The 56201-nt window shown below is 46.8% G+C and overlaps 1 protein-coding gene across 1 annotated transcript; it reads left to right on the top strand.

The window, feature by feature from the left end:
• The first annotated feature begins 4108 nt into the window (after window positions 1–4108).
• Window positions 4109–44986, top strand: PAIP2B (poly(A) binding protein interacting protein 2B). Its single transcript, XM_040335529.1, has 4 exons — window positions 4109–4342; window positions 31460–31612; window positions 33667–33843; window positions 43483–44986. Exons 2-4 carry the CDS (start codon window positions 31469–31471, stop codon window positions 43537–43539), a joined length of 378 nt encoding a protein of 125 aa, XP_040191463.1. The 5' UTR covers window positions 4109–4342; window positions 31460–31468; the 3' UTR covers window positions 43540–44986.
• The last annotated feature ends 11215 nt before the right edge of the window (window positions 44987–56201 follow it).

The following is a 56201-nucleotide window of genomic DNA, read 5'->3' as shown; positions in this document are numbered from 1 at the left end:
GATCACCTCTGCGGTTTTTATTTTTTGCGCTATAAACAAAAATAGAGCGACAATTTAAAAAAAAAAGGCAATATTTTTTACTTTTTGCTATAATAAATATCCCCTAAAAAAGATATTAAAAAAAATAGTTTTCCTCAGTTTAGGCCGATACGTATTCTTCTACCTATTTTGGTTAAAAAAAATCGCAATAAGTGTTTAACGATTGTTTTGCGCAAAATTTTTTGCGTTTACAAAATAGGGGATAGTTTAATGGCATTTTTATTAATATATATATTTTTTTACTAATAATGGCGGCGATCAGCATTTTTTTTTTTGTGACTGCGACATTATGGTGGACACATCGGACAATTTTGACACATTTTTGGACCAAAAAGTGCTATAAAAATGCATTGATTACTGTGAAAATGACAATTGCAGTTTAGGAGTTAACCACTAGGGGGCGCTGTAGGGGTTATGTGTGACCTCATGTGTGTTTCTAACTGTAGGGGGCGGGGCTGGACTTGTGACGTCATTGATCGTCTTTCCCTATATCAGGGAACAGATGATCACTGCCACTGCCACTGTGAAGAACAGGGAAGGTGTGTTTACACTCCCTTCTCCCCGTTCTTCAGCTCCTGTGACTGATCTCGAGACTCCGGCGGTGATCGGGTCCCGCAGTCACGGAGCTTCGGACCGCGTGCGACCCACGGCTGGACACTTAAAGGGGACGTACCTGTACGTGCCTGTGCCCAGCCGTGCCATTCTGCTGACGTATATGTGCAGGAGGCGGTCCTTAAAGAGGAAGTAAACCCCGGACGATTTTTCCTGTTTTTCAAATAATAAGTTACAAGAGCTCATCGCAATGCATAATAGATATAAATCATCCAAAAACGAGGCCTGAAAGTACCTTATTACCGTATATTTTTATTTTCTGCATTTCCAGGTATTGACAGTGCCATTCTTACTGCTGTTTGCTGATTCAGTTTCTGACGTCACTTCCGCCCTTACCGTTTCCCTTCAGGAAATCTTGCACATGCGCTGTAGCGCCATAGTTTCCTAAGTGTCTGCGGCTGCTGTGATTCACTCCCCTGTGTGACATCTTAATCAGTCACAAGGGGGAGTATCAAGAAGAAGAAGAGATCAGTGAAGTGTCGCGAGACTTCTCCTCTGTGCCGTACAGAGGGGAAGCTCGTTCACAATAAGCATCGCGGGATGTCGGGGCTGACGTACATGAGGAAATGACGCAGGCCCCGACATAAACAAATAATTTGTCCGGCAGAGGCTATGCTTGCCGGAATGAACGGGGATCCGGCGCATGCGCAGTACACGTCAACACTCGTGAATACAGCTGTAACTTCTAAAGTAAACAGGTAAAAAAAAAAAGGCTACTAGCAATCGGTTTAAAATAATTCTATGCACAAATAAATGTAAAGTGACATTTTTGACTATACAACCGCTTTAAGTGATTTAATGAGTGTGGGCTGTACACCCCCCCCCCCCCCTGATGGCAGCCCTGTGTGACTCCGGGGAGGGAAAATGGATAATTGGGCCCAAGGCACGTACAGGTACGTCCCCTTTAAGTGCCCAGCCGTGGGTCGCACGCGGTCCGAAGCTCCGTGACTGCGGGACCCAATCGCCGCCGGAGTCTCGAGATCAGTCACAGGAGCTGAAGAACGGGGAGAGGGGAGTGTAAACACACCTTCCCTGTTGTTCACAGTGGCAATGTCACTGATCGTCTGTTCCCTGATATAGGGAAAGACGATCAATGACGTCAGAAGTACTTAGGGGTGTACTCACTTTTGTTGCCAGCGGTTTAGACATTAACCGGTTCCCGACCGCCGCATGTATATGTACGTCCACAGAATGGCACGTACAGGCACATGGGCGTACAGGTACGTCCCGGGCCTTTCCGCGGGTCGGGGGTCCGATCGGGACCCCCCCGTAACATGCGGCGGTTGGAAACCCACGGGGAGCGATCCGGGATGAGGGCGCGGCTATTCGTTTCTAGCCGCCCCCTCGCGATCGCTCCCCGGAGCTGAAGAACGGGGAGAGCCGTATGTAAACGCGGCTTCCCCGTGCTTCACTGTGGCGGCTGCATCGATCGAGTGATCCCTTTTATAGGGAGACTCGATCGATGACGTCAGTCCTACAGCCACACCCCCCTACAGTTGTAAACACACACTAGGTGAACCCTAACTCCTACAGCGCCCCCTGTGGTTAACTCCCAAACTGCAACTGTCATTTTCACAATAAACAATGCAATTGAAATGCATTTTTTGCTGTGAAAATGACAATGGTCCCAAAAATGTGTCAAAATTGTCCGAAGTGTCCGCCATAATGTCGCAGTCACGAAAAAAATCGCTGATCGCCGCCATTAGTAGTATAAAAAAAAAATTAATAAAAATGCAATAAAACTATCCCCTATTTGTAAACGCTATAAATTTTGCGCAAACCAATCGATAAACGCTTATTGCGATTTTTTTTACCAAAAATAGGTAGAAGAATACGTATCGGCCTAAACTGAGGAAAAAAAAAATGTATATATATTTTTGGGGGATATTTATTATGGCAAAAAGTAAAAAATATTAAATTTTTTTCTAAATTGTTGCTCTATTTTTGTTTATAGCGCAAAAAATAAAAACCGCAGAGGTGATCAAATACCACCAAAAGAAAGCTCTATTTGTGGGGAAAAAGGACGCCAATTTTGTTTGGGAGCCACGTCGCACGACCGCGCAATTGTCTGTTAAAGCGACGCAGTTCCGAATCGCAAAACCTGGCTTGGGCATTTAGCTGCCTAAAGGTCCGGGGCTTAACCGGTTAACGGCTGTGTGTTGAGTTATTTTGAGGGGACAGCAAATTGACACTGTTATACAAGCTGTACACTCACTACACAACATTGTAGCAAAGTGTCATTTCTTCAGTGTTGTCACATGAAAAGATACAATAAAAGATTTACACAAATGTGAGGGGTGTACTTACTTTTATGAGATACTGTGTGTATATATATATATATATATATTTATATATAGGGATGTACAGTTTTTCTATAATATATATATTTATTCATAATCCTTCCCTATCCTAAAAATATATATATATACCGTATTTATCTTGCTATAACGCGCCCCGGCGTATAGCGCGCACCCCCGAACTTGAAGGAAAATTCCTGGAAAAAAAAAAAAATACTTACAGTTTGGATGCCCCTCATCGGTGTCTTGCCCGTCGTCCATCGGCGGCCTCGTCCGGTCCGGCGTCCTTCCGCGGCCATCGTGGTGTCCTCCCCGCTTCCCGCGCTGTGTTTGAACCACTGTGCCGACATATACCGAGCGCAGTACACTCGGGTATAGTCGGGCGGGCTCGGCTCCTCTCGCGTAAAGGACGTACAGGACGCACAGGACGTGACCGCGAGAGGAGCCGAGCCTGCCCGACTATACCCGAGTGTCCTGCGCTCGGTATATGTCGGCGCAGTGGTTAAAACACAGCGCGGGAAGCGGGTATCTGCGTATATCGCGCACCCACGATTTTGCCCTGATTTTCAGGGCAAAAAAGTGTGCGGTATACGCCGATAAATACTGTATATATATATATATGGGTTGGGGGGGTTATATATATATTATATGTAGTGTATATATGGGTTAGAGGGGGGGTTATATATATATTTTATATATAGTGTATATATGGGTTAGAGGGGGGGTTTATATATATAGTGTATATATGGGTTGGGGGGGTATATATATATATTAGAGTGTAAATGGCAGCACGTGTCTATGACAGATTTCCCTCTTATGACCCCACATGGTCTCTCCATGCAGTTCAACCTCTGGCTCCTCCCACCTCCCTTCTGGAACGCCTCCTCCCCCCCCCCCCCACCAAATCTTTGTCCAGAAGCCCCTCCCACCTCGCCTACTATAGACCGCCCTTCTTCCCCGCCCTTTTATTTACTAGTCCCAGTGGTGACGCCATTCCTCCTTTTTCCTCTCCCAGATGAGAACGGGGCGTGGCCGCCGCACGTGGTGAAGCGTACGTCGCGGTGTAAGGGACGCTCGACCTCCGCACAGGGCTCCGCCCCCTCCTCCCTTTCGCCCAATCAGCGAGCCCCGGACTCCCTCCGCTGACTGGCCAACAAGAGCCGACGGTGCCCTCGCCTCCCTGACGTGGGTGAGAAAGGGGCGGGGAAACGGAGGCGCTCGCGAGGCTCACACATAGACGGAGAGAGCGGGAAGGGTGCGCGCATCGGCCGTCCGGTGTCACGAGCAGAGCGGAGGGTGACCGAGCAGAAGAGCGGACAGGAGGGAGAAGGAGGAGAAGAGCAACGAGCCCGGAGGACACAGGAGACACAGCCAGGCCCCGGGGCAGCCAGCAGGTGAGAGAACGTGAGGAATGCCGGCCTAGGCCTCACATTATACCGCTCACCCCCTTCTCCCCTCACACTACCCCCCCTCCTCCTATATATCTTCTACTACAACCCCCTCCTCATCCGGGCCTCTCACCCCGGATACCCCTCACTGAGGCCTCCCCACACTGACAGCACACACACCACGTGTTCTCTACTCCCCAATACCCCCATCTTCTGGGAGGAGCTCCTCACACTGCCGGCCAATCCGCTTCCTGCTTCTATCCGGAGCCAGTACAAGACAGAAGCTGATTGGTTACCAGACACAGAAGCCCCAGTTGTAGTTATTTCCCGATTGGGGGTCATTATCTGACCCCCAAAGTCCTCAATAACCCCCTCCCCCTTACCACCCTCCAATGTACTCTATACATACACCCATGTACTGTGTGTTCCTTCACACACCTAACATATTGCACTCCTTTTGGGTTTTTACACCCCACACTGTGACTACCCCGGGGGGGGGGGAGAGATCCCGCACTGTGACTACCCCGGGGGGGGGGGAGATCCCGCACTGTGACTACCCCGGGGGGGGGGGGGGAGAGATCCCGCACTGTGACTACCCCGGGGGGGGGGAGAGAGATCCCGCACTGTGACTACCCCGGGGGGGGGGGGAATCCCGCACTGTGACTATTATACAGAATTTAGATTGGGCCCACACAGCGGCTACCGGGAGGGTGGCATCAATGAGATTAGGGGGGTCATATAATGGCACCCAATAGGGAGAAGTTACTACAACTGGAGCTGCTCTGTCTACTAACCAATCAGCTTCTGCCCTTCACTTGCTCCAAACAAGATGGAAGCAGATTGGTTGCCAGTCTTGGTAAACTCCTCCCACTACTCAAGTAGTGAATGCACCCCTACACCAATCGTGGGGCTCTGTGGCTCTCTGCGGTGGCCCGTGGGACCAGGTTCAGGGGGGGGGCCCCCATGAGAGGCTCCCCCTGACACACACATGGAGAGGGCTGCATTTCATTGTACTTTGCTGTACCTCTTTAAGCAGAACTCAGGGCCCCCCCCCCCCCAAAGAAAATGTGTGTGCTGCACTCAAAATACCTGTATTTTTTTTTATTTTTTATACCTGTATATTTTTAACAGATGGATATATAGAGATATATAGATATAGAGATATAGATATAGATATAGATAATTATATATATATATATATATATATATATATATATATATATATATATATATATATATATATATATATATATATATATATATATAATTATCTAATCTATTTATCGCGGTGTAACGCGCACCCCTAAAGTTGCCCCCAATCCTGTGGAAAAATTTTTTTTTTGTACTTACAGTTTTGGTGTGTTGCGCGGCGGCCTCGTCGGGTCCGGCGTTCGTCTGCGGCTTCAGGTGTCCTCTTCGTCGGGTCCGGCGTTCGTCTGCGGCTTCAGGTGTCCTCTTCGTTGGGTCCGGCGTTCGTCTGCGGCTTCGGGTGTCCTCTTCGTCGGGTCCGGCGTCCTTCTGAGGCTTCGGGTGTCCTCTTCGTCGGGTCCGGCGTCCTTCTGAGGCTTCGGGTGTCCTCTTCGTCGGGTCCGGCGTCCTTCTGCGGCTTCGGGTGTCCTCTTCGTCGGGTCCGGCGTCCTCCCCGCTCGTTTCCCTCGCCAAGTTTGAATACTGCGCCAACATATACAGAGCGCAGCACACGTGTATTGTCGGCAATGCTCGGCAACTCTCGCGCTGACGTCCTGTACGTCCAGGACGTGAGCTCGGAAGGAGCCGAGACTGCCCAACTATACCCGAGTGTACTGCGCTTGGTATATGTCGGCGCAGTATTCAAAACTCGGCGCGGGTATTGGCGTATACCGCGCACCCACGATTTTGCCCTTATTTTCAGGGCAAAAAAGTGCACGGTATACGCATATATATACACACACTTTTTTGCAGTGCTTTTTTGCCACTAGCGGGGAAATTTTAACCACCGCTGGCCAGAGGAGGAGTTGGAAACGCCAGAGTTTCTGAGGTGCTTTTCAGGCACTTCAGAAGCGCTGCCAAACCACCCCGAAAATGCTGCGTGCAGGACCTTTTCTAACGTCCCGCAAGCGCACCGCCCCAGTGTGAAAGCACTCAGACTTTCACACTCAGGAGGCATGGGAGGCAGTTTTCGGGCGCCATTTCTAGTGCTGAAACGTCTGAAAACTGCCTCCAGTGTGGAAGTGGTGTAAATGGTTTTCCACAGAGTAGCCCCCATCTTCCTCAGATCCCATGCTGGTGCTGCTCCTGGCTCCTGCCCTTCAGCAGTGCAACCCCCCCCCCCCCCCCAAGAAAGTCGCTTGTGCAGCGGGCACCACCAAACGCTCGCTCCCGAGCCACTGCTCCTTGCGTCCATAAGACACTCGCACAGAGCAGGCTTCCACTCTATCCTCACTGGCAGTGGGAGCCAGTGGATTCCCGCAATTGTCTCAGCCAATGAGGAATGAGAGTTCTCATTCAGACGAAGCAATCCTGAACATCCCTGGATTGGGGGGGAGCTCCACACAGGTGTTTTTTTTTTTTTTTTTCTTTTTTTCTTCACACATAGAATGCATGAAGGTAAACCTCCAGCCTTTAGGTTCCTTTTACACTGAGGCATTTTTTAGCGCTGGAATAGCCTGAAAGCCGGCTCCTCGTTCATTCTTTTTTCTTTTTTTTTTTAAAGTGTATTTTGTGCGTGTACTCGAGAGGAGCCGGACTGCAGGAGTTGGGAGTAGGCAGGCCTCCCCCAGAGGCATTCTGCCACCTTTCTCCATGCCCCGGGTGGCAATGGTGGGTGTGTGAGGGGGTCCTCCCACACAGCCCGCCATCCCTGCTCCGCTTTGAAGCCCAACGGGGCAGAGGGACTCCCTATAAGGGAGTGAGAGGATCTGAACCAGTCCCGTTAGTCCTTCGCCTCTCTTTTTAGAGACCGCGTGGTCAAAGTGCGTGCATGTTAACCCAATTTCGAGTGCGTGTAAGTGTGGTTGTTTTTGTGGGAGGGGGGGGGGTAGGTGTATTAAGCGCAGGCTTACCTCGCATAGCACACCCACCGGGAGCCGGGCTGAGACCACCAAACTCAGTCCTCGTTCATTCTACTGCTTTTTCACACTGGAGCGGTGCGCTTTGCGGGACGTTCTGAAAAGTCCTGCAAGCAGCGTCTCTGGGGCGGGTTGGGAGGGCTGTATACACCGCTGCTAAAATGCGCCTGGCTGTTGTAATGGGCAGCGCTGCCGAAGCAACACGGGCGCTTTTAACCCTTTCAGCAGCTATCAGGGGGTTAAAAAGCCCCGCTAGCGGCTGTAAAACGCCTCCAAAACTAGCAGCGCTTTACTGCTAACGTGGAGCGGGGCTACAGTGTGAGAGTAGCCTTACAACCACTTGGGACACTTGCAGTCCAGCCTTTTACTGACACACTGGGGTTTATTTACTAAAGCTAGAGAGGGCAATTGTGCTGAGAAACCAATCGGCTTCTTACCTCAGCTTATGCAATTAAAGGTGTTGTAAAGGATTTTTTTCCTAAATAGCTTCCTTTACCTTGGCGCAGTCCTCCATTCACTTACCTCATGCTTCCATTTTGCTTTTAAATGCCTTCTTTTTTTCTTCTGAGAAATCCTCACTTCCTGTTCTTCTGTCTGTAACTCCACAAAGTAATGCAAGGCTTTCTTCCTGGTGTGGAGTGTCGTGCTCACCCCCTCACTTGGGCTACAGGAGAGTCAGGACGCTCTCTACGTTGCAGATAAAGGAGCTGTGTGTTAGTGGGCGTCCTGACTCTCCTGTAGTCCAAGGGACTACACTGTTAACACTTTTACCTACAGGTAAGCCTAGATTAAGGCTTTACCTGTAGGTGCAAGAAATATCTCCTTAACCTACACGGTTCCCAGATCCTCCTTGTCTCGGGTTCCTCTTTGATTCTGATCTTTCCCATATGTTTAGTGATACCCCCCCCCCCCCCCCATAGCAAGTGGCTTTCTATGGGGACAGACAAGCCAAAGCTCTTTTCAGACACTTGGCCACAGCTCTGCCGTGCCTTTCTCCTCATTGGCTCACTGACTTTGGCACAGTGGGCACCATTGGCTTGCAAACAATCGGGAGGGAGAGTCCCAGACAGCCGAGACTCTCGTGCAACATCGCTGGATCGAGATGGGGCTCAGGCAAGTATGAGAGGGGGGGGGGGGGGGCAGCTGCTGCACACAGAAGGCTTTTTATCTGAATGCGTTAAAGAGGACCTGCGGTCTGCTCACATATAATTTGTAATAAGATCTTTTCCATTCTGAAGCTTCCCTCCAACCACCTTACATATTTTATATATACAGTGATTTTGTACTTGCCAAATATGCTGCAGAAATCTCCCTCCACTAAGTCTGGCTGCAGCCATTTTAACTGTGGGCAGATGAAGCTGTTGTCTGTGCACTTCCTGGATTTACACACACCGCTCTACAGCCCCTGCTGTTGTGATTGGCCCTCTTACTCCCCCCCCTCTTTTTTATATATATTTTTTATTTATTTTTTGCTAAATAAACACCCAGTAGTGATTACCATCACTAATCTATTTGTGATAAAAATTGTGTACAGTGTTGCATGACTGCACAATTGTCACTTAAACCGCATAAACTTTTTTTAAACCTTCAAGGCAAAGGGCATAATCGGCTAGTATGCACCGCATACTAGCCAATTATGAAATGCTTACCTCGGAACGAGGTGAACACCACTTACCTGGTCCACGCCGAGCAGGATGTCATCTTGCTCCGGCGTGTCTTCCGGGTATCGCCGCTCCAGCGCTGTGATTGGCTGGAGCGGCGTTGACGTCACTCCCGCGCACACACGCGGGAGATTTAAAATCGTCAGGGTCCGGCGGATGCCGGTCCTTTCGCCGTAGATCCCCCCCCCCTGCGCATGCGCCGCCCGCATTGCGAGGGGAATATCTCCTAAACCGTGCAGGTTTAGGAGATATTCTCCTTACCTACAGGCAAGCCTTGTTTATAGGCTTACCTGTAGGTAAAAGTTAAAAAAATGGGTTTACAACCACTTTAAAGTGTGACAGCGCTAAAAGTTGAAAATTGGCCTGAATGGGAAAGGGGGGTAAAAGTGCCTGGTATTGAAGTGGTTAAAGAAAAATTCCAGGTAGAGATATTTGATAAATGGTTACATCCAGTGTGAATGTAATTTACTAGGCTGATACCCTTAGAAGTTGGAAATCGCTAAAGATGACTCCACTGATCTCCACTAGCTCCCACGTCCTCCGCTGAGTGGGTGCATTCTGAGCACAGGGGGGTCAGCTGTTCGGCATGGGCGCTATAACCCCGGTATCGTTTTTTACTATGGGCGATTCCGCGTCTAATAAGTTGTCCCGTGGGCGGATTCGCCAGCAGAATTGCCCCACTTTCCGGTTGTTTCCGAGCTCACCAGTCATTGGTAAAGCCGGGAAGAGTTCCGATGCAGCTGTTCGCTGGGAAGGAAGTTGACTGAGGGAAAGATGGCCCCCACTGGTCGCTATGCCCTTGGAGGGCCAGAGCGACCTCAAACTTCACAAACAAATTATTTGACTTTAAGGAGAAAAATATATATATTTCTTTTTGCGCTTTTAAAGGTAAAAGACCCCCAAATCTCTCTGAGGACCTGTCATGCTTATTTCTATTACTATTGATGTTTACATTCCTTGTAATGGGAATAAAAGTGAAAAATAAAGGTACAGTGTAAAAAAATAATTTAATCGCTCCTGCACAGAAACAAAGACGTATGTAAATAGCGTTCAAACCACACATGTGATGTATCGCCGCAATCATTAGAGCGAGAGCAATAATTCTAGCATAGGACCTTCTTTGTAACTCTAAAAAGGTAACCTGTAAAAGAAATTTGAAACCGTTGCCGCTGTAAATTTTTTACAGTACCGTAGTTTGTCGCCATTCCACAAGTGTGGTACAATTTTAGAGCGTGACATGTTTGGTATCTGTTCAGCCCAACATCTTTCACGTCATGAAAAAAAAAATGGGCAACTATTGTGCTTTTTTTTTTTTTTTTAACCACTTCAGTACCACACACCGTCAAATGACATCCTTGACTTTGTGTGGGATATCTGAGTGCAGCTACAGGCATCATTCTTTACATCCGGCGATTCTGTGCATGATCATAGCAGCGGTTCTGCCGCTTGATTTTTCTTTATAGGCGGCGGGAGGGGACACCCCCCCCCCCCTCCGTTGCTTCTCCAGGCTCTCCCGTGCCATCAGGGGCCCAGAGAAAAAAATTGTCCGGCGCCGATTCACAACGATTGAGATTTCCGGTGACCAAATGGTCACCAGTCATCTCTATGACCGTTTAAGGCCCAAGCGCGACGTTATGACGTTGCGCCTGGGTTCCCGGAAATAAACCCGTGATTGCGACTGTCGGCATGAGATTGATGGATTTTTTTTTTTTCCCTATCTCATGCTTTCCAGCCTGGAGGAGAGATGTGGGGTCTTAGTGACTCCCGTATCTCTCCATAAAGAGGACCTGTCACAATATATTCTTACTAGACTCCATTCACTCAGGGGCAACACAACTTTAAGAGGCAACTTAAACACGACTTGAGTATGAATCACAGCATGACATGAGGCATCTTCAAGTTGCCTCCAGAACAGGAGACTTTCCAGTGGCCAATCAAACAATCGGCTCTGTAGGAGGGAGGGGTTTGCCTGAGAAATGTATGTTCTCTTCCTGTATTGTTGCTTCTGTTAAAGCGGGAGTTCACCTGAAAATTTTTTTTTTTTTTTTTTTCCAACCTTAGATTGAGGCTCATTTTGTGAAGGGGAATCGGTGTTTTTTTTTTTAAATCAAAGCAGTACTTACCGTTTTAGAGATCTTCTCCGCCGCTTCCGGGTATGGTCTTCGGGACTGGGCGTTCCTATTTGACAGGCTTCCGACGGTCGCATACATCGCGTCACGTGTAGCCGAATGTCGGTGCGGCTCTATACAGCGCCTGCGCACTGACGTTCGGCTACTTTCGGAAAATCGTGGCGCGATGTATGCGACCGTCGGAAGCCTGTCAATCAAATAGGAACGCCCAGTCCTGCAGCCCATACCCGGAAGCGGCGGAGAAGATCGCTCTCGATTCCCCTTGACAAAACGAGCCTCAATCTAATGTTAAAAATTAACTTTTTGGGTGAACCTCCACTTTAAGACAGTGATCCGACTTCTGAGGTGACTACCATTTGAAATCAATGGGTACCAGTTGCCTAGAAGTTGGATTAATGTAGTACAGGAAACTTTTTTGAAGTCGGAGCGACTGCAGTAGTGTGCATTAAGACGGCTCCCATTCACTTACATTGATTTTTCTCATGCAGAGCGACTTTGGGCGTCTTGAAGTCGGCTCCAAACTCGTCCCTGTGTGAATGGGCTCTTACAAGGGATGTTTACATCACAAAAGTGATCAAAACATTTAAAGTGTAAACAAATGTAAATGCCCCAGTAGCTCGCACTCAGAAGCGAACACGCATGAAAGTCCCGCCCACATATGTAAACGCTGTACAAACCACACATGTGAGGTATCGCCACATGCGTTAGCACATGTGCAACAATTCTAGTACTAGATCTCCTCTAACTCGAATAGTAATTTTATTTAGACCGTCGCCTATGGAGATTTTTAAGTACTGAAGTTTGGCGCCATTCCATGAGTGTGTGTGCAATATTAAAGCGTGACAAGTTGGGTATCTATCTACTCGGCGTAACATCTTCCACAATATTCAAAAATATTGGAGTAACTTTACCGTGTTTTGTTAATTCACGAAACCATTTTTGTTCCCAAAAAAGGCGTTTGAAAAATGTATTGCACAAATACCGTGCGATATAAAAAGTTGCAATGACCGCCATTTTATTCCCTAGGGTGTCTGCTAAAAAACATATTATGTTTCGGGGTTCTGAGTAGGGCCGAAACGAATCGATTATGAAATGAATCGATTACAATTTTCATAATCGATTAATCGGCCAGTAACATAATGGGGTTAAAAAAAACAAAAATTAGCCCTTTATAGTACAAACAAGCAAATTGCTACTGTAAATATTACTTTCACTGTCCCACGGTAAAAAAATGAACCCCTTAGAGTAGCGATTATTTGCTCTTTTTGTACTTATTTTTTTTTTAACCCCTTTATGTTGCCAAACATCTCAGGCCGGGGTCACACCTCAGTTTTTTTGGTGCTTTTTGCAGAAACGCACTACAGTTCATTTACACTTTTTCCTATGGGACACGTTCACATCCATGATTTTTTTTTTTTTTTAGCTGCTGCGTATTTGGAAAGGGCAAGGACTTTTTAACGCAAAACTGTGCTATTTTTTTTTTTTTTGTTCAATATACCATATTTATCTTGCTATAACGTTCCCCGGCGTATAGCGCACACCCCCGAACTTGAAGGAAAATTCCTGGAAAAAAAAAACTTAAAGTTTGGATGCCCGTCGTCAATCGCGTCCTGCCCGTCGTTCATCGGCGGCGTCCTTCTGCGGCCATCGTGGTGTCGTCCCCGCGCTGTGTTTGAACCACTGCGCCGACGTATACCGAGTGCAGTATAGTCGGGCAGGCTCGGCTCCTCTCACGTAAAGGACGTGACCGTGAGAGGAGCCGAGCCTGCTCGACTATACCCGAGTGTACTGCGCTCGGTATATGTCGGCGCAGTGGTTCAAACACAGTGCGGGAAGCGGGTATCGCCGTATATCGCGCACCCACAATTTTGCCCTGATTTTCAGGGCAAAAAAGGTGCGCGATAAATACTTCAATGGAGAAGCTGCAGAAAAGCATGTCATGTGTTTTTGTGGCAATTTGTGTTTTGTAATCTGCCCAACAACAAATTGGCCCCAAAGAAATAAAAAATGCAATTTTTTTTTAAGGCTATTATCCGATTAATCAAACAATAATCGGCCGACGAATCGATTATGAAAATAATCGTTGGTTGCACTCCTAGTTCTGAGTAATTTTCTAGCAAAACACTTTTTTTTTTTTTTTACATGGAGAAGTTGCCAGAATAGGCCCGGTATGGAAACGGTTAAAGAGCTGCACAAATAACGCATGATGAAATATTGCAACAACCGCCATTTTAGTCTGTAGGGTCTCTGATGAAATAGAATATAATTTTATTTTTAATTTTTTTGTGTTTAGGGGTTCAAAGTAATTTTCTAGCAAAAAATAAGATTTTTAAACTTGTAAACAAAGTTCCAGAAAAGGCCTGGTCAGCAAGTGATTGAAAATGCCTGGGGGAGGGGGGCAAAGAGAAGATCAGCCAGTTAAGTGACCTCTGTGATTATCTGTCACATGATCGGGAGGCCATCCCACTGACCAATCGGTGTCTTGCACAGCTCTGTATCTGTCCTTGGAACACTCAGTGAGCTCTCGGCACAGAAACTTCAACCGCCCTGTTACACCTAAGAGCAGCATGTCGGCGTAAAGGGAGGACTTGATGATTTTCTACAAGTGGAGTTCCTCCTGCCATTGAGGCATTAATATTGATTGACTCTTCTCCATGGCTGCTGCCGCAATATAGCACTATCTATTATTCTACATTCATTTTGGGACCTCCTTTCCCTGCAATGAATTTCTATCATCCATGTGGTTTTTCTTTTATTACTTTCTGTACTCGGTCATTGTATCTGTAAGGTGTGACTAGGTTGGGGAGGCTTTAGTGTCGGGGGGGGGGGGGGGGGGGGGGGGGGGGATTTTCCTGACACCGCTGTTTTTGTATACAGGGTGTAAATGTGATGTTTTGACATGTTGGATATATTTCTATGTATTAATAGAGTAGCAGAATTGTTCAAAGGGATATGCCGTAGGTGTTCTATTTTTTTTTTTATTTTTTTTTTATGTCTGGCTTATTTTTTGGGCAGTGATCCCCCCCCAATTAAAGAGGGTGAAAAAAAAATATTAAAAGCCAGCAAGCTACACATACTGCAGCTGCTGGCTTTTAATAAATAGGCACTTGCCTGTCCTGGAGTCCAGCGATGTCAGCAGTAAGGTTCCCGGGCGTGAAGCCAAAAGGCTACACTGCCGTCGCCATTGCGGGCAAGGGAACCCGGCAGTGTAGCTTTTCGGCTTCACACCGGGAACAGTTCTGCGCATGCTCAAGGCCCGCTCCTCTCTTAGCCTGACAGCCAGGGGAGGAGAAGGAGGGAGCCCTGGGGTGGCACTGCTCCCAGAAGTGGGAAAGGATACCTGTCTGACAGGTATCCTGTCCCCCCTCCCCGCCAATTGTGGCACCGGAGGGGGGGAGGAATCTGATGAGCGGAAGTTCCACTTGAGGCTGGAGCTCCGCTTTAAAGTGTTGCTAAACCCAGCACCCTGCATTCACTATATCTGGCCTTCCACAGGACATGGATAATCTTGATACATTTTTTTATTTTATTTTTGTATACAATAGTCATGTGACCTCTATCTTCCTAGTAAAGCTTGTAGGAGTTCTATTTCTCCCACGATTGTCCTATCAGGATCCAGAACCCTCGACCCTCTGTCTGGACAGTGCTGATCACATGTAACCTTAAGAAGAAGAAAAACTTCTCTAGCAATGCGTGCCAAACTGATGAGCATGTGCAGCCTGACTCTCTAGACCAGGGGTGTCAAACTCAATCTTCATTGTGGGCCACGTCATCATTATGATTGTCCTCCAAAGGGCCGGTTGTATCTGTTAGATGTCCAGCGCATCTCCTCCCCTTGCATTAGATGTCAAGAGCCACCCCACCATCAGAAGTTGAGTCTCCCACTCTCTTACATTACAGTGCACCCCCCTTTCCTTATGCTGCTGCTGGGGAGAAGCTGGATGCATTGTTTGAAAGCAGAAAGTAAGGGTCTAGAGGAGGGCTGGAGCTCTCCTGCAGCTGCAGGAGAGCTGCTAGGGCCACGAGAAATTGCCTGGAGGGCCGTACTCGTCCCGCTGGGCGTTGTTTGACACCTGTGCTCTAGACTCTGTAAATATCATGTTATTTTTTGGAGTCACAAAGTAGGGGGATCAGAGAAGACAGGATCAAACAGCCTTTTTACACAATACAGAGGATTAAACGGGAAGTAAACCCTTCACTTAAAAAAAAAAAAAGAAAACCCTGCAAGAGTAAGGCATAATGAGCTAGTATGCACAGCATACTAGCTCATTATGTATTCGCTTATCTGTGATCGAAGTCCTCCTCCGTCCCGTCCACCACCGTCGCCATTTGTCCCCTCGTCTTTTCTTCCTGTTATCGCCACTCCGGTGCTGTGATTGGCCGGAGCGGCGATGACGTCACTCCCGCGCATGAGCGGAAATACGGCATTAACCCCATTAATGTCTTTAAGAAAAAACTGCACGCTCAGTGTGCCGTAGAGATCGGCGCTCGTCTCAATTGTAAATATCTCCTGAACCGTGTAGGTCTGGGAGATATTTCTTGCACATACAGATTCTTAATCTAGGCTTGCCTGTAGGTGCAAGATGTGTGGTTGGGTTTACAACCACTTTAACCCCTTGGGTTCCACAGTGAGTGCGTATACAGACTGATTTTACTGGTGTGGGTTTAGTAACACTTTAATGTAGTATTTATTTCATGTGTCATGTTTTTAAGCTGAACTCCAAGGATGCTATATTGCCACACCTAATGCCCAACTCCGGCCAAAACAAAATCCTTGCTGTGGGACTTGTCTCCAATGTAAAGGTAAAATTTTTAAATAAAAAATACTGCCTGCTATGTGCAATAGACATGCACAAAGCGGCCACAAACCTCTTCTCAGGTCCCCTGCCAGCACCTTTGGCCCCTCCTGTCCAGAGCCCCCATGGGGGCCCTTGTGCATGCTCGCTCCTCTGCTGCGTCCATTTCCAAGTGCCATGTTTGAAGTGGTTAATTGTCGCTACACACCTCCTCCCTCCTGATTGGCTATCTGAATTGAATTGCCAATGGCGCTGCTGCTGTCTCGCGCCAATCAGGAGGGAGAGTCTCGAACGACAGACCGCTGCATTTCAGAGTTTTTTGTTGCACTTTTCATCATCCTCCTCCCTCCGGTGTCACATTTGCCACCTTTCAGGGGGGAGCAGATAGGGTGAAAAATCACGGGTGTTGCAACCCCCCTTTTTATAATCCTTGCCTACTCAATATGCATTTTGCTTTTGTTGAAGTTGCAGCACAATGCTTTCCTTTTTTTTTTTTGTTGCTATGAAACTACAAAGCCCGGCATGGGCAGCCATCTGCTACCGCTGTTCATCTCCAGTAAGAAAAGTGGATAGATGTGGAGTGCCGTCAGGGTGGAATATACACAAGGCGTTGTCTTTACGTTGCCTTCTCATTTCAGTACTTTGCGTCTAACTAGAATGTTGTGTGTTCACCTGAAGAGAACAGGTTGTGTACTTGTGTCATGTGCATCCTCCTAACCATGCAGCAGGTATAACCTGAGCTCATCATATTTGCTTTCCATTTGACTCTTTAAAGTGGATGTAAACCTGAATTTATTTTATTTTTTTCTGTCACAATGTAGAGTAAGGGGCCTTTCACACGTGCGGACCGTATGTCCGCATTTTCATCCATCCGCTGCGGATGGAGACGGGCATTATTTTTAATTCCCACTCCTTTTCTGGATTTTGACTGGATGTTAGTGATCATAGCAGAATTCAGTGTAAGGAATACACAGGACAAAATGCATGTTGACAAGGGGAGTGTAGAGGAGGGCGGGGAGTCTACTGACATCACAACTCCACCCACCAAGCTCCAGACAACAGACCCACCCACAGAATCTGCAGTTTTTTGGTTCTTATAACAGACAGAGGGGAGACATGTGACAGGTAAGGATACATGCAGGAGACATCTATATCCTTATAGATCAGCACTATGGCAGTAGTTTAGAAAGGATGAGAGCGGGTTTACATCCAATTTAAAGCGGAACTTCACGGCATCTGAGCACCAAAAACGCTATTTCATTCATATTCAAAGCAAACCCCATCCATCTGTGTCGCCGTGTTATTTTTTGGGGGAAAACGATCCCCCCCCCTCCTCCCTCCAAACCTTTTTGGCTGTGGCCATCTTGGAGCCGGTTCACACTGGGGCAGCACGACTTGCCAAGCGACTCGGCAAGGCGATCTGCCCACTACTTCAGAGGCGACTTGCATTGACTTCAATACAGAAGTCATTTTGCAAGTCGCCCCAAAATAGTACAAGATCCTTTTTCTAAGTCAGAGCGACTTGAGTCGCTCCTATTGGAACGGTTCCGTAGTACAGAACGGAGCGCGACTTGTCAGACGGCTAAATGGCCTGACGAGTCGCGCCTGCGTGAACCGGCTCTTAAGGATATGTATTCAAACAAGTACACAAAAAAACCCTCTTGCGTGCTGATCATGACAGCGTTTGCATGCGAGTGTTTCACGCTTTTATTTGTTATATGCACGGATGTTTTAGGCTCGGTTCATACTGCAGCGAATCCACTGGGGGTTCCTGCATCGCATGTCCCCCAGCGGCAGTTCACACTGCCCTTTGAGAACTGCTGGGAGTGTCCATTGAATGTTAAACAATGCTTTCGGGGGGAGGCAGCACACCCTAAAAAATGCATTAAAGATGGTGCAGCCATCAGACCGTTAAACAAAATATTACAGCGCACACATTCATAAAATGACATTCAAAGCGGAGTTCCACCCAAAAATAGAACTTCCGCTTTTCAGCATCCTCTTCCTCCCAGTGTCACATTTGGCATCTTTTCAGGGGGGTGCAGATACCTGTGTAATCTAGGTATTTACTCCCACTTCCGGGCATAGATAGCCGCAGAATCCGTGGCGATCTACGCCATATCCGGCCCCTCCTCCTTTCCCCCCTTGCTCTCTACTGGAAGACGCACAGGTCCCAGAAGACAGCAGTGACCAGTGAGGATGCGCAGCTTGACTTGCGAATGCGCAGTTGGGAACCAGGAAGTGAAGCCACAAGGCTTCACTTTCGGATTCCCTTTCCGAAGGTTGAGTCGGCAGCACCCGAGAGCCAAAAGGACAGATCAGCTTCGGGTGCCGACATCGCGGGCAGCCTGGACAGGCAAGTGTCCTAATAAGTGAGCAGCTGCATTATTTGTAGCTGCTGACTTGTAAAAAATAAACATTTTTGCGGAACTCCGCTTTTAATAAGGACACTTTCCCTGTCCAGGGTGCCCGCGTTGTTGGAAGCCGAGCAATCGTTCGGGTCTAGGCTGCCCCGCGGCCATCCTCGGTGAGGAAATCGGGAAGTGAAGTGTTGCTGCTTCACTGTCAGATTCCCTACTGCGCATGCCGCGTGGCACGAATGGGTGGACATCTCCTGGGACACACACAAGGTCCCAGAAGATGCCGCTCCCCATTTCCCAGGAGGCAGCGCGAGGAGAAGACCCACCGCAGACAGGCCCCCTTCATATTACTGTCCTCCTTTACCCCCACATTAAATTCCTCAGCGCCCTCCAACACCGGTCCTGGGTGGGGGCGCCCCAATCCTGGCTCTCTGCCTAATGATTGGTGGATGCCGGCGGACAGTCTGCGGTACCTGCAGATGAGCTCCCGTTTTTATAATCGGAGCGGGGGCAGGTCGCTGTCGGCGAGCATGCACACCCCAGACCCGGAAGTGCAGGAGCCGCCTCTCCTCTGTATGTGTTGATTGTATACGGTCGGTAATCGGTTAATAATTGAAGTTCTAGGAGTTGTAATTTTGAAGGTGAGACGCAGGATATTACTTTTCCAGAACGTCCCAAGAGATCTGGGATTGGAGCGGCCCACGAGGACGACTACTGATGCAGAGTCAGCTGATTTTTTATGCCGGTGATGCAATACATGAGTTTGCATGTCCACACATTATGGAGTTAAATGCAAACAAATCCATGAAATATGGAAACTGCGCCTGGATAATTGTTTCCTGTAAAACTGGATTTCTCAACCGTCTTCCTCCAGAGATTTCCTCGAGCAATGGACAATTTCTGTGCCTCAGATGGAATTCCCAATGACGCCAATGATCTGTTCAGCTATCTGTAAGGGGGGTAATACTTCCCCAATGACCACAGGTGTATGGATCATTCACCTCACTGACCATCACACTAATGTATGATTTGTAGATGGTAATTTTAAGCAGGGGGTTCCCTGAGACCGGAATATTCCAGGAATTTCTGTGTTGTAAAGATTGAGTCTGAAAACATAAAGGAGATTGTTACCACTACTCTAAGAAATCTTGTAGTTGGCTTTAATTATGCTGATTTAAAGCGGCGTTCCACCCGCAATTTTTATATATTTTTTTTTTTTTTTTGTCGGCAGCTACAAATGTAGTTGCTGACTATTAACAAGTGTCCTAGGCGCCCGCGATGTTGGGCCGATCCCTCAATCGCGTCGTGTCCTGGCGCCGCCATCCTTACTAAGGGAAACGGGCAGTGGAGATTTGTGCCTTCACTGCCCGTTTCCAAACTGAGCCTGCGTGAGTCTCGCAGCGCTTTGTGAATGGGTGGCTGCTCTCTGGGATCCACACACAGTTCCCAGAAGGCAAGCGTGCCTCATTCACCAGAAGACAACGCAAGGAGGATGAGGAAGAAGACCTGCCGTGGACTAGGAAGAGGCAGATTAGGAATATCTGCATAGCAACCGGAATTTCTTTAAAATTTTTAACGTTAAATTTTTTTTAGGGTGGACCTCCACTTTAAGTAGATAAATGTAAAGTTATGCACTTGGGGGCTAAGAATATGCATGCATCATACATACTAGGGGGAGTACAACTGGGGGGGTCTGTAGTGGAGAAAGATCTGGGGGTTTTAGTTGATCATAAGCTCAATAATGGCATGCAATGCCAAGCTGCGGTTTCCAAAGCGAGCAAAGTCCTTTCTTGTATTAAGAGAGGTATGGACTCCAGAGACAGAGATATAATTTTGCCCCTGTACAAATCATTAGTAAGACCTCATCTGGAATATGCAGTTCAGTTTTGGGCACCAGTTCTCAAAAAGGATATAGGAGAACTGGAGAAAGTGCAGAGAAGAGCAACCAAATTGATAAGAGGCATGGAGGAGCTCAGCTATGAGGAAAGATTAGAGGAACTAGATTTATTCACTCTTGAGAAGAGGAGAATAAGGGGGGATATGATCAACATGTACAAATATATAAGAGGTCCATACAGTGAACTTGGTGTTGAGTTATTCACTTTACGGTCATCACTGAGGACAAGGGGGCACTCTTTACGTCTAGAGGAAAAGAGATTTCACCTCCAAATACGGAAAGGTTTTTTCACAGTAAGAGCTGTGAAAATGTGGAACAGACTCCCTCCAGAGGTGGTTCTGGCCAGATCAGTAGATTGCTTTAAGAAAGGTCTGGATTCTTTCCTAAATGTACAGAATATAACTGAGTACTAAGATTTGTAGGTAAAGTTGATCCAGGGTAAATCCGATTGCCTCTCGGGGGATCAGGAAGGAATTTTTTCCCCTGCTGTAGCAAATTGGATCATGCTCCGCTGGGGTTTTTTGCCTTCCTCTGGATCAACTGTGGGTATGAAGTTGGGTGTATAGGATTTTACTGTGTTTTTTTATTTTGTTTTTTGTGGTTGAACTGGATGGACTTGTGTCTTTTTTCAACCTGACTAACTATGTACTATGTAAGCCCCTTTCACACCTGTGCGACTTGTCCTGCGACTTGAGACTGCAAAGTCACATGACAAGTTATACCCCATGATTTCTGATGAAAAGCATTCATATCTGTGCAATTTTTAAGTCACACTGACTTTAAAGTAGTCCCTGTACTACTTTGGTCTGACTTTAATGCGAGTTGAGGTCCATAAACCTCGAGTTTTATGCAGGCATTCCCTGAAATCGCCACGGGAAGTTGCTTTCTATAGTGGCACACTTGCATGCTTGATTCTAAGACGTGCTACTTTTGTAGCCGCTGACTTTTTTTTGATTTTTGATTATTTTTTTTTAACCCAGGCTGGAACTCTGCTTTTAGAGCCGGATCACACAGGGGCGACTTGTCAGGCTGACAAGTCGCACTCTGTTCTGTGCTATGGAACTGTTCTAATAGGAGCAACTCAAGTCGCTCCAACTTAGAAAAAGGTTCCTGTACTCTTTTGGGGCAACTTACATTGACTTCAATACAGAAGACATTTTGCAAGTCGCTTCTGAAGTTGTGGGCAGATCGCCTTGCCGAGTCGCTCGGCAAGTCGTGCTGCCCCAGTGTGAACCGGCTTTAAGTCAGAGTGTCTGTCTGTGTCTGTCTGTCTGTGTCTGTCTGTGTCTGTCTGTGTCTGTCTGTGTCTGTCTGTGTCTGTCTGTGTCTGTCTGTGTCTGTCTGTGTCTGTCTGTGTCTGTCTGTGTCTGTCTGTGTCTGTCTGTCTGTCTGTCTGTCTGTCTGTCTGTCTGTCTGTCTGTCTGTCTGTCTGTCTGTCTGTCTGTCTGTCTGTCTGTCTGTCTGTCTGTCTGTCTGTCTGTCTGTCTGTCTGTCTGTCTGTCTGTGTGTGTGTCTGTGTCTGTGTGTGTTTTTTTGTTACCTATAAACTGCTCTTGCGAGGAAGATGTAAAGTAATAATATAGAAGTGTGCTGTGAATGGAGGATCGGGGTGTCTGTGGGATATCGCGGATTAGACTTGTTTGGCTCTTCCATATGTTTTAGAAGCTGCATGAATCGCACTATTCTGCTGCGCTGTTATCAGTCTGTGTCAGTGTGTTGGTTCTGTGGAGTAGTTGTATGTTTTATCTTTTGTGCGGTGTTGAGCATAAAGATTAGAAACGTGCTGAATGCGTAACATTTAAATGGCATACGTGTACTCAGTAATACGGGGGTATGTGGCAGAAACTTGTAGTAACACGCATGCTCAGGGACATGTCATGGCACGCTGAGTGCTCACAGCTTTTCTACGTCGCTGGCTTCTCCCAGTCCTGGTTATGTGAGTGCTGGGATTTATTTTATTTTTTTTGCATCTACAATTGCATTAAACGCACCATTTTTGCATCCTTTGAGCAGCCTATTTTTCCAAAATCAGATTTCAGCTGGTTACTGTCGGTATTATCTTCTGTGGCCAGTTTTCTGTCAGTGTTTTTGTTGATATCTAAACACTTTTTTTTTTGCAAGATAAAAACGCATGGCTAACAGATGTTGCTGTGTAAGCAATACCGCTCGGATCTCTTTACATAACACAGAGCCAGCCCAGAATCTTTTGCTGACTCTAAATATTTTTAGTTTTATTTCAAGTGGCAGTCCATGCAAAAACAACATTCTCTATAGACACCACGGATCCAACGCCAACCTCTATCCCTGTAAAGCAGGGGTCTCCAAACTTTCTAAACCAAGGGCCAGTTTTATTCTTTGGAGTTTAGGGGGCCGAAACTGTGGCTAGTGTGAGTAGAAAATGCCCCAGCGTCAGTGGAAGCAATAGTGCTCCACCACTCGTCAATGGGAGGAATGGTGCCCCATCATTAGTGTCAGTTGTGGATGGAATAGTGCTCCAAGGGCTGGATAGAAGCAAGCAAACAGCCACATCTGGCCCCAGGGCCGCAGTTTGGAGTCCACTGCTGTAAAGGAGTATACATAACTTTTTTTTTTTTTTTTTTGGAAGTCTATCTGACCGGATTCCACACTGAGCTGTAGGCCGCGGCTTCTCTGTGTAGGTGGGTGCAGAGGAGATGAGACAACGGAAGCCCCATAGTAACTCAATGACGTGACGTCACTTCCCATTAATTTCACAGCCGTTGTCTGCCATGTCCTCTGCAGAGCTTTTGCCGCTGGAGATCCGAACAGAGCGGGTCCGTTCGTCTTCCAAACAGGTATGTATACTCCTTTATTCTTTACAGGGATAGAGAGGTTAGTGTTGGATTCGTAGTGTCTATAGATGCAGGGATTTTAGTTTTTGCATGAACTTCCACTTTAATTCTCTTCTTTCAAAGCGGAGTTCCACCCAAAAGCAAAAATTAAATGCCAAATGTGGCATACAAGGGGGGAGGAATGCTTAATGTGGAAGTGGGTGACTACTTTAGAGGGGGTCTTCCTGTCCCAATTCCTCCTTCCGCCTCGGCGGCCTCTCCTGGCAATCTTCCGGGACACGTGACAGGTCCCCGAAGATTGCCTGTCCACTGGGAGAGGGCATCGCGACTCGCGCACCATGAAGCCGCAAGCTGTCACGGCCGTGTGCCCACAGTTCCAATGGAGGAGCGGGGCCCTGTGCGGCCGTATCGTTTGGCCGTGGGAAAGGTAAGTGTCGGCAGCTAAACTTTATGTAGCTGACTTTTAATAAACTAAAGCCTGGAACTCCGCTTCAAGTGTGGAGTTTTTTTTCCCATCTGCTTTCTGCCTAGGCAATTGATGTCATACATCCCAGAAGCCTTCAGGAGAGGAGGGTTTTTTGTGAGCTAAGCATACCCCCCTGTCTACATGCCTGAGCTAAGGGCAGACCGATTCCAGGATGTAAATGTTGCATGAATATAGGGATCGACCAATTATCAGTGCAGCCAATATTCACTTTTTTAGAAGTATGGGTCAAGAAACTGACCGATTTATTACCGATTTAGCTTCAAGCAGCAGAAGTTGCTCCGACGCTTGTCCGGTCTCTCCCATCCCACCGCCGCTCTCCCGGATTACTGGCATCTTCAAGGCGCAAGTTTTCAAAAATGGTGTTCCTATAAGCCAATCTTGATGATTTGAATACATTGAAGTGCAGAGGAGGGGTTTTTGGGGTCTTGTGAGTAAAAATCTTGTATAGCGCTACACATGCGAACTGAATCGCCTCAAGGTGCTTGGTATCCATTTCCGACTATTTTTTGCCTTCAGAATAGATGGCTTGAGTTTTTTTTTTCTTTTTCTGAAGGCCTGATGATTCCCTTCCATTCGGATGGTGGTTGGTAGTGTTCCATAGTCGAGGTCCTTGGACTGCAAATCTTTGTTTGTTCTCCTTTGGACTTGTAACGAGTATTGAGTATTTGGAGGAGATTTTGGTTGGTAGATCGCAGGACGCGGTTTGGGTTGTGACATTTTAATTTTTCGCATTAGATATTGGGGTGCACTGTTTTGTACACATTTGTGCGTCGGGCTCAGTGCCTTAAACGTAATTCGGTCTTTTACGGGCAGCCAGTGAAGGGACCTAAGGGAGGGAGAGATTGATTCCCATGTTTGTTTTTCCTGTTACAAGTCGTGCCGCCGGGTTCTGGACGACTTGTAGACGAGCGATTTGGTATTTTGGGATTCCGAGGTAGAGGGCATTTCAATAGTCGAGTTTGGAGTTGATAAGTGTACCCACCACGACTGCTATGTCTTCTTTCGGGATAAAGGGAATGAGTCTACGTCGTAGACGCAGCAGATGGTGGGATCCGCTGACTACTGAACTTATTTGTGCATCCATTGTCATGTCGGAGTCAAAAGTGATTCAGACTTTTGACTTTGGTGCTAGGGGTGATGGTTTGTCCCAAAATGGGCGGGGGCGTCCATGTTGTCATAGCAAGTTTTTTTCGGTTGGCGTGGACCGGAAGAAGTTCTGTTTTTTGATCCATTGAGTTTAAGGTAACTCTGTCATCCACTTCTCTATCAGAGTAAGGCATTTCTCTAGTCCGAGATAATGATCCTTTTTATTGCTGATACGGAAATGGAGTTGGGTGTCATCCGCGTAGCAATGGTAGAGTAAATTCTGGTCACTGATGATTTGGAGGAGAGGGCGGAGATAAATCTTGAATATTTCCGGCGACAAGGGAGACTCATGAGGGACTCTTATGACACTGTGCGTTTTTTTAGAAGTGAAAGGACCAAGTTTCACTATATTTCCAGAAAGGAGGAGAACCAGGGTAGATCCGAGTCTGCCACTCTAGCTACTTTATGTAGACCCCCCAATCTTTAAAGAGTACCTGTCACTGCCTATTGCTGTTACAAGGGATGTTTACATTCCTTCTGATGGCAATAACAGTGATGAACAAAATTCAAAATGACGGTGTAAAAACGTTTTCTTTTTTTTTAATTATGTACACATCGGCAGGAGAGGTGGCCGAAATATTGGTATCTTATCGGCACCCAACAATATCTGCCATTCCCTACATGAATCACCTGCCCTTGCTCAAGATGACCACAGCCAGAAACGCTAGGGGTTGGATTTCTCAGAAAGTGGGGAAAAAAGTACGGAGACGTGGTTGGATGAGTGAGCTTGACTTGAATATTTTAAACCGATTCTCAGATGCAGCGCAGTTCTGCTTTTAAAAGTGACCGGTGGTCCCAGATGCCAAACGGCTGTGGTAATTGCTGAGGAAGTGAAACTGATCAAATGGCCTGAAAACATGACCTGTTGGGGCGCTTTGAGGCCTAGACCAGCGGTTCTCAACTTCTTGTCCAACAAAATCATTTTCTGATGTTAACAGAACGGTGTCAGGATTGAAGCACAAAGGTTACAAACTATTGGGAAATGTTTGCCAAGTGAAACACGAGCAGCTGTGAATGGCAGCCAATCGGATTGTGACTTTCATTTATAAAGCTTATCTGAGCAAGCTGAAGATAACAGCTGGTTGGTTACTATGCACAGTTGCTTCAGTTTTAATAAATTCTCCAAACCCCCCCCCCCCCCCCCCCGCACTCCCTCTGATCCATTTTCTGTAGTGAATATTTGAAGACTATGCTACTGGGGATGCCCATTGTCCATCAGCTGAGCTGCGAAGATGGCTGGGAATGGTTTTGAGGACAGATGGAGGTTGCCCTTGGTGAGATATCTTGTCTGTCTTCATTATGGGACTGTTCACACCAGAAATGTGTTTTTTGCATTCAAAACGCGTTGGGTGTGCGATCCGCTGTGGGTAACCATTATAAATTGACCTCCCCCTGAGCACAGAACGCAATTGCGTTGTCTGCACCATGTTGCATTTTACTGTACTACCATGCAACCCAATGGTGCTGGGAGTTGTAGTCTTGGGGAGGGGAATTGGGGGACATTGTGTGTTTGTGGATGCGTGACCGGGGGCCATACAGGGATTCCTAGAGTTGTGCTTCTGGTTTTACTTTTGGTAAGGCAAATTTTGTCCTATGTTAAAAGTGGAGTTCTGGCAAAAAAAAAATTGTCGGCAGCTACAAATACTACAGCTGCTGACTCCTAATATTGGGACATTTACCTGTCCTGGGCGCCCGCTATGTCTGCACTTGACTGCTGATCTGTCTCTCGGGTGGAGGCGTTGCCATCTTCAGTCAGGGAATCGGGGAAGTGAAGCCTCGCGGCTTCACAGCCCTGTTTCTCACTACGCATGCGTGAGTTGCGCTGCATGATCTGATTGGTCCTTGCTGTCTTCTGGGACCTGTGTCTCAGACAGCAGGGGAGGAGGCGCCAGAAGTGGCGTAGATCGCTGCGGTTATCTATGCCCAGAAGTAGGCGCAAATACCTATTGGACATGTATCTCCCCCCCCCCCCCCCCCCCCCTGAAAACTGCCAAATGTGACACCAGAGGGGGGAGAGGATTCTGAAAAGCAGAAGTTCCATTTTTTTTTTTTGGGGGTGCAATTCCGCTTTGACTGGCCTATACAAAGGTAAGGGAATAAAACTGAGGCTTTGGTATTGTAGAAAGACTTGGCAGTGAACTTGGCCTAAAACGTGTCTTGGTGATGTAGCTTTGTGGATTGTTGATGTCATAGAATGTGCAGATATGGGGGCTGATTGCGTAGCGGCCGTCTACATCCTTGTTGTTTTTGCTTTAACATTAAACAGGAAGGAGATGTCTGTAGAGCAGCCACTTCCTCGGCTTGTTGGCCGTGTGGGAAATGACACAACATCTGATTGTAGCTGTAAATCATCATCATGCTGGTTATCGCACATCAGTTATCTGATCTGTTTTAGGTGTTAGAATTCTATTAGTGGAATGCTTCTCACATTTTTATACCCCCTTCCTTTCCTTCCAGAAGTTCTCCAGCAACAGAAATGCCATCTACCTGGCAGAGTTGGTGGTTTGCATGAACCACGTGGCCAATAGAGTGGCAAGTATTGAGAGTAGGGCCGAAACAACGAATCGATTATGAAATTACCGTATTTATCGCGGTATAACGCGCTCCCGCGTATACCGCGCACCCCTAAAGTTGCCCCCAATCCTGCGAAATTTTTTTTTGTACTTACAGTTTTGGTGTCTTGCGCGGCGGCCTCGTCGGGTCCGGCGTTCGTCTGCGGCTTCGGGTGTCCACTTCGTCGGGTCCGGCGTCCTTCTGCGGCTTCGGGTGTCCTCTTCGTCGGGTCCGGCGTCCTTCTGCGGCTTCGGGTGTCCTCTTCGTCGGGTCCGGCGTCCTTCTGCGGCTTCGGGTGTCCTCTTCGTCCGGTGTCCTTCTGCGGCTTCGGGTGTCCTCTTCGTCGGGTCCGGCGTCCTCCCCGCTCGTTTCCCACGCCGAGTTTGAATACTGTGCCGACAATAAACGGAGCGCAGTACACGTGTATTGTCGGCAATGCTCGGCAACTCTCGCGCTGGCGTCCAGGACGTGAGCGCGGAAGGTGCAGAGACTGCCTGACTATACCCGAGTGTACTGCGCTCGGTATATGTCGGCGCAGTATTCAAAACTCGGCGCGGGTATCGGTGTATACCGCGGACCCACGATTTTCAGGGCAAAAAAGTGCGCGGTATACCTCGATAAATACGGTAATCTATTACAATTTTCATAATCGATTAATCGGCCAGTAACATAATGGGGTTAAAAAGAAATAAAATTAGCTCTTTATAGTACAAAAAAGCAAATTGCTACTGTAAATATTACTTTCACTGTCCCACAGTAAAAAAATGAACCCCTTACAGTAGCGATTATTTGCTCTTTTTGTACTTATTTTAGTTTTTTTAACCCCATGATGTTACTAAACATCTCAGGCCTGGGGTCACACCTCCTGTTTTTTGGTGCTTTTTGCAGAAACACTACAGTTCATCTACATGTTTTCCTATGGGACATGTTCACATCCATGATTTTTTTTTCAGCTGCTGCGTATTTGGAAAGGGTGAGGACTTAACGCAAAACGGTGCTATTTTTTTTTTTTGGTTCAATATACTTCAATAGAGAAGCTGCAGAAAAGCATGCAATGTGTTTTTGTGGCAATTTGTGTTTTGTAATCCGCCCAACAACAAATTAGCCCAAAAAAAAAAAAATGCAATTTTTTTTTTTTTACGGCTATTATCCGATTACTCAAAACAATCGTCCAACTAATCGATTATGAAAATAATCGTTAGTTGCAGCCCTAATTGAGAGCCAACACTGGAAATTTATACAAGGGTCTTGTGCTCCTTCAACTGCCGCCACCCCCCCCGACACCCCATTCTTGTGCTACCTCAGTCGCATAACAAGTCGTCCCATGTCTTCCAATAAGAATTCATATATGTGCCACTTAAAGTTGCCTTGCACCCAAAAATGGAACTTCTGCTTTTTGGAATCCCTTTCTGTGTCCCATTTGCCACCTTTCAGGGAGGAGGAGGGAACAGATACCTGTGTAATACATGTATTTGCTCCCACTTACATGACTAGATATCCGCGGTAACCTACCTACGCCATGTCTGACACATTCTCGCAAGACAAGTCGAACTAGCGGGAACGGAGCCTGAGGGTCCCATTCACACTTGTGCGACCTGTCATTGCTGCTTTTTGGACGGTAGTCACCTGACAAGTTTAAGCGGGGGTTAACCCAAAAAACTATTTTTTAACATTAGATTCAGGTGAGTTGTTAGAAGCACAATCGGGTGTTTTTTTTTTTTTTTTTAAATCGTTGCCGTGCATACCGTTTTAGAGATGGATGTTCTTCGCGGCTTCCGGGTATGGTCTGCGGGACTGGGCGTTCCTAATTGATTGACAGGCTTCCTACCATCGCATACAGCGCGTCACGAGTTGCCGTAAGAAGCCGAACGTCGGTGCGCAGGCGCCTTATAGAGCCGACTCGCAGTCCGGCTTCTTTCGGCAACTCTTGACGCGCTGTATGCGACAGTCGGAAGCCTGTCAATCAATTAGGAACACCCAGTCCCGAAGATCATACCCGGAAGCCGCGGAGAACATCTATCTCTAAAACAGTATGTACTGCAATGATTAAAAAAAAAAACACCCGATTGTGCTTTTAACAACTCGCCTGAATCTAATATTAAATTTTTTTCAGGTGAACCCCACTTTAAAGCCCATTCTTTTCAGTGGCGCCTGTTCATAGTGGCACAGCTTTGAAAAGGTGCTGCACTAATTTGGTGCGACTTTTGATGTAACTTTGGTCCAGAGATTGCACAGATCAGATCAAAGTTGCACATCAGATCAAAGTTGCATCAAAAGTTGTGCCACTTTGGAGATGTGAAAGGCGTCGAAGGCAGTTTTCAAAAACAATTTGGCCCTTTCTGTAAATTATTTTTTTACCACTACTCTTGCTATATATTTTTCCAGCCGTCATGATAAAATTGGTGTAAAAAGAAATTCACAAAGATTCCCGCACAGGAGAACACATCCTAAAATAACATTACCTTCAGACAGGCGATAATGGAGTCTCAGTAGGTGTGCGAGGAACACAGGAGCCGCTTGTGGTGATAAAAATGTGGAGAGTTACAACTTAAAGGGGTGTTCCAGTCATTTTTTATGTTTATTAAGTCAGCAGCTGCAGCAGCGCTATCCTCTTGCAGGCTGTTGTACTCTGTACAACCTCCCGATCAACTGCAATCGGTGTAATGTATTTTGGGGGCACCGGGAGAGAAGTCTGAGGTCTTGGTAGTTATAGATGAACACAGTCTGTGTTGCTCTTCTGTCTCCCGCTGTGTATAGCCACCGCCAGTGACCCCCTCTCCCCCCACACCGCTATTAAATTTTGCTTTGTGCTGAACTCTGCTTTCTGGCTTCCAGCTGGTTGGAGATGGTTGTGCCCCACATGAGTGAATGCACCGGGATTACTCTTCCTCCATGGTCAGAGCAGATAAAATGCATTGGAGTTTCCTTGGCTCGTGTCTCTCGTCATATTTTTGATTTTGAAATGACAATTGAAGGATGGAGTCGTGATTGTAAACTTGTTTTCGTGGGTGGTCTTATTTACTGACCTGGTAACTGTTTCCTGTTAATTTATGGTAGACGAAGGTATTAATAGTGCTTTTTACTCCACGTAGTCGGCGGTTTTTGCACACCTTGCCAGGGGGGCAAGAATTCTATCCTGGAGGACAGCAGACCAAAACCATGCATGGGCATAGCTTCTGGTAGAGACACAAACCATCATTGCAGGGGATCCTTTGCGGTGCCCCACACAGGGGAGCCCAGTGGGAGAGGCTCTTTGCGGAAGTGCCCTCCTGGGGACAGCCCAGCAGGGGGAGGCGAAACATGTTAACGGTTCTCTTCTGCGTTAGTTCACTGTGGCTTGTTGAACATTATATATATATATATATATATATATATATATATATATATATATATATATATATATATATATATATATATATATATATATATATATATATATATATATATATATATATAAATTTTGTGTGTAATAAAAATGTAACATACATACATACATACATACATACATACATCTAAACCGGAGTGCAGATTTTTTCCCTGTATTACTTCACTCAGCCCAGCAGGGAAAGTTCTTTGCAGCAGCGCCCCTAGTGGAGGCTCTTTAAAACCTTTAGTTTTGGGCCTGGTGTACAACGCTCTCCTAGAAGCCTTTGCTCCTGGCTGTAGCGTTTTTTTTCACAAAAAGACGGACGCTTGTAAAAGTGTCAATCGCTTGGGCGCTAATTTGTTTCATCGATTCAGAAGAATCTATTCTGGCCATTGAAATGATTTAACATTGAAATGCTAAACTTGCCTAGCATTTGGCAGTGCCAAGCATTTTTTTTCAGCCAAAATTCTGCTCCTGGGGCCACTGGGAGTGTTTGTTTTTTTCCTGCCTCTAAATGCAGCTAGAAGCCGGTGTGTGCATGAGCACATAGAATAACATGCAGGGGAGTTTAGACGGGGGGGGCATTTGGAAGCCCGAAACCCTGAGCAGCAGCTGCAAAAATGTCCTGTATGTATTGAGGCCTTAAACTAAGTTCTCTAATCTCTCCCCCCCCCCCCCATATATTACAGAGGGGATGAAAATAGATGTCTGGTCACACATGTGGTGTTGTAGCTGACGTGTTGAACCTTCTTGGTGTTGGAGGATCTCGGTACACTTTCCTGTCTTCTCTCTCTGTGTTGCTCTTTCATCTGATTCACAACTAACAGCTGATTGTAGTTTTTACTTAATCTGTTTCTCTCTCCCTGCCAGATAACTGCCATGATGAACGGTTCAAATCTTGGGAATTCCATGTCCAACAACAAGTCCAAGGATGAGCAGGTGGTAAATGGACACGACGAAAATGAAAACAACCCCTTCGCAGAGTACATGTGGATGGAGAATGAAGAGGACTTCAACAGACAGGTAATGTGATGTCAGCAAGAGCAAAATCCTCAGGGGGCCTGGAAACATGTCGATTCCCCCATCCCCCCCCCCCCCATCTCTCCTGTTTTCACTTTACTTTGCTGCAAGAGCTGTCTCCCCCCCCCCCTTTTTTTTTTTTTTTTGCACACATGCTTAAATATGTTAGCCCTGAAGATTACATGATATGGGGGGGGGGCCCTCCTTCTAAAACAAAACATAATCTATTTTCTGAAAGCAGACACCATAGAGAATATAATGGTGGCAATTTTTTGTCTCGCACGATACTAACTGGGTCTAGGAAACTCAAATTCCAGTATTTTTTTTTACTAAAGTTAATTTTAGGGGACACAAGCTCAACAATATATTGCATATTTTTTTCGTAATAAAGGAGACTAATGCCCCTTCCACGTAGTGGCGGTATTGCGGCGCTATACCGTCGGAATTGCCGCGGGATTCGGCCGCTAGTGGTGCGGTATTAACCCCAGCTAGCGGCCGAAAATGGGGTTAAAACCACCCGCAATGCGCCTCTGCAGAGGCGCATTGCGGGTGGTATTACCGTGGTTTCCAATTGCTTTAAATGGGAAGGAGCGGTATACACACCGTTCCTAAGATGCTTGCAGGAAAAAAAAATCTCTCCTGCCAGCGCATCGCCTAAGTGTGAAAGCCCTTGGGCTTTCACATTGAGAATGCTGAGGCAGGAGTTTTTCAGGCGATATTTAGGCGCTATTTTTAGTGCTATACTGCCTGAAAAACGGTGTGAAAGGGGCCTTGGTTGCACAGAGTAAATGGATATCCAACATGTCAAACCTTAAAGTGGCTTTTAAGCCACGGAGTGTCACTTCTACAATCCCCCTCTATTACATTAACTGATGTGCCCCAGTGTAGGTGGTTTTGTAAAAATTAGCCGCTCTATACTGTATTTTCACTCACGTGACCGGTCACCTCTCTCCTCTCCCAGTCTGACCTCAGCAGGGGCCAAGAAACCCCCACCCACCCCCTGATGGCAGCTGGGAAGGGGAGAAAGGCTGCCGGTCACATGAGTGCCGAGCGGCATGCAAATTACAGTATAGAATGGCTTCCTTTTACAAAACCACCTACATTCTTTGTCATAAAAGTTTTTGCAAATAAGTAATTTCTCAACTGATGTGCGTGGCGGCACTGTAAAATGCTGATGGGAACACTGTGTGAAAGGGACCTATGGGCCTCATACTTAAGAGTCGACCCGTAAGGGGGGGGGGGGGCATGTTTCGCCTGCACGGGGTGCACAGGTGTTGCAAATGCATGCAGGGTAGTTCCTTCCGTGTAAGTTGGGACACAGCCGGGTTAGAACCTGTGACATGTTCCTGGCCCATGCATTCTTGTCCCAGTGACACCTGCTCTCCTGCTTCATGTATTGGTGTCCAATGAACATAAAGTGAGGGGAAGCCGCCCCCCCCCTCCCCCATAAAAACTGCACTAGAATTCCAACGGAAGCTTTTGATTTTTGCCCACTCTTACAACTGTAATTGTATATGTTGCAGCACAATTTTGGGCTTCAACACCTAGCTGCCATAGAATGCCTGTGCTTACTTGGCATCTCCAGGACTGTGAACTTGCTGCCACTGTTTGCTCCCTGTGACAGTTGTTTGATCACTGTGGCAGTCTTTCACATGACCAGGAGGCACCACACATGGTCACTGACGGTCTACCACAGGAACCACGTGACCAGGAAGCACACATGGTCACTGACAGCCAATCGCAGTAATCACATGACTGACAAGCACAATGGTCACTAGCCGTCAACCACATAAATCGCATGACCAGGAAGCACACATGGTCACTGTGACAGCCAATTGCAGTAATCGCATAACTAGGGATCGTGGTCACTGACAGCCAACCACAGAAAGCACATGACCAAGAGGCACACATGGTCACTGGCCGTCAACTACAGGCAGCACATGTAATGCCTCTGGTGTTGACATTTTAAAGGGCCAGCTCTCACTGTAAAGGGCTAAATAAAAATAATTGGACATCTTGTGCTTTGTCACTTTTCTATTTTTATTTTTTATTTTCAGGTGGAAGAGGAGCTGCAGGAGCAGGAGTTTCTAGACCGCTGCTTCCAGGAAATGTTGGACGAGGAAGACCAAGACTGGTTCATCCCTTCCCGAGACTTGCCGCAGGGTGTTGGGCAGTTGCAGCAGCAGTTAAATGGTCTCTCAGTCAATGACACTCATAGTACAGAGGACATCTTGGTACGTTGTTTACCTTCCTTCAGTGTTGAGACTGAATCTGACTTTATAAGTCATACTTTTCCATTGTCTTAAAAAGGAACTTCAGTTTGCTTTTAAATCTGCAGAGACCAATACTGTAGCTGCTAACTTCAGATGCTTAACATGGTTTCCTACTTTACACGTTCACATCAATGCGTTTTGCAGCCGGTCGCCTTTTTTGGAAATGGTCGGGCCTTTTCCCCACATTTTGCATGTAGACTTCAATGGAATTGTTATGCGATAAAAAAATGTTTTCCCCCAGGTAACATATAAACTGTATATAGTTGCATACTAAGGAGCGGGCTGGCTGGGAAGCTGGCCGCTGCATCCTTAACTTATGGGCCGGGCCTGTATTTCAGACTGTTTACAAGTTAAAAACAATTATTTTTTTTGCTATAAAACTGCTTGGAACCCCCAAACTTTATAATTCTAACACCCTAGAGAATAAAATGGCGGCCATTGCAATACTTTTTGTCACACCGTATTTGCCCCGCAGTCTTGCAAGTGCTCTTTTTTGGAAAAAATGTGCTGAAAAAAATAAGACAGTAAAGTTATATTTATATCTATATTTCTCATATATATTTTGAAAGATGTTGCGCCAAGTAAATTGATACCATACATGTCGTGGTTCAAAATTGCGCCCGCTTGTGGAATGGTGTGCAACTTTTACTCTTAATCTCCATAGGCAACATTTAAAAATTCTACAGGTTGCATGTTTTGTTAGGAGGTCTAGGGCTAGAATTGGTGCTCTCACTCTTCCGATCGCGGCGATACCTTTGTATGCATTCGCTTCTGTGCGTGTGCTGGACGGGGCGCCTTCTTTTATTGATTTTAAAACCGGTTTTAAAGAAGAAAAAAATAATTGGGTCACTTTTTATTCCTTAATAGGAATTCTAATGAATGTTAACATCCCTTGTAATAAAAAAAAAAAAGCATGACCGGTTCTCCTTAAATATGAGATCTGGGGTCAAAGTCCTCAGATGTCATATTTGGACTTAAATGCTAAAAAAAAGTTGTCATTTGAAAAAAAAAAATGGCCCTTTTAAGAGGTATAGGCGGACGTGATGTTTTGACGTCACTTCCACCCTGCTATGGAGACAGGTGGGGACCATCTTGCCCTCACTCCTATCCATACCAAGGAAGGAGAAGGACCCCATCGCCTCCGCCACTACCAACGGCTCTGGTAAGCGGGGCCCTCTCCCAACTTTTTTTCGGCAAATCCGCCACAGAGTCCGCCATTATCGCAAACGGAACCGCCCACTGAAAAGATGGCTACCTTGGTTGTGGCAGTAGCTGCTGCTGTTACTGAGGCATCCATCTTTAAAGTGCAGACCTACATACAGTGGGCGGACGTTAAGTGGTTAACCGATGAGTCATCAGTTGTCAGCGGGATTCCACACTGACAGCTGAATGTTAAAAAAAAAAGCTGGGGAGAGAAACGGTGCCCTTCAAGTCTAGTATGGATTTGGGGGGGGGGAGGGGAAAATGGTGAAGATGTAGGTCGGGAGAGGACGAGCATGTGCCCCCCCCCATCTCAACCACAGGCATGCCTTAAATGTGGGGGGGGGGCGGGCTCTGGGACAAGGGCTCTGCCCCCATCTCAAAGCATCTTTTCCCCCGTCGATCCCCGTTGAGCAGGCAGATGACAGGTCGGGATCGGATGATGACGGACTGTAGAGTCCGTTGCCGTCCGATCCGCCAGAAGGATGGAAAAGTAGGGTTTTCCTCTGTCACACTTTGGCGGATTGGATGTCAGCGGGCATGTAACCGCTGACATCTGTGGCTCCATAGCGGAGCACGGAGCTCCTGTTCAGGTCTGCATTTCTGGAGTCTAGCATCCGACCCCCCCCCATACACCAGGTTCCTTTTCCTAGTAAAATAGAACTAATTTTTCTGGCTGTATGGCCAGACTTTATATGTATGCCAAATTGTTGTTTGGGTTCCATTCTGGTTTCTCTCTCCAATCCTAACACCAGACCTCTCCCCCCATCGGTGATGAAGGGCACTGCTATTTTTATACGTAGGCCTGTGCTTTGTCTGTAAATGAATGCCGTGTAAGATTACATTCGCATGCATTTTCTCACAAAGTTTCTCTTGTTTCAAAGGAGAAGAGAAGCCGTGAAGATCATAACTTAGAGCAGCAGTTCTTTTTTTTTTTTTTGCAAAACGGATCAGGCCTTAGCCCCATACACACCATCAGATTTTCTGCAGGTTTTTGTCTTCAGATTTACCAAAACCATATAATATGAGGTCAAACTTTAAGAGTTTCAATGTAGATGTAATCAGGCAGGCCATTGCACTACATGGTTTTGGTAAATCTGAAGACAGGAAAATCTGATGGTGTGTATGGGGCTTTACAGTACTGGATGGAAATTGTATGTTTTCTATGGATGTGTTCAGACCAAGGTGACTCTGCGACCCAAAAAAAGATTCCAACTGGAAGTTCTTTACAGCAGAAGTCGTAATATACTTCTGTGGTGGCCCGTGTCTCCTGGTTTACCTCTGTTCCAGCTTTGCAGCCTCCATCAGTGTTTGGTTATTAACCTCTTCGATTGTGGAGGATGCCCGTGTACCTCGCTGACTGCTGTGGTTCTCCCCCACACGCCCCCCATATGGCACAGCCCTGCCAGTGTCTTGTCACATTCGGCTCCCCATCAGATTTCTCCGGAGGTGACGTTCCGTCGCCGCCATCTTGCTACACCCCACACCATTGCACGGTAATGATAGTGTGAAAGGGGCAAGCGAACATCTTGTTACACCCATCGGAGTTTTAGATTTCACGGTTATTTTCAACACAAAACGGAGCTTATGTGCTTAAATACAGTGTTTGGAAATCCGACGGACTGTTTACATGTTAAATGTGAAAATCGGAGGTGTTCTGTCACATTATCAACCATGTGAGGTCAGCAGGTTTGCTGCTGCTTTAAAGATTTAACATGTAAACAGTCTGTTGGATTTCCAAACACTGTATTTAAGCATATAAGCTCCGTTTTGTGTTGAAAATAACTGTGAAATCTAAAACTCTGAGTGTAACAAGATGTCCACTTGCCCCCTTCTCACTCTATCAACACTGTGCAATGGTGTGGGGTGTAGCAAGATGGCGGCGACAAAACGTCGCTTCTGGAGCAATCTGATGGGGAGCCAAATGTGACAAGACGCCGGAAGTTACATGTTGCTTCTGACCTCCCAGGGTCATAGAGATGGGCAGGGATCACCCAGTCCATGGCCAACTCTATGGTAATCTGATTGCATGGGAGAGCCTGGAGGGGGGCAGATGTCCCCTCTCGCTGCTTGTAAAAAGCATTGTGGCTGCATAGCCCCAGGACAGCTTTTACATGGATTTGCTGGCTGGAAATGCTGATCTCTGAATGGTGCCTGTAGCTGTAAGCATTCAGAAATCGCCACTTCATCCTAAGGATGTCATGATATCCTACACGTGGGAAGTGGTTAACCACTGCCCGCCCATATAGCAATATGTTGTGCGCAAAGTGGTCCTGTTATCCCGACTGGAAGTGATCGGGATAACCCACGATCGCATGCCTGCTGGTGTGCGCATTGTGGCGATCATTGATGTGGTGTCAGTTTGACACACCGTATCTCTGATCTGGGTAAAGACCAGGGGTGGGCAATCTCGGCCCGGGGCTGTGGTGAAAATCCCATCATGCCTCTGCCTCCAGGAGTCATGCCTGTGATTGTCAGGGTCTTGCAATGTCTCATGGGACTTGTAGTTTCAAAACAGCTGGAGGGCCGAGTTTGCCCTCGCCTGGTAAAGACCCTCTGTCTAACTCTTTACCGCATGATCAGCTGTGTCCAAACGCAGTGTAAACAGGAAGAGCCGTTTGGACTAGAGGAGAGCCGATTGGCTGCTCTCTTAAATGGGGGGGGGGGGGGGGTTTTGTGCTAATTATCAGTGCAGCCCCCCCAAGGATGCCTACCCAGGACCACCAGGTATTAACTTTAAAGGTGCCAGTCGGTGCCCAGCAGTAAAGCCTGCTTATCGGAGCCATCCATCAGTGAAGGAGAAAAATTGTTTACAACATTTTTGCTTAAAAAAAAAAAACCCCTGAGGTTGTTAAATACCACCAAGAGAACGCTATTTTGTGGGAATGAAATGATAAAAATGTTTGGGCACAACGTAGCATGACCGCAATTGTCATTCAAAGTGTGACAGCGCTGAAAGCTAAAAATATGGGCCTGGGCAGGAAGGGGGGTAGAAGTACCCGGTATAGAAGTGGTTAAACGCTACACCTGGAAGATTTGTATTTTGCAAACCTGCGTTGGTCAGATTCCAGTGTAGATTACTTGGTGACTGAATACAGCAATCTCAGGGCGCTGCCAGATAACGGTAATCCAGACCAGCTCTGTTTGTTTGGCGGTAGGCGGGTCCATAGAACCGTGTGTGTGTGTGTGTGTGTATGTGTGCGCACACCAATTTGTGGGTTTTGGCTTCAGTGTAATAATTAAACAGACTGAATGTAAGCCAAGTAAAGTTTACACGGATCTGCTGATGGCTTCCTAAGCCCGAGAGCAGAGAAGGCCGAGGATTAGATTTAAGAGTTAATTGGTGTCCCTGGATAGAAAGATATTTTCTTTTAACCCTTTCACTGTCACGCTTGTGTGGCAACAAGACCAGCTTCAGCTGACCAGTCTATAACCCTTTGCCTATGGCAGGCATGTCCAAAGTCCGGCCCACGGGGCAGATTGCGGCCCTTGTTCCGGTTTAATGTGGCCCCCTTGGTATTGGATATATATATCTATATCTCTCTAAATATTCACAAATAACACGCCCAAGCTCATCTCTTCACCAAACACAGCCACAAAGGGCGAGATAATTCTTGTTGGGCAGTGTATTAGTGCTCAGTAAGGATGAGCTCCGGCGTGTTCGCATGGTACACGTGCAGAGCCCGCCAGGAAGTCTGCACGGCGCTGCGCTAATCATAGCCAGGGAGACATTTCACGATCCCTGCAGCCGAGCATCGGGACAATGTCTCCCTGGCTGTGATTAGCACAGCGCCGTGCACACTTCCTGGCGGGCTCTGCACGTGTTCTATGCGAACACGCCGGAGCTCATCCTTGGTGCTCGGACAAACACACTTGGACCCCTTTCACACTGGGGCGGGAGCCACGGTGGCGGTATAGCACCGCTAAAAATAGCGGCGCTTTTCTGGCAGGGTTCGGCCGCTAGCTGGGTGGTATTGACCCCTGCTAGCGACCGATAAAGGGTTAATACCATTGTTTTAAATGGGAAGGAGCGGAGCGCCACTCCTCTCACTACTCCAAAGATGCTGCTTACAGGAGAGCCTCCGACTTTCACATTGAGGTTGCTGGGCAGGAGTTTTTCAGGCGGTGTAGCAGTGCGATTTTTAGCGCTGTACCACCTGAAACTCCTCAGTGTGAAAAGGGGTCTTAGACTGAATTTTAATGGTTCAAAGAATGTCAGGCAAAATGGTCGGCCCTCACGCATGTTCACTTCATCAAATATGACCCTCTTTGAAAAAACTTTAGCCCCGGACCATTTGGCTGCCTAAAGACCAGAGCACTTTTGCGATTCGGCACTGCCTCACTTTAACTGACAATTGAGCGATGTGGCTCCCAAACAAAATTGACCTTTTTTTTCCCCACAAATAGAGCTTTCTTTTGGTGGTATTTGATCACGGGTTTTGCGGGTTTTATTCTTTGCAATATAAACAGTGTGGCAATTTAGATTTTTTTTTTTTATACTTTTTGCTATAATATCCCCCAAAATAATATAAAAACATTTTTTTTTCCCATTCAGTTTAGGCCCATATGTATTCTACATATTTTTGGTAAAAAAATTGCAATAAGCGTTTGATTGGTTTGCGCAAAAGTTATAGTGTCTACAAAATCAGGGATAGGTTTATGGCATTTTTTTTATTTGACTAGTAATGACGGCGATCATCGCTTTTTTTTTTTTTTTTTTTTTTATCGTGACTGCGACATTATGGCGGACACATCGGACACTTTTGGTGCTATTTCTAGACCACTGACATTTATACAGCGATTAGTGCTATAAAAATGCACTTATTACTGTGTAAATGTGACTGGCAGTGAAGGGTTTGAGTGTGTCCTAGGGATGTGTTCTATCGGTGTGGGGGGGGGGGGGATGGGCTATGTGCGACACGACACTGATCACTGCTTCCCATCACAGGGAGCAGTAGATCGGTGTCCTGTCACTAGGCAGAACAGGGAAATGCCTTGTTTACATCGGCATTTCTCCGTTCTTCCTCGCCGGGACTAAAGGGTACGTTAATATGCCAAGCCGTGGCATTTTGCCGACTTGTATCGGCGTGAGTCGGTCGGGAAGTGGTTGTGATATGTAGAACGTATAAAGTTGAAAACTTGTGTTCATTACATTTATTACTTTGTACCCTCCAACTAAGGGTTAAAATAAAAACACATGGGATGTCCCCCTCCCACTGTGCGTCTCCAGTCTCTCCCATGCAATCGGAAAGCCTGCGAATAAATGCGGCGGTTTGATCTCAAGCTTTTCAGCATAGAGGAGAGATGTGGGGAATTGTAGACCCCCAGATCTCTCCGTAAAAGAGGACCTGTCATGCCCTATTTCAAGAGATGTTTACATTCCTTGTAATAAGAATCAAAAATTAAAAGTATAAAAATAAAACTCTGTATATATTTTTTTTGTTTTATCCATCTCTTCAGGCGGCGGTGCTGTAAATCAGTGGTCATCAACCTTGTCTTGCAGGGCCCACTAACAGGCCAGGTTTGCAAGATAACTGAAATACATCACAGCTGATATCATTTGCTTCTCAGTGATTGCAGTATTCTAGACTGCATCTCCCCAGGGTAATATATAAAACCTGGCCTGTTGGTGGGCCCTGCAGGACAAGGTTGATGACCACTGCTGTAAATGATAATGGTGATCTCTTGTGGATTCGAGATCATTTATCAGTGGCGGGAGAGGGGCCCTCCTCCACCGCTTAACGGAGCCGTCGTTGGCGGCGGAGGTGATCGGGTCCTTCTCGCTGCTTGCTATGGATACGAGTGAGGGCAAGATGGCCCCCCACCCGTCTCCATAGGGCGGAAGCGATGTCAAAACGTCGCTTCCGCCCATGCCCCCCCTTTTTTTTTTTTTTTGCATCTGAGGTCTTTTTGAGCCCAGATCCCATATTTAAGAGGACCTGTCATGCTTTTTTCTATTACAAGGGATGTTTACATTCCTTGTAATAGGAATAAAAGTGACTTTTTTTTTTTTTTATCGCGTATAATAACCCCCCCCCCCAAATTTTTTATAGCGCCCTGTCCCGACGAGCTCGTGCGCAGAAGCGAATGCATACGTGAGTAGCGCCCGGATATGAAAACTGTGTTCAAACCACACATGTGAGGTATCGCTGCAATCGTTTGCGCGAGAGCAATAATTCTAGCCCTAGACCTCCTTCTGTAACTCAAAGCATGCAACCTGTAGAATTTTTTTTAAACATCGCCTATGGAGATTTTTTAAGGTGAAAGTTTAATGCCATTCCACAAGCGGGCACAATTTTAAAGCGTGACATGTATCAATTTACTCGGCGTAACATTATCTTTCACACAATAAAAACAAATTGGGTTAACTTTACTGTTTTAGTTTTTAATTCAAAAAAGTAAATTTTTTCCAAAAAGTGCGCTTGTAAGACCGCTGCACAAATACGGTGTGACAAAGTATTGCAATGACCACCATTTTATTCTCTCGGGTGTTAGAAAAAAAAATATTTGGGGGTTCTATGTAATTTCCTAGCAAAAAAACTTGTTTACGTGTAAGTACGTGTAAGTTTACGTGTAAGCCCCCGAGCCTGAAAAACAGGCTCGGGGGCTTACGTGTTTAACCACTTCCCGCCCAAGGACGTCGCGTCATATGACGTCCTGAACTTTCAGTGTGGATATCTGAATGATGGGTGCAGCTACAGGCATCATTCAGATATCCATCTCTTCAGCTGGTCAATCCGTGCACCATAAGAACGATCATAGCGGCAGTTCCGCTGCTTGATCGTTCTTATAGGCGGCGGGAGGGTACGCCCCTCCCGTCGCCATTCGGTGCTTCTTCTGGCTCTCCCGTGCCATCGGAGACCCGGAGAAACGGTCTGCTGGCGCGGGATGTGAGGCAGAGATGACTGGTGACACATGGTCACCACCAGTCATCTCTATGATTGTCGGCAGCCCGGGGGCGATGTTATGACGTCACGCCCGGGTACCAAAATGTAAACAAAGCCGCAATCGCGGCTGAAAGCATGAGATCCGTAAAAAAAAATTCACGCTCTCTCCTCCAGGCTGGAAAGCATGAGATGTGGGGTCTTGTTGACCCTGCATCTCAATAGAGAGGACCTGTCATGAACCATTCCTATTATAAGGGATGTTTACATTCCTTGTAATGAGAATAAAAGTGATAAAAAAAATGTGTAAAAAAAAAAAAAAAAAAAAAAAAAAATAATTTAATAAAATAAAAAAAATACTATTTTTTTAAACGCCCCTAACCCCAGTAGCTCGCGCTCAGAAGCGAACACACGCAAGTCCCACCCACATATGTAAACGGCGTTTAAACCACACATGTGATGTATCGCCGCGTGCGTTAGAGCGTCGGCAACAATTCTAGCACTAGACCTCCTCTGTAACTCTAAACTGGTAACCTGTAAAAAAAAATAAGCGACGCCTAAGGAGATTTTTAAGTAATGAAGTTTGGCGCCATTCCATGAGTGTGCGCAATTTTAAAGCATGACATGTTGGGTATCTATTTACTTGCTGTAACATCTTTCACATTATACAAAAAATTGGGATAACTTTACTGTAATTTTTTTAATTCATAAAACCGTTCCAAACCCCCCCCTTCCCCCCCCCCCCCCCCCCCCGCGAAAAAAAAGTGTTTGAAAAATGATTGGGCAAATACCGTGCGAGTTAAAGTTGCAATGACTGCCATTTTATTCCCTAGGATGTCTGCTAAAAAAACATAGTGTTTGGGGGTTCTGAGTAATTTTCTTGCAAAATTATGATTTTTGCATGTAAGAGGAGTGCCAAAATAGGTCCGGTATGGAAGTGGTTAACGTGCCCCATCCCCTCGTGCTTACACGCAGAAGCGAACGCATACGTAGGTCACGCCTGCGTATGTAACCACACATGAGGTATCGCCCCGAACATTGGATAATAACTCATTGGATAATAACTCAAAACTGGTAGCCTGTAAAAAAAAAAAAAATTTAAAGCCTTTGGAGATTTTTAAGTACCGAAGCTTGGCGCCATTCCATGACTGTATTTTAAAGTGACATTTTTTGGCATCTATTTAGTGTAACATCATTCACATTATACAAAAAATAGGGGTAAAAATTCTCAAAAAAAATTCATGAGTTTCTTTTTACCCCAAAAAAATCATGTTTGGAAAAATTGCTGTACAAATGCCGTACAACAAAAATTTCAAGGAGCGCTATTTTATTCCCGGAGGGATTTGCTAAATGTATGTTATGTTCTGAGTAATTTTCTAGCAAAATGTTTTTATTTTTACACGTAGGAATGCCAGAATTGGCTTGGAAGTGGTTAAAATGGCTTTTTCTGTTTTATATATATTTTTTGTCTTTTTTTTTTGATCTTTATTTTATTTTATTTTTCTTCCTCTTTTAGAGCAAAAGTACCCTGAACCCCGACGCAAAGGAATTTGTCCCAGGAGTGAAGTATTGAACATTGCAGGCGACTTTTTAAAAACAAAACAGAAAAAACAAATAAAAAAAAAATTACACAAAAAGACTGTTCCTTATACCTTCAGGATAAAGCTGCACAAAAAAAAGAGGGGAATATTTGGGGAGGTGGTTAATAAGCGATGCTTTAACTCGACACTGTGACTCGAGTACCTTTAAATATGGGATTCTGTTTTTCTTCAGGCGTTTAAAAGCCGTTCCCTCCCCCCATTTACAGCATAGGATTCGGTGGTATGCTTGTCGGACTTATTTTTTTATTTTTTCTTTAAAATACGGGGGTTCCGTTTTCATCAGAAGGCCACCTGCTGTTGTATTTAAAGCGAAAACAACATGGAAGAATCGTAATTAAAATCATCCTTTTTTTTTTTTTTCCCACCATCCTCTGACAGTCATCCGTTTTCATTGACCATTCACAGGAAGATGTGATTTGTAGCTTCCAGCATGAAGATGGTTTACCTGAATTCCAACACTTGTGATTTTTAGGGGACATTTAACATTTGTTGTCATTTCAGTGCCATTCAGAGGGCAAATACACAGCTTAAAGGGTTGTCTTATTATTCATTTTTTTTTTTTTTGTCTGGACTTGGTCCAAGTCTGTGTTTAGCTTTACTCAGGAGAGCAGACCCCTGATGGTCCTCCAGCCTGGAGAGCCATTGGATTTTTTTTTTCAGTGTTCAGTTTAAAAGGCGCCATCTTTTACCCGGACTTCACCGTCGACAGCTTGTACCTCGGACTTGAGATTTTCTTGCAAATACAAAAAACAAAAAAACAATCAAGCCTGTATACCCATTGTAATTATGCTGCAGTTGAATTACCGGCCTTGACTTCTCATATTAGTGTGATTTAGTATGACACTAACACTAAGCTACGTATCGTGGCTGACGGTAAGTGATGTTACAAAGGGGGTACAGTCGCGTCCCCTTCAAACATGCCATGGCTGCGCCATATTAGAAATCAGTATGAGACTTTTCTATAGTCCGTTACTGCCGCCAAACCATAACTTTGGTTTGTCTGATCTTAAATTAAAAAAACGCTACAGAGTAAGGTTGAGCTTAACTGCGCAAGACCTTGCAGTTCCTCCAGAACAGAAGACCCCCCTACCATGGTGTGGCTGCTCAACCCTGCTGTAGTCTAAGCTTTTTTCTTTTTTTTTTTTTTTTTTCTCCACAAGCCAGGCGCTATGGTCCATCGTCACTTGTAAAAACATGGCAAACGGGGATTTTGGAAATGCAACCCCCGATTTGCCCACATGGCATGCACCTCCATCTTGCATTGATCCGTAATGTGCTCGGTGGGTAGAAAGAGAGAAACAAAATAAGCTACGTTTTAAAAAAAACTGCCTCTACAGTTGTATTGTTTTTATGAAGTGATATGGCCACACACACACAAAAAAGAAAAAAAAAATCAAATAAATCAGCCTGATCATTGTATATGTGTTGAGTGCTTGTGATTGGTAACATCTGGTCTGAAGATTGTTTTCTTTTTATTAAAGTTGATTTATTCTTATATTTAAAGTGGTTGTAACCCTCAGACATGAAATCTGAACAAAGAATATCCCTCTATAGCAGAGTTCTCCAAATTGAGGCCCGGGGTGCCAGATGTGGCCCTTTGCCTTTTTACAGACCTTGGACAACTTTCATTCACTGACGCCAACAAAGGGGCACCATTCCTCACATTGCTTGGGCCCAGCTCCTCCCCCCCCCCCCCCCCCCCCAATGACGCCAGTGACGGGGCCCAGCTCCCCCCCAATGACACCAGTGACGGGGCCCAGCTCCTCCCCCCCCCCCCCCCCCCAAATAACGCCAGTGACAGGGCCCAGTTCCTTCCCCCAATGACGGTGCCCAATTACTTTCACTGACACTAAAGATGGGGCATTGTTTAGTCCAAGTGACTGGGACATTATCTACTCCTGATGGGCCACAATCTGGCTTCCCTAAAGTCTGAAGGACAGTAAACTTTAAACGATTGTTCTATGGTGTGTACTTAACTCAAGAGCACTAAGTGTAGTTTCTGTCTGCTGCTTCCTTCCTCTGTCGGCATGAATCACTTCTGACAAGTTTTCTTGACACCAAGAGAAACATGGTGACAGGGGAAGGATCTCCAGCACACAGCCTGGGATTGACGGCCTCGGCTCTGTTCTTGTTTCAAGGGGGCGTGTCCCTTCCCTCCAATCGGCTCTTAGAGCTCTTCTCACTGAGCTCTGCAGAGTAACTTCAGCTCAGCCCACTTTTTTTTCTTGACGGCTAAGGCCAGGTTTATAGATCCAGCACCTTGAACAGAAGACTGCAGATTAACAGGTACAACATATGTAGGAGGATTTGTTTCACCTGTGCCTCATCTAAGGCCAGTCACTCCACTGGGTATGTGTAAGGGTTTACAACCACTCCAATTAAGCTATCGGTTTTGCAGAGAGGGATCAATAAATGTTGAAGGGATAGGACCCACACCTTTCTAAGTGAAAATGCTGCATCAGGTTCCCTCCAGTTCTGATCGCATATCCACATCTCTAGGCCAGCTTTCCCCTTCAAAGAAATTGCATGTTTAGTTTCATAGGGCTTTGGTAAGCACAGGTAGGTGAAAGGATACCGATCTATATGTCTGGTGCATGAACCATCCATCCACAGTGGGGTGCCAGTAGCAGAACTTTCTCCAGCAAAGTTGCATTGTCAACACTTCTGTTAGTCATTTTATTTATCCATCCCAGCAAGCCCATAATCATGGATGTAAAGTATAATGTATGTTGTAAGTGTGCACATTGTTTAAATTCATTGCAAGTCTGTTGGAGGTGGTGTGATTTGTTTTGCCCCCCCCCCCCCCCCCCCCCCCAAATCACCGATGGATAAAGTGTCAACCACACACTGAGGTTGATTTACTAGAACTGGAGGGTGCAAAATCTGGTGATGGTGCAGTAAACTTTTTTTAAAGTTGCTGTGACTTGAGTCGCAGCAGTTTGGTTCCATTGCTGCGCATGGGGTGCAACTTTGAACTGTCAAGTCGGAACTGGTGTGAACCCGGCTAAAGGCTGTTCGCTATGTTGCCACTGTTTTTCCCATGCTCAGGTGTGAACAGACACCTTAGAGAACAATTGTTTCTTAATGTTTTTTATTTTTTTCAGTTTTTGTAGCTTCAAGCCTCGGTTGCTTGTCCTCACCTTTTTGGCATACATCTGTTTTGATATCAATGTTTTTTTGATCCTTTTTTTCATTTTTGAATTAAAAAAAAAAAGTTCTCTCAATAGAGAATACAATCCCATGCAAAAAAATTAAAAAGGGCAAAAAATGTTTTTTATCTAAGTGGTGGTAAAGTTTGAAGGTGTTCGCCAGTCGGATATAAAATGCATTAATTAAAGCAGCTTTGTTTTCATGAGTGCTGTATTATATCTAACTCTTACAAGCAGGTGGTGTAAGTACCTTATCCACTTAAAGCGGAGGTTCAACTAAAGGTGAACCTCTGCTTTTTCGTAATTCCCCCCCCCCCCTTTCTCCAGTGTCACATTGACCACCTTTAAGGGGGGAGGGGGGTGCAGATACCTGTATAATACAGGTATTTGCCCCACTTCCGGGTATAGACTCCTGCGGAAGTCCTGCCCCTTCGCGTCACCCGTCCCCCCGTTGTGTTCTGGGAAACATGGCTCACAGAACACAGCGGGGACCAGTGAGGACGCAGCGTGATTCGCAGTAGGGAACCGGGCCGTGAAGCAGCTGCGCTTCACTTCCCGATTCCCTCACTGAGGATGGCGGCGGGGAGAGCAGAGAGGGAAGCAGAGAGCTCAGCCTGGACAGGCAAGTGTCCTTTTTTTAAAAAGTCAACGGCTGCAGCATTTGCGGTGAACTTCCGCTTTAAAAAGTAACTACTTTTTTGGTGAGAACTCTTCCCCTCTGGCTGATCTGTGCATTACAAGGATTTTGACAAACTTTGTTGCAGATTCCTACCTTTTGTTGTTCTGGAGAAATCCCTGTGTTTGTCTGTGTCCATGTAGGAAAGTAAACCTAATGGGAGTGTTTTTCATAGTTGTCTATCTGCTGGTGCATCTGCAGGGCATGGAGGAAAGCTGCTGGGCCTGCTTCCCTTTTTTCGATGTGATTTTACAATTGGGAGGAGTATATCACCAAAAATTAAATTTTTGTTGCAGAGGATGCCTGAAATTTGACTTGTGCAGACTTCTGGGAAAATCGGTGAGCCAATCGCACAAGCAGGAAATGTTTCTGTGGCGGGGGGGGGGGGGTCCATCCTGTAATGTGTACAGTAGAACCTCGGATTGCGAGTAACATGGTTAAAGTGTAGGTAAACCCCTCCCTATCATTTTCAGCCAAGGAAGCTGCCATCTTTACCCCCGTTTAATCTACAACTGCCATGATGCTGCACATGTGATCAATTCTGACACCAGCCATTGGGTGGTTTGACAGTTTGGTTGAGAGCACAACCAATGGGAGTATTGAATTTCCAGCGCATGCCAGAAATTAAACTGTTTTATGGATGGGTTTACTTCTGCTTTAACGAGCAGGATCCAAGCATCTGGTGTGCAGTACATCATTTTGCCAGCGGTGAGGTGGCAAATACTCAGTTTTCAGGGGTTTCTGAGGGCAGCTGAACTATCTTGGGGTATTTACAAGTCTCTCCAGCGCCCCCCACCTCTGGCCACATGTGGTGTTGCTTGCCATTGAAGTCTATGTGGAAGGAATTATTTTCCTTTTCATTGACTTCTATAGGGGAACTCGCTTTGATATGCGGATTATGCTTGTAATCTAAGGTTCCACTGTACAGAACTTCTCCAGGTAGCCATATTGCGATTTCAGAAAATTTCAGCAGCTGCAGATTGAAAGGGATTTTTCCCTTATTTGCTATTTGTTTTCCCCACAAGTGGAGTTGCCAGCACTGCATTAATTTAACTGGTGATTGCTCGGTCATGCAATGTTGCACACAAAATTTATAGAATTTATTTTACTCCAATAGAGCTTTCTTTTGATGGTTCAATATGTGCCTATGTGAAAAAAAAATGTGCATTGAAATAAAAGCAGTACCCAATTGTTTGGTAAAACTTAAGTTGCACTGAGTAAATAGATGCCAAACATGTTGTGCATGCTTGGGGAACAACGTAAATGTTGCTATCCATTGGTGATGTTTAAAAAGGTTACCACTTTATATTTACAGAGGAGGTCTTTGGGCTAGAATTACTGCTTGTGATCTGATCATGGTGATGCCTCGTGTGTGGAACAATTGCGGTTTGCGTAAATTTGCCTTTGTGTGGAGGTGCTTTAAATTTATTACCCCCCCCCCCATTTTTTTTTCTGTTCTTTTACTATAAATATCCCCTGTGCTGGCAATGGGCAGTGATGGGTACTTTTTATGGGGAAATCTATAAGACCCCAATTTCCCTCTTCTGCCCTTTAAAAGCATTTTGATCTCACCAAGATCTGTGTGATCAAATCTTTTTTTAATTTTCTAGAAAATTACGCTAATTGCATCCAGGGAAACCAGTGTATGCTCATCTCTTCTGGAATCCTATATTGGAGGCGAACAGGGCTGATCTGTGTTTGCCTTCAATGATCATCTGGTGGTAATGCCAGCTGGTTGAGCTGGAAATCCTGGTAAAGCCGTGGAAGGCGGCAAGATGGGAGGGGACGTTCCCTTTCACTTTTTGTAAAAGCACTCTAGAGGTGCTAGGCTTGCTTTTACAAGAGAGCAGACCGTTGGCCCTTAATAAACGGTACTGGGGTGGTGTTTGCAGCTGCTGGCATAATCACTTGACATCTTGCGATGTACTGTTACGTTGCTGGACATCAAGTGGTCAAAGCAGAAGTAAACCACCAGAAAAAAATTGTGGCCTGAAGAGCTTTTTGCCATAATGTACAAGTACACAATGCAAATTTCTCTTTCGTTCATGGACAGACACAGCCTTAATCTTGACAAAGTGGGTATTGGCCTTCATTCAGGAGTGACTAGGCAGAAACTTGTAGAAAGTGTTAGACATCACACCTAATACAGTACTGCCCAGGGTGCGGTCCCTCTGGGTATAACCCCCTCTCCATCTCGCAGATCATGTTTTTCCTGCCTAGCAAAGACATGGCTTCCTCTGGGCCCATAGGCCTGGAGATTTATTCCAAATTGAATTTTTTATTTTTTTTTGTTTGTTTGTGATCTACGATCAACTGCCGACTGGGTGACAGGCCAGAGCCTTGTCGTCGTCCCCCCCCCCCCCATTTTCGACTGTGTTGCGACCATAGCTATGCGCTGGGTCGTCCACAACATGCCTGTCGTTCTACAGGTGGCCAGTGAGCTACACACTCCAGGGCACACATATGACCGGTCTATAGGGCCGAGTCGCAGCGGTCAGGCCAACAGTCACCTCTGTAACCGTGCGGAAGATGGTCTGTCTGGGATGCTTCACACATAATCCACACAGGAAGGCCAAGTAGTAATCCCCTGCTTTCGGCAGGAGGACATAGCTGGACATTCCCGAGGAGGTTGAGTAGGGGGTTCCATCCTTCCTTTCCTCCCTTGGCTCTCTGAGCTAGGCTGGGGCCGGGGGTTCACCTGGGGGGCTCCACCTGTCAATGCTAGTGAGCTGCCATGAACAATTTTGCTTACCTGTGTGTTCTCCCTCCATGCTGTCGGTGGCCATTTTGGCAGCGCCTGTTTGCCCTTGGTCTACTGCTCGGTGGCCATTTTCTTGCGTTCCACGCCGTATCGCAGCATTTAAACGACACAAGCTTGCAACACACGCTGCGGAGTGGTTAGACTGACAAGGAGAAGCAGCTAAATTGGGAAGCGGACAGCAGCCGTACGGTACTGTTCTAGGGTGGCAAGTCCTCTGGGGGGGGGGGACCCCTCGTCTCTGTCACAGCTAGGAGGTGGGTTGTTGTACCTTGCTTTGGAATCCCTGTGGGTGTCAGGCGCGTGTGTCATGGCGTCAGAAGCGGCCGCCTCTTCCCCTGAAACACCCGAGTTAGCAATTGATGTATCGGACGCTATGTCGGCAATCCTAGATGCTTTTGTTGCCAAGGTGGAAGCGGCATGTGGGAACACGGGGGCGGGGGTAAAAAAAACACCCCCACCATCCTCTGGGGACAACTCTGATGCGGAGCCGGGTCCAGCTTCGGGTCATGACCCTGGCTCTGATGTATCTGAGAATGCTGACCAAGATCGACCGGACAGTCAAGATGACTCCGGATCCAGGTCAGCATGCGAAAAGGCTCTGGTAGGTGATCTTATCGCAGTGCGAGATACTCTAAAAATAGAGGAGTCTGCGGAATCAACAGGCGTTGGTCCCTTTCAGGTTCCATAAGTCGACCCGCACGGCTAAGGTGTTTCCTAGACTAACTTTTATACAAGGAGTGGGACAAACCACAGAAGGTTTTTTCAGTCCCTAAAAATTTGGCGGTGTTACCCTCTTGAGGGAGAGTATCCTGAAAAAATTGACCTTTCCTCCTATAGTGGACCCACCAGTGTACAGATTAAACAAGGTAACCATGATTCCGGTGCAAGGGGCTCCTGCTTTCAAGGACCCTGCGGACAAGGGGGCTGAGGTGGTCACCCACAACCTATACACGGTGGTGGGCTCGGCTGTGCGCCCAACAATGGTTGAGGCCCTGGTGGCTCAGACACTCACTGAAGGGGCAAAGATGCTGCACAATGGGTTAGAGGCATGTCATGCTCCCTCGGACGAGGTGGCTCTGGCCAACCAGTTGGTACAAGGCCTAAAATTTGTTTGCGAGTCAGCCCTGGACACGATCCCTCTGCTGGCTAGAGCCTCAAGACTTTTCGGAGCCTCCCTGGATGACGCTTTTAAAGATGCCACAGGAGGTAAGAGTACGCTGCTCCCACAATCCAAAAAGGTAAAGAGCCACGCCGTAGGCGAGGGCCCTCCTTCCCCGCGCACAAGCGTTTTTCTCTTCCGTTCATGGATGGACACAGCAGTCTTTGACCTTGGGGTTATATCCGCTTCCTTCCAGGAGAGTTGGGCAGAAAAAAAAGCACTTTAAGTGTTAACACTTTCCTCAGTGCAGCTCCTCCCAGGGGGTGTGGTTCCCCGGGTATAACCCACACCCTGCTCTAGCAGCCTCCATTTTTCTCTGCCTAACGTCAGGAGAGGACAGGCCCTCTAGAGTCCTGTACTCTGGAGGTTTTCTTGAGATTTATTTTTTTTTCCGCTTTTTATTGTTTTGTTCCTGCATTTTTGAATCCTGTGATTCTTCTATCAACAGCCGACTGGGTGACAGGCTGGGTCTTGACTCTTGTAGTCCCCCCATGTTCGGCCATTGAGCGTGTGCCGACCCTCAGCTCAGCTTTGGGTCATCCACGACAGGCCCCATTGCTCCAGGGGCGGCCGGGGAACTTCATGTTCCAGGACACACATATGACCGGTCTCTATGGCTTTGTCAGTGTGTCTGGCCAACAGCCATGCCGTTGGTGGACGTTGGTTCTGTCTGGGATACCTCCAGTCGGTGGTCGCAGGATGGGTAAGTAGTGGCCCCTTGCTCAGGTAAGGTGGTATGGCTGGTGTTTTCCCCTGGGATGTCGACTGATGGTTCTCCCTGCTTTCCTCTCCCTCCTTCCCCATTTTGGGTAGCGGCTGTGAGGGGGGGCCTTCTGGGGTCTCTTTATTACCCCCGGGGCCTGTGTGTTTAGTGGGGGCTGTGTTTTTTACTCTGGGGGGTGCTGCTGTGTAGTGTGAGGTGCATCACTGTGGAATATAAACTGTGCCATTTTGCAGTGGTCGCAGTTTACATAGCTCGGCGGCCATTTTCCTGTAGCCCGCTGGTGATTTTTACCTCAGGCGGTGGCCATCTTGGAAATGTCTTGGCCTCTTGTGTCAGTTTTAGTGCTGTAAAACGCTGCAAATCTTCCCGGAGGTGACAGATGCAGCACATCAGAGCACACCTTGGGTTTTCAGCTCTCTGCAACTGGGTGGGGTGGTGAGTCCCTGGGAGGCTTCACCTTCTATGTTTTACAGCCGGGAGGTGACAGGTGGGGTGTTCTGCCTTGCAGTACACAGCGGTGGGGCAACATGGACCGGTTTCTGCCCTAGCAATGGCTGAATTATACTTTAATCCCCCTACCGCATCTGTTTAGGCAATGTCGGTGAAGCAGCTAGTGCCCAGAAGGGGGGTACGAAAGCGCCCCCTCCCTGAGCCTGCTTCTGGGGATATCTGACACAGATCTGGTCTGTCATGTCAGACGATGCAGGCTTAACCCACACGGACTGTGAGGATGACTCTGCCCCAGGGGTCAGTACATGATAGGGGATTTGTCTTATTTCTGTGGTGATACTCATAAACTTGAGGATGGCGGGGGCATCGAATGCGCCGTTCCCTTTTGGGTTCTGCAAAACCGCCCAGCACTGCAAGAGTATTTCCCTATATTCCATGTTTGGAGCAATTGCTATGTATGGATTGGACACGCCACAGAATTTTTTTTTTTTTTTTTTTTCTGTTCCTAAACAGCCTCCACCCTCCTATGTTCACAGTTGTGGGTTCGGCTGTGAGACCGGTTGTGGCTGGGTCTCTGGTGTCGCAGACACTGACTGAATGGGCAAAGTTGTTGCTGCAGACTCTGGAGGAGCAGGATGCTTCCGAGACCTGCAAGGGCCTGGCTGAACAATTGGTTCAGGGTCTAAAGCCTCCAGAGCCTCCGCGGTGGTACTATGCCGCCTTGTGTGGCTGAAATGCTGGTCTGCGGACCAATCCTCCAAGAAGGCCTTGGTGGATTTGCCCTTTAAGGATGAACGGCTTTTTGGGGGCGTCCCTGGATGACATTAAGGATGCCACAGGTGGGAAGGGCTAGGAGCCTTGCCGTAGGCAGGGGCCCTCTTTTACTACCCCTAAGCGTCTTTTTCGTGCAGGGGGGAAAAAAGTTTGCAAGGTGCTAAGGCGCCCGCTGCAGGGCTAAGCGCCCCTGATTACGCAAGCCTGCGGACAAACCTGCTTCCGCATGACGGTTTGCCCCTGCCGTGTCTCGGGTGGGGGGCGTCTTCGCGACACGGACATCTCAGATCCCTGAACGGTGGGTTTGCAAAGTTGTTTTCTTCAGGGTACAAGATAGCGTTTCTCTTTTTCTCTTCAGCCAACTCGCCGGGAAGTCCTTTATGGGGCGGTTCAAGACCTGCTGATACGCGGGGTAATCATTCCTGTCCCAGTACAGGAACGCTTTCAAGGGTTTTACTCAAATCTGTTCGTAGTACCAAAGGAGTATGTCAACCATCAAGGAGGAACAAGACGCTTGGCTGCAGCATCGGAGGTCACTCCCATCCTAAGGTGGGCAGAAAGGAGCGCCCTGGCCCTGTCGCCCGTGTACATTCCAGGTGTGGAAAACTGGCAGGCGGACTACCTGAGTCGCCAGATGCTGGACCAAGGAAAATGGTCTCTGCACCCGGATGCGTTTCAGCTTCTTTACCAAAGATGGGGCATGCCAGATGTAGATCTCCTGGCGTCTGGACTCAATCGGAAGGTATTGAGGTTTGTGGCTAGGTCAAGAGACCCATGGGCAGATGCAAGAGATGCCTTGGTGGCACTGTGGAGTCGGTACCAGCTAATCTATGCCTTTCCTCCTCTGAGGCTCCTTCCTCATCTGCTTCGCAGAGGGGATCCCAATGATCCTAATTTCTCCGGACTGGCCTCGGTGTCCTTGGTACGCCGGCCTAGTGCGTCTAGTAGCAGACGTCCCTTGGCGTCTACCGCTGAGAGAGGACCTGCTGTCGCAAGAGCCCATACTTCATCCTGATTTACAGTGGCTGGCTTCAGTGATTTCTACCATGAGGAGGACTCGAAAGATATCCTCTAGGAAGATTTACCATCACACTTGGAAGGCCTACATATTCATTTGTGAGGAGATGAGGTGGAATCTGTGTACTTATTTGGTTTCCAGAGTCCTGCTGTTTTTACAGCGGGGGGTGGACCAAAAGCTTGCCTTAAGTACGATTTAAGGGGCAGATTTCTGCCCTTGCTGTCCCCCTGGCAGCTCACTCTCTAGTGAGTACGTTTTGTGCAGGGGGTTTGGCATGTGTCCCCTCTGGTCCATCCTTCACTACCTCCGTGGGACCTAAATCTGGTCCTCTTGGTGCTTCAGAAACCACCGTTAGAAAACGAAGATTCCCTTGTTGACACTTTCTCAGAAAGTGGTCTTTTTGGTGGCTGTTGGGTTAGTTAACCCCTATACACACGAGCAAGTTTTCCAAAAAATCTGACTGTGTGTACGCTCCATCGGTCAAACTTTTTCGGTTTTCATTGGACAAAAGTTCGCTCTGCAAACGGACAAACTTTTTGGCAACAAAAGTCTGATGGTGCAAAGTCCGACCGTGTGTACAGGAATCCATCGGACTTTTGTCCGAAGTACAAATACGCATGCCCAGAGCCAATGTTAATTAACCAACAATAGCAGACAACCAAAGGGTGGCGGTAAAGAGCAGAAAAACCACATGATGTTGGGAAAGTTTGCAGAAAAGTCAGCGTGTGTGTATGCTATGGGTGTGCCCGGCCAACTCCCCTTGGGCAAAAATCCACGGAAAAGTTTGTTTGAAGTCAGACCATGTCTACGAGGCTTTAGACAGGTTTCTGAGCTGGCAGCCTTGTCATGCAAGGCTCCTTATCTGTTCTTCCACAAGTATAAGGTGGTGCTGCGTCCGCAGCCTACTTTTCTGCCAATTGTAGTTTTTGGCCTTGCATCTCAATGAGGACATTGTACTTCTATCCTCGTCAGTCGCATTCTAAAGAGGCGTCGTTGCATTCCTTCGACGTTGTCCGAGCGCTGAGACTATACTTGTCTGCTACTGCTCCAGTCCAGAGGTCAGACTCGCTGTTTGTTTCGGTGGCTGATACCAAGAAGGACCTGGTGGTCTTGCTGGCCACAATCTTGAAGTGGATCCGACAGATCGTGATTCAGGCTTGCGCCATAAAGGGTTGGGTGCCTCCCTTTCCTGTCACGGTGCATTCGACCCGGGCAATAGATGCCTCTTGGGCTTTCCGGCATCAAGTGTCTGCCAGGTGTGTAAGGTGGCGACTTGGTCGTCCGGTCACACTATTTTACAAGGTCAGATGCTTCTTTTGGCCGCAAAGTTTTGCAGGTGGCTGTTAAGAGTTGCATCCCCCCAGTTGAGGAGCTCCTGTTTTTGTTTTGGAGTGAAGTTTGTTTTAATGCTGTTCCCACCCTTTGTTTTTTTACACTGCTTTGGGACGTCCCACATTGTCAAGATTAAGGCTGTTGTCCGTCCATGAACGAAAGAGAAAATAAGATTTTTATACTCACCGTAAAATCATTCATGGACGGACACAGCACCCACCCCTCTTATGTTTGAACTGCTTTTTGATGAACTGATCTGCGAGATGCAGAGAGAGGTTATACACAGAGGGACTGCCCCCCCCCCCCCCCGGGCGGTACTGTATTAGGTGTGATGTGTTTAACAACATATTCTACAAGTTTCTGCCTAGTCGATCCTTTAATGAAGGCTAATACCCACTTTGTCAAGATTAAGGCCATGTCTGTCCATTAACGAAAGAGAAAGGGATTTCATGGTGAGTACAAAAATCCTATTTTTCACAATGGCCGCTCGCCTAGCAAAGCAATCTCCTCTAGCTTTGCAATGTCAGCACTTTCCCCGGTCTTCCATGTTCAAAGTCTTTGACCATCTTCATTACACATGCAAGTTCGTTT

The sequence above is a fragment of the Rana temporaria genome, chromosome 1, assembly GCF_905171775.1.
Source record: "Rana temporaria chromosome 1, aRanTem1.1, whole genome shotgun sequence".
NCBI lineage: Eukaryota > Metazoa > Chordata > Amphibia > Anura > Ranidae > Rana > Rana temporaria.
Note: the sequence above shows the minus strand (reverse complement) of the source record. Positions and strands in the feature narration are given on the sequence as shown.

What these genes read in the sequence shown, in the direction of transcription:
- PAIP2B (XM_040335529.1), top strand. Translation starts at nt 31,469, where the DNA reads ATGATGAACGGTTCAAATCTTGGGAATTCCATGTCCAACAACAAGTCC. An exon ending in AAGAGGACTTCAACAGACAG is followed by an intron (nt 31,613 to 33,666) that starts GTAATGTGATGT and finishes TTTTATTTTCAG; the next exon opens with GTGGAAGAGGAGCTGCAGGA. An exon ending in ATAGTACAGAGGACATCTTG is followed by an intron (nt 33,844 to 43,482) that starts GTACGTTGTTTA and finishes TTCCTCTTTTAG; the next exon opens with AGCAAAAGTACCCTGAACCC.